This window comes from Scomber japonicus, chromosome 18, assembly GCF_027409825.1.
Source record: "Scomber japonicus isolate fScoJap1 chromosome 18, fScoJap1.pri, whole genome shotgun sequence".
In the NCBI taxonomy this organism is placed as follows: Eukaryota; Metazoa; Chordata; class Actinopteri; order Scombriformes; family Scombridae; genus Scomber; species Scomber japonicus.
This window is the reverse complement of record NC_070595.1, coordinates 6,261,832-6,333,920: the sequence shown is the minus strand read 5'-3', so window position 1 is coordinate 6,333,920 and position 72,089 is coordinate 6,261,832. Positions and strand designations below refer to the sequence as shown.

Genomic DNA, 72,089 nt, shown 5'->3' with positions numbered 1-72,089 from the left:
TTAACTCCAACTATCATGAAGGCCGTTTCTTGCTCATCTTCTCTGGCTCCAACATCACCAACACCAAACCTGCAGTCAACCTCTCAGCCTCCTTTAACTTTTCTGTAGCTGAGTATGAACATGAGGGCAACTACAGCTGTGTGTATGAAGTCACTCTGTCCAGACGGGACTTCAGGTCACCAGACACAGCACCGATTACTGTCATCATTAAATGTAAGTAGACTGTAGAATTTAGACTATGTTTGTTATATTTTATGAACATCACTGAAAGATACATTTGTCAATTATATGACAATGGTCCTTTTAAACTTGTATGAGTCACACAACCTGATGCTGACTAACCCACTGGTGTTAATTACTTTTTACACTTCTTCACTGGAGGACAAAATGTGTAGGTTCACATGCACACTATAATCATCAACCACCAAAGTTTTGGTTCAGACTCAGTTTCTTCCTATTTCTCCTTCCACCACACACACATACACACACACATGCACAAGCCTTGATATATATATATGAGAGAAAGACATTTAGACAGACAGAGAGAAAAACATAAAACACACAAAACAGATCATGGGTGAGCATGAAAACAAAACTAAGAGAGGAGACAGACTGTGTCTAAGGACAGAGAAATGCCGACGATGCAGATTTGTATATTCATTACAAATACTATTTAGAATATTTCAAAACCCTGACCCCACCCATTCAGTCAGAACTGAAAATGTCTTTAGGATGACTTGACGCTACTCAGTGATACGAACACCTATGAAATTCTGAGACGAGACCCATCCAATGATTATAAGAAAAAGGCAATAGAATGCTTACGAATGCTACAGAAAGATGGAGCCATTGACCAGCAACAGTATATATATAACAGTAATATTTCAGTTTTTTATTTTGAATTTTATGAAAAACTTTTTTTGCTTTGTCATTATGGGGTAATGTGTGTAGATTGATAAGAAAAAAAGGAATTTAACCAATTTTGGTATAAGGCTGTAATGTAACAAAATGTGGGGACAGTGAAGGGGTGTGAACACATGCACTGTATGCATGTTTTAGGTATCTCCCCACACAAACACACCTGATTCTAAGTATTAACTCGTTGTCAAGCACGTCAGCAAGCTTCAGCTGCTTGATAACAAATTAATTGTTAGAATCAGGTGTGTTAGAGTGGGGAGCTACCTAAAACATGCAGGACACTAGCTCTCCAGGAGCAGGGTTGGTGACCCCTCCTTTAAATGATATCTCTGGAGCTCTGTCAGGCTTATTTTAAATTTGGGTTAAGGTTAGGATTGAGTTTAGCCTACAGATTTAGCAATGATTTAGTTTAAATAGCATAATCGCAGTTAAAAAACATACAGCAGTCTTGCAGCAATGACTTGTGGAGTAATTTATACTTGTAGAGTATCAGCTATGCTTTGAATATGAACAATAACTGACTATGATGTTATTTCCTCCTATAGTCCCTTTGTTGCTGCTGGTGACCTCAGTAGCTGCTGGGAGTCTGCTGCTGTTCCTGCTGGTCTTGTTGGTGGTCTGTCTGGTCTGCAGGAGAAGAAGACGAGCCAAACATCCCATAGCCATCGCCATGAGTCCAGGTCTGTGCTCACCAGAACACACAATTCCTTCATTTTAATACTCATTTTCATCAAATGAATTTAGTTCTTTTAACAAAGTGATTTCACATTAATGAATCATTTTTGTTCTGATGCTTGTGTTTCAGTGGCTGTCAGTGCTTTGAACCATTATGACAGTGAAGAAGAGGAAGAGGAGGAGGGGAAAGACTATCAGAACATTGAGGCAGTGTACAATGAGAAGAAACTCAGAGAGCAAGCAGGGTTAGTGGAGGAAGAGGACAGTGATGATTATGAGCAGCCAGAGAGTGACGAAGATCATGATTATGAGGATGTGGACAATGATGAAAATTACATAGAAGTGGAGGAGGTCACTGTAGAGGACAACAGAGAGAAAAAAGAAGAAGAAGAATTCAGCGATGATGAAGATGACTATGACGATATAGGCTAAGCTGATTATTTTGTGAACAAAATGTATTTTACATAGAACAACAGATATGTATCTAAACCTCTGAGGTTACTACAAGTCAACAGTATTACAGTGCTTACTATGAATAAGGGTCTGAACTCTGCAAACATTTCCACTAAATGTTGGAACTATCAAGACAGTGAAGTAAATGACAAAAGTCTTTTGACTAGAAGAGTGCAGATCTCTGCCATGTGTGTCTGCGGGAAGTCATAGTCTGTTTTCTTTAAGATGTACAGGATAGTGTGAGAATAATGACTTTAAAACAAGGACACCCCCTACATATGTGTTTGTTTTATTTTCTCAGATCTCTGTATGTCTATCATTTATTGCCGATGTTACGTGTTTGATGTATAAGTAGTTATTATGCTCCAACTAGATTACACAGGCATTGGACATTGTTGATGTAGTAACTAAGTTTCACCACAAGATGAAGCTTCTGCTTTGTGATAGCTATCTGTCAGGAGAAACATTAGACAGCATCCATATGATGTCATGCAGTGCTGAGATAAAAGGACAGAAACGTGTTGCTAACCATGTGTCACTCTGTCTGTGCGAATTTACAGTTTGACAAATTATTATTATTTTAGCAGATTTATGGATGATCATTGGTGACAGACATTGGAGATAACATTCCTGGGCGGTGATAGACTATGAATCATTGAAAGAATACAAATTTTAACTTTTTTTTTTTTTTCTCCCAATGGATGCTTTTGTTTTTCCTCTCGGCTTTGTACTGTTCAACGTCCATGTTCTTGGTAGGTATTCTACATGCTTGAAAAGGAAGGGTTGAGGGAAGTTATAGTTGGTCGCAATCTCTAACATCACCACATGATGTCACTAAATCCTTCACACTGGTCATTTAATTGCATCCATGTTTCCTTTTCCATTCGCCTTAGTCCCTCCCACTGAAGACGAGAGCAGCGATGCAGAAGAGAAACCAGTAAACACAATTTTATTGAAGTGACACTTTCTTTTCTCTGAACTGTCATTTGAAGCAATGTCAGTTTCTGATGAGGACTGCATCAGCTGACTTTAACATTTAGCATTAGCATTTTGATGACTTTTAGTTAATTTGAAAATGTAACTGTCTGGTAGAACTAATGGTAGTACTTCACTACTGGCAATAGTATAGTTTTTCTTTCCTCCCACACGCCAAAATAGTTTCCCCCTTAAAATGAACAGTTTGACAAACATCCACACATGCACGGAAAACTTCACTGCTGAATGCAGGTTTCAAAAATCTCTTAAATATTTTTGTCTGTATTGATATTAAATGTATAAGGTAAGAGAAGCCTTTATTGTCTCCCTTAGGAGATGTTTGTCTTGGACATTCAAGCATGTACAGTATAGTGCCAGAGCACACATGTACAAACACAATATTCCATTACATACAATCATACAGTAGCACACACACAGGTCCAGGCACGTGCACACATAGGGCCCTAGGTTTGCTTGAGCCCCTGCCCTTTTTGCCTCAAAAAGTGCCCTCTGTGTGTGTGTGTGTGTGTGTGTGTGTGTGTGTGTGTGTGTGTGTTTTGTTTTACAGCTTTTTTTTTCCATTGGTTTGGCTCATTTCTTGAAACAGAAATGACATTCTCAAAACTCTAAGATCATTTGGCAGAACAGTCTTACAGTTAAGCACAACACCATAGTTCACTTGCAAAAGCTCATATCTCTCCCAAAACCGTTCACTCATGCTTCAAAACTAAATTCCTTTCCCATATAAATAGTCAGTGCCACCAAAAGGCAAAAGATCCTTCTCAATTGCTTTGGCTCATTTCTCGAAACAGACTGGACGTTCTCAACACTCTTGGTGCTTTTGCCAAAATAACCTGGATGGTTCAGCACAACAGCATGGTTCACCTCCAAAAGCTCATATCTCTCCCAAAACAGTTCACTCATGTGTCAGAACTACATTTCTTTCTCATATAAACAGTCAGTGCCCCCAAAATGCATTGTCCCTTTGGCATTGTGTGAGCACTGCAAGTCAAAATGGTTAGATGTTTTGTCACTATGGCAGAGGACCATTGAAATATCCCTTATGTCCACCTCTCAGTCTTAGCCCAGTCCTTCATTAACAATGGTTACTGTACGAGTTTTTTTGTCTAGCTAACAGAATACAATTGTGTATAAAACTGAAAAAAAAGAAAAAATTTGACTTTACGGTAAGAGTACCCTCCAAGGTTTGACTTCACACATTGCACTCATACTGCCAAGGAAATTGTAACCATTTTATTGACACACATAAAGTAACTTCAATACATCAGAGTTAAAAGAAAATGTATACAGCACAATATACTGTAATATAGACACATAAACACAAAAACAAGGAAAATTATATGTATCCTACAGTGCTGTAAATAAAGCCAGAGATTCAAAACTAGCATTTCTTCACTGGTTTCTGTCCTCACCCTCCCTCTCCTGGCCATCATCCTCACCCTCCTGGCCATCCACATGCTGCTGTCTGTCTGACCACAGATTCTCGTCCAAATCACAGCTCATATTCTCCCTTGCGATGCAACGAGGGAAGAAACGGCGTGCATGTCGCAACCATCCCCTGCACTGATCTCCTGTAATATCATCACACGCAGCGTCCATCGCATGGAGCAAGGACCTCCGATTTTGAGCCTGATGCTCATACACTCTCCACCTGTAATAAAACCATGATGTGGGAATTGCTAAGCACCTTGCTATTCATATACAACTGTTGCAACTTTATTTAAAAGTTTATCTGAAGCTAATATGAAGCCATCCAAATGACTCAAATTAAGTAGATATCTGTCTTTTTAAGTCCCTTGATAAATACATAGATAGATAGGTAGATAGGTAGATAGATAGATAGATAGATAGAACAACAGACAAGCATCCACTACTCCACAATAGTCATCCGCAACCCCACAGTGTTGTATACCTTTCAATTAGGACTCATCTCCTGTTATCTATGAATCATGATCCAGTTTTATTGGGTCTCTGAATCCTGTGATCTGAAGTCCGTGATGACGCTCCCTCAACTCCCAGAGTTGATTATGACTGTAGTGGATAATGTCACTGGCTGGGGCTTCTATTGACTTGGAAACAATAGAAGGAAGATCACAAAACATGTTGCATACAAGATCACTGTTAAATACATCTTGATTGTCTCCAATTGTTCTGACTCCCAGCACCGACAGATCCGCAGCTGATGTTAGAATCAAGACAAACGAGGGCACGTAAAGACACATTACAAATGAACAAGGAAACAAATCTGACATGCTATCTGTTTCCACTCTGCAGCAGCAGACAGGAAAGAAGAGAAAGAATGCACACTAGGAGGTACACTAAAGAAAATCATGAGTAATTTGTGGCCACACATCCCAACCCAGTTCTCATTGCCACTCGTTTCTGCTTTCATGCAGTTGAGAAAAGTGTGCATGCATAATTTAGAGAAAAAGTGTCAATTAATAGACATCAGATGGTCATGACAACAGAGAAGAGGAAGTAACTATTTTAAGGATAAAATGCAACCATATTTGTACATGTTTGAACATCAGCATGTTTGTTTAGAAGCCTCATGCATGAGTATCATTCATCATGGTTATATATTAAACAGGAAATACTTTAGAGCAACCACCTTGAGTTTTGGGTCATTGTGTCTAATGTCAAATGCTGATTAGGTTACACATGAGAGCTGTTACCATCCATATGTATAGGAAGGTTTATATGTTTTCAGTCATTCACTAGTAGTGTCAAACCAAATCCAATCAGATTCCTTGTATTCTATGTATGTAACTCATTGTATTTACATTCTGTAATCATCTCTTTCTATGTTGTTGTTATAGTTTGTACCAGCCTCCACCAGCCCATTAAATTGAATACATAGACTCTAGGAACTAACATGAAATAATGCATGCATATAATCCATCATTTCTATCAGGATCCTTAGAAGAACTGCGTGCTAGTAGATCCAGGTCTCGAACTTGTCTCAGAGCCCAGACAGTCTACTGCCACCAGATGTTTCTCAAGCTCTTGCCCAGTTGATTTGACGGATTCTGTGTCCTTCAGCAAACTGTTGAACACCTTTCCAAACCTCTTAAATGGCTTCTCTGAGATGGACGGAGTGCCTGCTATGGAAAGATGAAACTGGTCATCCACCTTCTCTCTGGATTTTGTTGGTTTAAAGCTCATCAGTGTCCATGTGATAAGCTTTTCCAGACCGCTCAGCAGCCACCTACAACCGGAGACTGATGTGATTACAGTGAGATTGTCAGTAGATGCTTGGATTGGTGGACCTGGACAATTAGCCTCTGCTGATTTAGCTACCATGTTCATAGCCATGGCAAAAATATTGACTGATACTGTGCATCCAGTGATTATCCCCTTCTCCAATCAATGCCATGTCTGATGTGACAGTCCCAGAGGTTACTCTGACTCTGAAATCACAAATTGCACAAATTGCAACAAGATGTATTAACCATTCCTGTCCACTTTAAGACATTTTTGTAATATAAAGCAAGCAAACATAAAACAGGAAGAATATTTACATCTTATTTAAACAAAGATGACATTGTCACACATATGCATACAATGTACACTGCAACCAATAAAATTGGACACCTGAACCCAGAGGCAAATCATATTCAACATGTGCAGGAAAGCAGCCAGTCAACACACACACACATTTTGTTGAAGGGGGGCAGGGTTTCTGTAGTTACACCATCACACACTTTTAGTGGGTCATGAGTGACGATTGAGAGGGATTATTCTTCTGTGATACAAGCCATTGATTTTTTATTTTTGGATAATCCTGCATAGTAGGCTACATGTTTATAAAAAAGAGCATTTTAAAGAAGTAAGATGGTTGATGTTAATGATGATGATGATGACTTGGTGATAACTGAACAGGAACTAGTGCTGTTTCATACTGTTTCCCAGCTGTAGGCGGGAAGTAGCTACTCTTTTGTGCCTTTGAAAAAAAAGTGTAAAGTATTGGTGTGATGAAGTGCAATAACACATACAGGAAGCAGTAGAGCTGCCTATCTGCATCTATACCAGTCCTCCTGAGCCTGAATGCTTCTCTGTGTTTGACCAGGATGTTGAAACTAACACCTAAACTGGTTTTTGGTGAGTAAAATTTGCTTAAAATGGAACTGCTGTTACTGACTTTATGTGGCTATGTGAGCTGTACTTTTCTTATGACTATATCATAACTACAGTATATCAAGGACAGAATACCAAACTCAGTCTGTCCACATTCAGATTCAGATTATACAACTGTGATGGTTCTTAAACTGAACTAAATGCTTTGTTACATCCTGTAGGAGCCAGCTGTAGCAGTGGTGTTAATGACTAAAAATGTTAACTTGTATGTAAAAGTAATGAATGAGTATTTAGTTACTGTTGCTATTTACTGTTGAGGTTTCCATTTGTTCACAGTAGTTTTAGGACATTACATGTTATCAATGAGATTAACTTGTTCTTATATAAATGTGTTGTTTACTGTGAATCCTTCATGATTCAGATTGTCTCTGAATCCAGTGTGACCATGGTGGACTCTGCAACTGCTAATATATACTAATCTATACCAATATATAGAGAGGAAACATCTGAATTGAACTATTAAGAATGACTATTGCAAAAAAAAAATGCAGGTTTGACACCATTAAAAAATATACTATACAATAAATATGTATATACTACATCATTTATTGGTAATAACTCAGAAGTAAAGTGCTTATGTTTAAAAGTGAGAATTGTACTCCTTTTTATACATGTTTCTTGAGTGCTGTAGCTTTTGTTCCTTTCACATTATGGGTTTTTTTTAAGAAGAAGAAAAAAAACAGAACACCAGAAAGAGAAAGAGGAAGTAGTCAAAGACGGGCAAGCAGTATGAAGCATTTCTGTACACTGTGGTTTTTAGTTTTCTGTTAACTGCTCTGTCTTTTGATTAGCTTTTTGACTCTGATGCATTTTCTAAATATGACTTCTAAAAACAGTTTGTCTGTATTCAGATTTTAGAAGAAGGACTTTCACATTTCAGTTTAAAGATTCATGATTTTGTTTCATTAAAATAGAAACTTAAGTCAGAAAACTTTTCAGTTTATATAATGAGCCATGTTGTGTTTTTTCTTTCCTATAGTCTTTCTTCTCCTCACTTCAACTTCAACTGCTGCAGGTCAGTCCATTTCCCTGTGTGATGCATAGAATCATTTTAGACTATGAGAATTTATATGTTTTGTGAAATTTTGCACATTATGTCTTTTGTGCTTGATAGGTCAGCAGATCAGATTAGCTGGGTCTGGGTCCACTCAGTGCTCTGGAAGAGTTGAAATCTATCACAACTATGTTTGGGGAACAGTCTGTGATGACAGCTGGGACTTAAATGATGCTAAAGTGGTTTGCAGACAGTTGGGCTGTGGGACATCACTCAGTGCTCCTAAAGAAGCCCGCTTTGGTCAAGGAACAGGACAAATCTGGCTTGATGATGTGAGCTGTTCAGGCAGTGAAAAGTCTCTAACTGAGTGTCAACACAGTGGATTTGGGACACACAACTGTGGACATGGAGAGGATGCTGGTGTCATCTGTTCAGGTGAGAAAACATTTGAATCAAGTATTTAGAATAATTGTACACATTGATTTTTTTCACAGCTTTTTCACCAGTGACTTGTGATGTGTGTCACATGTGTTCACTGCTGGAAAACAGTTGCTAACCACTCTCTGCAGCATGTTGTCAGAATCAAAAAGCAGAATAACAAGTGTGAAATGTTGCTTAATCTACTGTTCATGAAACTGTGATATAAGTGTTGATGTTAATGAAGCATTTGATAACTCTAAAAAGCATTATATCTTACTGACAGTTGATTATAGTTATTTGTTTATTCAACACTGTTTGTCAATAATAATGTTTTGGTAAAACTACTCTCAAGATAAACACAATAGAGAAACTTGTTCTATCCAGTAATAGTTTGTCTTCTGTGTTCTGTATGTAGGTGTCAGATTAGCTGGATCTGGGTCCACTCGTTGCTCTGGAAGAGTTGAAATCTATCATGACAACACCTGGGGAACAGTCTGTGATGACAGCTGGGACTCACAGGATGCTGAGGTGGTCTGCAGAGAGTTGTCCTGTGGGACGGCTGTTAGTGCCCCTCAATCTGCTCTTTTTGGTCAAGGAACAGGACAAATATGGCTTGATGATGTGAGCTGTTCAGGCAGTGAAAAGTCTCTAACTGAGTGTTCACACAGAGGATTTGGGACACACGACTGTGGACATGGAGAGGATGCTGGTGTTGTCTGTTCAGGTGAGAAAACATTTTAAGCACGTATAATAATGTACTGTAATAATATAATAAAAGATTGGCAGTCTGAGTTGCCATATAACACAATGCTGTTAACTTTAATCTCATATGAGTCATATACGAGTACACAAAGTTGCAAAATGCAATGCAAAACTAATTTAACAGAAAAGCTACGCTGACAAGATATTTACAAAGTCTGCACAATGTTAATCTGATATATCGGAAAACCAAGCAGTTCTCCAAAGTGAACCAACATAGAAAGTGATTCATTGTTACTGTTTAGAAACACTGTTAAAGGAATGCTGCACCGACAGTCTATCCTTGAAGTATCACCCAAAGCACATTATTAACAAGTAATAAAGAGTTTTATAAATAGCAAACATATGATAAAAGTTCAAAGGCACATGCTGTTCATGTTTGCTGTTGTTGGATGGTGGTCAAACCTGAGGAGAACATGTAAAAAATATTCCCTGTAAGTCAAAAGTCAGGACTGTAACATGTCCTGAATGTTTTATTTACAGCCACCTCTACTCCCTCCTCATGGTGATGTCACATTATTCATGCTTGCCCACAAACAGTCGTCTCTTCTGTAGCCTTGGTTGCTAGGATTGTTGCTAAGGTCTTTTCATGTGTTGTTCATGTCATCCAAACTCAAACATTTACGGATGCATTTGAGAAGTTTTCATTTCGAGTAAAGAATGAAAAAAAAAGAAGGGAAATCCTGCTGCTACTACTATGTAACATCTGGAGCTGCTGGAAGTTGGTTGAGATGCAGCTTTGGGGGGCTAACCTATCAGAACAGGGTGTTCTCATTAGGAGGGGGGGTCTTAGAACGACAGAAGATAAAATACCCTGTTTCAAAAGAATATCTTTTCTTTCAAGATTTTTTTATTGAATTTTCCTTAGATGCACATTGACATCATATTAACAAAGCACAATTGTGAATTTGGTCTAAAACATCCATAGTATAGGCAGACATTTATACTAACGCTGAATGCCTTGACTCAACTTGATTACTCTGCTTTTTTTCTCAGCGGATCTCCCAAAGCCCAGCATCTCCATGAATCCTGCTGGTGAGGTTAACTGGGGTCAGAGCATCAGGATCACTTGTTCAATCTCAACTCAGCGTTTAGGTGGAACGTTCATTTTGACTAAGACCTCAAGTTCATTCAGAGACACTCAATCATCAAGTACCAACTCTGCTACCTTCAACATCCGTAATGTGAACTTTGATAATGAGGGATCATACCAGTGTCAGTATGAGAAAAGCATTTCAAGTCGATCGATCAGCTCCCCACTGAGTGATTATGTCAGACTCTCTGTTACTGGTAAGATCCAGGTCCTGTACTTGTTTTATTCTCTTGTTTGTAGAAGAAGAAAGAAATTAAGCAACGTATCAAGAGTGCAGAGTATATAGCTCAGATCAGTGGCATCCCATTTAAAACGAATACTTTGTTGCTTTTTCAGTGACCTTCCCAAAGCCCAGAATCTCCATGAATCCTGCTGGTGAGGTTAACTGGGGTCAGAGCTTCAGCATCACTTGTTCAATCTCAACTCAGCATTTAGGTGGAACGTTCATTTTGACCTCAGGTTCATTCAGAGACACTCAAACATCAACTACCAACTCTGCTTCCTTCAACATCCGTAACGTGAACTTTGATAATGAGGGATCATACCAGTGTCAGTATGAGAAAAGGAGTCCAAGACGAAACTTCAATTCCCCTTTCAGTGACTCTGTCAGACTCTCTGTCAATGGTAAGAAAAACCACATCTATACAATACAATAACTCTTAAAGCCAAAACAAGAATCACACAACAGTATACTGTAGCACACCATCAAAAACCTCATCAAATCAGTCTGAAAACATCACAAGATAAAAGGCATTATTCTCTTCCAACAACTCAATGCCATGCAATGTGATACAATCAAATGTTTTTAGAAGTGTGTTAGAAAAAGTTATTGTTAAATTGTAGCCAATATACTTCATAATTGGCTACAGTAATTATATCACTAGAAACTAGAAACACACTGACACAGAATTCAGTAAGTGTGTGTAGTTGCTGAGAAGCTAAAATTATGCATAATTAAGAAACAAAAGAACAGATAGGAATCTGCAATGTTTTAGTATAATGTTAGAAGTCTGATAGCAACTGGAATGCTGCTGTAGCTTCAAAATAAAAATCTTAAATAGCAAGTTAGCAAAATGTTCATTGCTATTAATCACTGCTTTGTTCTCTGAGGTAACACCATAGTCCCTGCTTCACTGTCTACAATTTTACTGATTTCCATTAATAAAAAAAAAAAGTAACTTCCTTTTCAGTTGCACATTGCAGTATTGAACAATAATATCAATAGTGATATCCTCAATCAAGCTTGAGGAAGAACAATAAAAAGGAACATTATTATTCTCTATTTGCATCCCCATTAGCTGCCACTAAAGCAGTAGATGTTCTTCCTGAGGTCCACATTATGGTGTTCAGGTAATGAAGGTTAGGGTTATTGTTAATGTGTTTCATGTGTTAGACTGTGAACATTGTAAATGGAACAGCAAAAATGAAATTTAAAAGCCCTCTAAATATGTTCAAATATTTCTTTTATGAATCATGTTTACTTTTTTCTCTTTTCATTATTTTATTACAATACTAGTACAATATAATATATAATATTATATATAACAAATTTTATTACTGACTTCATGGTTTTCACAGCAAATCAGTTTGCTATGAAATTAATTAATTAATGAACTAATTTAAAATCATAGTATCATCACTAATCCTCTCTGTTCTTTGTTTTTTTTTGTTTTTATCTTTTAATCTTGAAAAACTGCATTCAGATCAGTCTCGTGAATTATGTAACTTGAATATGCAACGTTCAGAATAAATCTCATCTTTGCGGATTTAAAAGTTGCACAGTTTTAAAAATCTTGTTTCCCCTTTTGTACTCAGTGCCACTGCAGCAGCCCAATATTTCCCTGACATCTCCTAATGGAGGACTGGTCTGGGGTCCTGAAGGTGCAGAGGTCACTAGAGGCTACAGCTTTGTCTTGACCTGCTCCATTAACTCCAACTATCATGCAGGCCGTTTCTTGCTCATCTTCTCTGGCTCCAACATCACCAACACCAAACCTGCAGTCAACCTCTCAGCCTCCTTTAACTTTCCTGTAGCTGAGTATGAACATGAGGGCAACTACAGCTGTGTGTATGAAGTCACTCTGTCCAGACGGGACTTCAGGTCACCAGAGACAGCACCAATTACTGTCATCATTAAATGTAAGTAGACTGTAGAATTTAAACTAAGCATTGTTATATTTTATGAACATCACTGAGAGATACATTTGCCAATTATGTGACAATGGTCCTCTAAACTTGTATGAGTCATACAACCTGATACTGACTGACCCACTGGTGTTAATTACTTTTTACACTTCTTCACTGGAGGACAAAATGTGTAGGTTCACATGCACACTGTAATCATCAACCACCAAGTTTTGGTTCAGGCACAGTTTCTTCCTATTTCTCCTCCCACCACACACACATACACACACACACAAACCTTGATATATACACAGACAGAGAGAGAAACTGGAACACACAAAACAGATCATGGTGATCATGAAAACGAAACTAAGAGTTCTAACTAAGAGAACTAAGGTTCAATGAACCTGTGTCTAAGGACAGAGGTTGTCATGTGCTGTACTGATTGTAAAGCATTTTTTATTTTAATTTATTTGTCTGTAATGTTAAGTGATTGTTTTAACAAATATGTTAAGTTAACTTTCCTGGATTAATCTTGTGTTATTAACATCAGCCAAATGGTCCACCTTAGGGACTGCCTGAATCCCTCTTGTGAAACACCAGGGTCAACCAATTAACATACTCTAACAAAATGGTTTATGGCCTGTTTGAGAACCACTGACTGTTGTGGAATTAAAATGCAGTGTATGTGCATGCAGATGATTTAGGTTTGTCATAAAAGATGGAAACAAGAGCAAATAACAAATACTATTTAAAATATCTCCAAATTGTTGACTGCTTCCTCATTGAACCCACACACTACATTGCATTAGAATTGTCGACATGTATGATTTTTGTAAAGGTTTATCCACATATGAAGCAAATTTTAAAGTTAGTTCAATCATATACAATGTCAACAGAAACACAAGCACAGAAACTCAGTTTTCTGAAAAGAAAGAATCATTCATGTGTGAATGACACATGTGAATGACACAGTTGTGTGTGAAACCCAATGTGTTAATCCTGAAGAGGGTTATTGCCTAGACCCATCCACCCAATCTGTCAGAACTAAAAATGTCTTTTGGATTATGTATGAATCCAAAGCAAATCCATTTCTTTTGCTATGACTGAGAATAACAATGGCTTGTGGAGTAATATATACTTGTTTCATAGTAGCTATGGTTTGAAGATGAACAATAACTGACTATGATGTTATTTCCTCCTATAGTGCCTTTGTTGCTGCTGGTGACCTCAGTAGCTGTTGGGAGTCTGCTGCTGTTCCTGCTGGTCTTGTTGGCGGTCTGTCTGGTCTGCAGGAAAAGAAGACGAGCCAAACATCCCATAGCCATCGCCATGAGTCCAGGTCTGTGCTCACGAGAACACACAATTCCCTCATTTTTAATACACACTTTAGTCCAAGGAATTTAGTTCTTTTAACAAACTGATTTCACATTCATGGCATGCTTGTGTTTCAGTGGCTTTCAGTGTTGTGAACGATTATGAAGGTGTTGAGGAGGAGGAAGGGGAGGAGGACGAAGACTATCAGAACATTGAGGCCGTATACACTACAAAGAAACTCAAAGATGATGAAGATGAGGAGGATGGGGAAGACTATGAAAACATTGAGCCAGTGTACACTGAGAAGAAACTCAAAGATGATGAAGATGAGGAGGATGGGGAAGACTATGAAAACATTGAGCCAGTGTACACTGAGAAGAAACTCAAAGATGATGAAGATGAGGAGGACGGGGAAGACTATGAAAACATTGAGCCAGTGTACAATGAGAAGAAAGCGGGGGTAGCGGAGAAGGAGGACAGTGATGATGAGGAGCCAGAGAGTGACGAAGATCATGATTATGAGGATGTGGCCAATGAGGCAGATTACATAAAAGTGGAGGCGGTCACTGTAGAGGACAACAGAGGGGAAGAAGAAGAAGATGATGAAGAAGATGATGAATTCAGTGATGATGAAGATGACTATGAAAATGTGGGCTAAACCGATTATTTTGTGAACAGAGTGTATTTTACGTGGAACAACAGGATATTTATCAAAGCCTCTGAGGTTACCACACGTCAACAGTATTACAGTGCTTAGAATGAATAAAGGACTGAACTGTAAACGTTTCTACCTAATATTGGAACTATCAAGACAGTGAAGTAAATGAAAAATGGCTTGAGTACATAAATATTGAACTAGAAGAATGCAATGTGTGTCTGTGGGCATTTATAGTCTCAGTTTTCTTTAAGATGCATAGAGAGAATAGTATAGTGAAAATAGTGACTTTAAAACAAGGACACACCTACATATTTTTTTATTTTATTGCCTTAGATCACTATAATTTATTGGTGATGTTATATGTTTGATGTATTTGTAGTTATTATGCTCCAACTAGATTACACAGGCATTGGACATTGTTGATGTAGTAACTATGTTTCACCACAAGTTGGAGTTTCTGCTTTGTGATCTGTCAGGACAAACCTTACGCCTGGAACACACTGAAGAGTGGCAAAAAGCCGTAAACTCGACTTGCACAGTGGAGGTGTGTTTATATACCACTTTAAAAGACAACACACAGAACGACTGAGTATAGTCATATGAGATTTATTAATTTACAATAATAGGCAATCAATAAAGAAAAATATGAATAATTAATAAAGCAATATGAATAAGCAGAAAGGATGTGTCTGCAATAATTCAGTGAATGGGAAGATGATGATGAATGATGAATTAGAAGGAGGTTTTGTGATTTATTGTAACAGTATTGGAACTGAAATCAACTTTGATTTTGATATTTTAATTTAATTTATTTTAATTTAACTCCTAATATTACACCAGCCCAACCAATATAAGAGAGATTTTTCAGCCTACTTTGTTAGGACTTGGAAAGCATCAGCGGTCTGTATGTTGGAACCTTTGTGGTGCTTAGCGGGACGGAGGTATATTCGGCCGGCTTCTTGTGGCTGCTCAGTTTGGTCTCAGTGAGGCATGCCAAGCCAAGACATCAGCCTGTGAGACCGTCTCACAGGCTGATGTCTTGGCTGTAGAAAGGCTATCACACCTGGTGCTGTGGTGTTGGTTATCTCATTGCTCAAGAAATTTCAGTCAACAGTGGCCACATGTCAAAATCAAAAGGAAGTATTTAACATCTGTAGTTGACTTAGCTTGAACTGGTCTAAAAGTAATATTGAGCTTTGTGTGCACGCAGCTCACAGGAACAAAATTTAAGGACTTGGTAAAATGACAAAAACTGAGCACTCAACTAATTTTTCAATGTTGCGAAGCCACTTTGAGTTTCCTCATTGATAGAAAAATTAAATACAAGACTGAGGCTGAAACCAAATTCAAAAGTCAAAGTTGCTTTTATTCTTGCAAGAAGGAGCAAATCGATAGATACACAGCTACCAACAGCGATCAGAGAATGCTCAGAGGGCAGTCCTTTGAGTCCAAGCTTTATACCTAACAAAAAGTAAAAAATCATCTTTATCAACAAGTGTTATCGGTGCGCCAGGTGGTGGTCTGTTTTCCCTCTGGAGGCCGTCTCCGCTGTCGAGTCTCTCCCACCAATGTGACCTTCACATTCTCTTAGTCAAAATAACTCATATCATGTGATGGAAATTTACTGCAGTAAGCAGCAAGTATTAGCTTCTTGACCTTCTAATGTGGCCCAGCACCCAGTAAGTGCACTGTGGCTTCTTCCAAGCACAAACACAATAACTCTACATGTGTGGAATGCAAAGTATAATGCATACACTTTTAAACCCTACTACTACTACTACTAAAATAGTCACGCTAACTATTTTAACACATACTAATATAATGCATAAAAGTACAGTCACCTATAAACTGAATATAATGCTGCAAACTGATTATAGAAATGTAAGAATGAATATAAGACATTTGTTTTTTTCCATCACTCATGGTCTTTACTGGGAATAAATATAAATATATTTATCTGTCACCACAGAGTTGAGCTCATCAAAAGCCCTGCTAGCGTCAATAAAGGTATCCCATGTTGTACAGTCAAAGCAATCTCTAAAGGCACTCCAATGATGCCTCACTCCTATTTCTACCGTAATACTTCTTAGTTCAGGCTTGCTGGATTTGAGCTTCTGTACATAGTGAGGGACCAGGTGGACCTTTTGAATAGCCCCCGTAAGCAACCCTGATGCTCCTGAAAGACAGATCAAGTGTCCTTTTTGATTCTTGTGGGGCAGTTCATATATTGAAAGAAGTTGGACAGTACATTGTTGATGGTACAGCCACTGAAGTCCCCGAGTGTAAGTTTAGGAGCATCAGGTGCCATTTTTTTCTAATTTAGCCACTGTGTCATATGTTACATCTGCAGCAACCTTGGTGTTAGCACAGGGATAGATATAAAACAGTGACAAATGTTATGGAGATTTCCTTAATTAATAGTAAGAGAGGAAAAACACGAGTTCGGTCACGGCTTCAGTAGTTCACAGCTTTTTTAATGAATTATTCTTGCAAGAGGGAATTTTCAGTGATACAGCACACAAGGCATTGTACAGGGAAAATCCGCTGGATCTTAGATAAGTAACACTTTTCAAACACTTTTCATACATTCGGGCTACCCCCCTTTCTCACTCTAAGAATCAACCCATTATTCCTTGTTCATCTCCTGCACGACAGAGAGACGACAACCAATCAGTGCTCAAGGACAGCGCATGATCATCTCAAGCTGTGGATAGCTTGGTTAGCAAACACTAAAAAACAAGTTACTGGCAATGAAAGCAGGATATACATAGTTGCAGAGATAGAACAGGAATTACAGTTCTGCAGTTTGGTTGCATACAGAGTTAGAAAAACAATTTTCATGACAAGCAGAAAGTGTATCTTAAATTAAATATAAATTTTCCATTACACAATTGTTCAAACTCCCTGGACAGGTAGAAAGGCTTAAATGGGGATAGGGATAAGAGCTCAAAGTGTGTAGTTGCTGTACCATCGCTCATTTACATAAACTGTTGATAACGTCTGTAGCAGATAATGTCACTGGCTCGGGCAGTCAGCTGAAGCCTCTCTGCTGTGTTTACAGTTACTGTTTGACTCAGAAAAAGTAGAAAGTAGATCACAAAACATGTTGCATACAAGATCACTGTTAAATACATTTCGGTATTTAGTTAGTGCTGCTATATCCTGTCGAGGTTTACATTTTTTCACAGTAGTTTTATGACAGTACATGTTATCAGTGAGATAAACAAGGGCTTACATACATGTATTGTTTACTGTGAATCCCTCATGATTCAGATTGTCTCTGAATCCATGGCAGACTGCGCCAATAGCTGATAGATGATAGAATAGCTGTTGCAGAAAAAATGCAGGTTTGACTACATGAACAACACATGAAGAGAAATTACGAACAAGCAGGCGCCCACTGCTACTCTGCAGCAGCAGGAGAAAAAAAAAGAACACTGGGAGGTACACTGAAGAAAGGGATGAGGAACTTGTGGCCATTTCACATCTAAACCCAATTTTCACTGCCACTAGTTGCTGCTTTCATGCAGTTGAGGGAAGTATGCATGCATAATTTTGAGAAAAAAACTGTGAGAAAAGGAACTCAATTAACAAACATCAGTTGCTCATGGCTCCAGAGAAGAGGAAGTGAAAAACGATAAAATGCAACCATAGTTGTACATGTTTGGTTGTGATGTAAACAGGAAAGACTTTAGAGCAACCATCTTGAGTTTTGGATAATTTTGCCCAATGTCTAATGCTGATGAGGTTACACAGAATGAGAGCTGTTACCATCCATAAGTGTTTATGTTTTGAAAGTTTATATGTCCTCAGTCATTCACTAGTAGTGTCCAATCAAACATAATGCTGCGTTTAGTCCCTCCCACTGAAGACGAGAGCAGAGATGCAGAAGAGAAACCAGTAAACACAATTTGATTGAAGTGACACTTTCTTTTCTCTGAACATACACAGAAGGAGAGCTGTTACCATCCATATGTACAAGAACGTTTATATGTTCTCAGTCATTCATTAGTAGTGTCCAACCAAACATAATGCTGCTTGTATCCAATCAGATTTCTTGTATTGTGTGTAACTCATTGTATTTACATTCTGTAATCATCTCTTTCTATGTTGTTGTTATAGTTTGTAATGGACTCCACCAGTGCATTACATTGAATACATAGACTCTAGGAATTGACATGAAACAATGCATGCATAATATAATCCATCATTTCTATCAGGATCCTTAGAAGAACTGTGTGCTAGTAGATCCAGATCTTGAACTTGTCTCAGAGCCCAGACAGTCCACTGCCACCAGATATTTCTCAAGCTCTCGCCGAGTTTATTTGACAAATTCTGTGCCCTTCAGCAAACTGTTGAACACCTTTCCAAGCCTCTTAATTGGCTTCTCTGAGTTGGATGGAATCTGAATGCCTGCTACAGAAAGGTGAAACTGGTCAGCCACCTTCCCTTTCCTCAGCAATAATGACCCAGATTTTGTTAGTTTAAAGCTCATCAATGCCCATGTGATAAGCCTTTCCAGACCACTCAATAGCCACCTACAACTGAGGACCGATGTTGTGGTTACAGTGAGATTGGTGGCTGACAGACCCCAGACCTGGACAATTAGCCTCTGCACTCCACCTCTGATGATTTAGCCAGCATGTTCATAACCATGGCGACAGTCCCAGAGGTTACTCTCACTCTGAAATCACTGAATCCCCACAAATGCCCCTATATTGCAACACCTGCGGCAATAGTCATTCCTGTCCACTCTAAGACATTTGGGTTTAAATAAAGCAAGCAAACATAAAATAGGAAAAATATTTACATTTTATTTAAACAAATGCATACAGTGAACATTGCAAACAATAAAACTTTTTCAATATGGTTAAGCACGCAGCCACTCAACACACATTTTGTGTAAGACAGAGGGAGGGGTTTCTGTAGATATACGTATACAGCACCACACATTTTTAGTAGCTCATAAGTGATGATTGAGAGGGAATTTTTTTTGCATAAGTCGATACATTTAAAAAATAAATGTTGAGGAAACTCCTACATAGTACATGTTTTTCTTTGAAGAGCTGAGGTTTGTGATAATGACAAGTTTGTAATATCTGAACAGGAAGTAGAGCTGTTTTATTCTTACTTACAACTGTAGGAGAAAAGCAACTACTGTCTTTCTGGCTTTGAAAAAGAGTATTAACATTGAAATACCCATGTATTTATAGCAATATCATTTCATAATTTATTGTTTTGACACCATAGCTACATTTCACCATTTCACCTTTCTTTATTTCCACATTTGTGGTTCTAACATTGAAATATCTTTTTTGCCTCACAGTGATTTCAACATATCATACCAGTTCAATACAATACTTTAAAAAAAAAATCCCTTTAGAGAGGAAACATTGAGTTACCACTCAGAACAGCTGTGTTCCGCTTTCTCTGGAATGATCATGTGTAAAATAAGAATAAATAACCTGTCATTCAAAGTCACCACCTCTACCCGAAACATGGACACTATGTCTGAGAGCTTTCTGCCGCTAGCTCAGCTGCTAGCTCAGCAGCTAACTCAGCTGACTGGCTAACTGTAGACTGTAGTAGTAGTGTTAGATGTAACAATAACTCGCTCACTGGGCTCTCGGTCTTAAATAGTAGGGGAGGGACCGAGGTCACAGTGTAGCCCTTTTTTGCAGGCTCAGAAAATCAGGAAAAATGAGAGGGTGAGAAACTGTCTAAGGCTCTATCGCCACAATTCAGTTCTGGATAGTTATCAGCCTTTTCACATATTTTCTGTAACCATTTTCCAATATGTATAATATGTTTAGAAGTTAATCAATGAATTGACTTTACATGGACTTTAAAGTGTTGGGGTGGTGAAGTGCGGTAACACATGCAGTAAGCAGTAGAGCTGCCTATCTACATCTACACCAGTCCTCCTGAGCCTGAATCCTTCTCTGTGTTTGACCAGGATGTTGAAACTAGGTGTTGTCTACTGTGAATAATTCATAATTCAGTGCAACCATGGTGGACTCCAACACTAACAATATAAACCACTATATAGAGAGGAAAATCTGAATTCAAATATATAGAATGACTATTGCAGAAAAAAATGCAGATTGACTCCATTAAAAATGATCAAGGATTATAACATTAAGTAAATATAATATACAGTAAATATTTTTATGACATACTACATAATTTATTGGTAATAACTCAGTGGTACAGTGTTAGTACAGTGCTTATATTTAAAGTTTAGAATTGCACTCCCCTTTATACAGATATATATGTTGCTTGAGTGATTTAAGAAGAAGATAAAAACAAAACACGAGAATGAGAAAGAGGAAGTGGTCCAGGAAGGGCAAGGAGGGTGAAGTGTTTCTGTACACAGCAGTTTTTAGTTTTCTGTGAACTGCTCTGTCTTTGTCTCAACCATCAGAGCATACTACAGAAAAAACCTCTGCTAATGCATTTGATAAAATTGAGTTCTAAAATCTATATTCAGATTTTAGAGGGAGGAGGACTTTCAGATTTCAGTTAAAAAATTCTTGATTTTCTTTCATGAAAATAGAAACTTAAATCAGGAAAAAGGCAATTTATTATCTCAACACCTTTCAGCTTATATAATGTTGTGTTTTTTCTTTCCTATAGTCTTTCTTCTCCTCACTTCAACTTCAACTGCTGCAGGTCAGTCCATTTCCCTGTGTGATGCATAGAATCATTTTAGACTATGAGAATTTACATGATTTGTGAAATTTGCCTGTTATGTCTTTTGTGCTTGATAGGTCAGCAGATCAGATTAACTGGGTCTGGGTCCACTCAGTGCTCTGGAAGAGTTGAAATCTATCACAACAATGTTTGGGGAACAGTCTGTGATGATAACTGGGACATAAATGATGCTAAAGTGGTTTGCAGACAGCTGGGCTGTGGTCCATTACTCAGAGCCCCTCAATCAGCTCACTTTGGTCAAGGAACAGGACAAATCTGGCTTGATGATGTGAGCTGTTCAGGCAGTGAAAAGTCTCTAACTGAGTGTCAACACAGAGGATTTGGAACACATGACTGTAGTCATGGAGAGGACGCTGGTGCTGTTTGTTCAGGTGAGAAAACTGAATCAAGTATTAAGAAAACACACCTTAATTTTAAAATGCCTTTTCACTCAGTCAGTGTGACTTGTGATGTGTGTCAATACCATTCACTGCTTGAAAACAGCTGCTAACCACTCTCTGCAGCATGTTCTCAGAATCAAAAAGCAACAAGTGTGAAATGCTGCTTAATCTACTGTTCATGAAACTAAGTGTAGATGTTTGTTGAGCATTTAATAACTGGGAAAAGCATTATATCTTACTGGAATTTGTGATTACCATATCAATAATAATGGTTTTGGTAAAACTACTCTCAAGATAAACACACAAGACAAACTTGTTCTATCCAGTAATAGTTTGTCTTCTGTGTTCTGTGTTAGATGTTGTCAGATTAGCTGGATCTGGGTCCACTCAGTGCTCTGGAAGAGTTGAAATCTATCACAACAACACCTGGGGAACAGTCTGTGATGACAACTGGGACTTAAATGATGCTAAAGTGGTTTGCAGACAGCTGGGCTGTGGGACATCACTCAGTGCTCCTAGAGAAGCCAGCTTTGGTCAAGGAACAGGACAAATCTGGCTTGATGATGTGAGCTGTTCAGGCAGTGAAAAGTCTCTAACTAAGTGTCGACACAACGGATTTGGGACACACAACTGTGGACATGGAGAGGACGCCAGTGTTGTTTGTTCAGGTGAGAAAACATTTGAATCACTCATAATGATGTACAGTAATAATATAATAGATGATTAGCAGTCTGAGGGGCCATATGCCACAATGCTGTTTACTTTAATCTCTTGAGTCTACAAAGACACAGTTTGTTGCACAATGACTCTTTACTAATTTAACAGAAAAGCTACACTGACAAGATATTTACAGAGTCTGCACAATGTTATGCTGATATATTGGAAAACCAAGCAGTTCTCCAAAGTGAACCAATATAGAAAGTGATTCATTGTTACTGTTTAGAAACACTATTAAAGGAATGCTGCACTGACAGTCTATGAATAATAATGAAATAACAGTGAAATCCTGCTACTGCTACTGCATGTAATCTCATGAGGTTGGTTGAGACGTAGCTTTGGGCTAACCAATCAGAACGGAGTGTTCTCATGAGGAGGGGAGTCTAAAAAAGACAGAAGCCTTTTTCAAACAGAGACTGAACTAGATAAATACAAACCATAGAGCTGAAAATGAGCAGAATATATCCCTTTATAAAACAAGAAAGAAAAGAATATCAATTTGAGTAGCAGAACTTTATCCAATTACTTTTTGGAGAGGGCCTGACTCCTACTGTAGATGTGGAACCACAGGAAATAAATATCTCAAACCTGCAGTGAGGAACTTTTACATATAATTGATGTTTGTTACAAGCAATCATCAAACAAGTTCACACAATGGTGATCAAACCAGCTATCACCACCAGGTAAATCTGTCTGTATTTCATGTCTGTGTCAGCCAACCATAGCCGAACACCCCCTTTTACTCTCATATTGAACTACCCATCTCAAGCCTTAGGGGTACAGTAGCTATTTTGCTACACAGTCCTTGATGGCACTAAGGACCAACTCAAGGGTATTTTTTATACTGTCTCAACAAAACTACAATAATTTTAAATTCAGTATAATCCTCATTATCCAAAAAGATATTTCTATAACCACAATAAACATACATTCCCTTTAAACAGATACTACCTTCTGTACCTTAAGTTATTGCTACAACATCTGTGATATTTCACATAATGTACATCTCATCCTAGCCCTAATAATACTTTTATACCATGGGAGTCATATTACTTAACTGCAAAGTCAAAAATATGAAAATGATAGAACAAAACCGTTAAAATAAAAAAAATAACATTGCTACATATATTTCTCTTCTCCCTAACATTAAATCAGTCTGTTTACATGAAATAGCATCACCTGGTGGCCAGCATTATACAAATTACAGCACACAAACTACCACAAATTCGCAGAAATTGTACATAGGGCTTGTGATGGACTGGCGACCTGTCCAGGGTATGTCCCGCCTTTCGTCCAATGACAGCTGGGATTGTCTCCAGGCACTAGTTTACATACCTGTGCAGCAGTAAGGAGCGGACACAAATTGTCAGTTTGTGACTAACTCAAACACTCTTTTTATTCTGCCTCAGAAATGACCAACATGGACTTGAATTGAATGTTTCTTATTGGACCTGGTATTGCAGTGACACCTACTGTCATAAGAAGGAATAGCAACATTTTACCCACACATATTATCTGAGAGACTCCCTTTTAACCCACATTCACTTTTTCACCTAGGGACCCAAAATGATCCCTCCCATAAAAGTGCAATAAAAATGTAATATATTTTTATACTTTCTTATACTTTTTTTTTTTAATTTCACCTCATCAAATCTTTTCAACAACTTCAGACCTAACCATACACATAAAGTTTTTTTTTAATCATTTTTTTCATATTTTTTATATTTTTATGCCCTTTTTGATCCCTCCTCCTGGCTCTCAGAATCCTCACTACTGGTAACATCCTCCTCAATAGTCCCGTTTCCACTAAGAAAGTTCCTTGTCAAATTTAGGAGGCGGGGTCTTTACAGGAATGTCCTCTCACTCTGTCCTCTCAGCTGTTGTCTCCATAGGAGAGTGGAACCATAGGGACCTAGATAGGACCCACCGTGATGTCACAGAGGCGACTCGCCAAAAACATAAAGAAAATGACGAGGAGATAAACATGGAGGAGGTGAACATGGAAGGAGCTGAGTTAGTTGCCGCATTTCTGGTTTGTGTGTTTGTGTACATGGTGGTGGACGCTATTACAGTTAGTCTTCTGCTGGTTTTTAAAAATGCTGCTATATTAGTGCTTCCTGTTGACGCCACAACCCGCTTTGAATATACCCAATCAGCACCGAGTAAAGCCGAAGGGGGCCGAACCGAGTACCCCAAGGCAGGACCCTGAAGTTCCTTCACTGGAAACGGGGCTAGTTTCACATATTGCTCACTCTCGTCAGAGGACTGCAAGACATCAGCAACAGCCTCCTCCAATTTCAGGCTTCTCTTCATGGCTGTCTGCTGGAGAAATGACCAGCCAGACAAGGCTGCAAACTTCTTGCAGACTTCAAACATGCACCTGCGTAAACATGCAAGGAGTCTCTCTCTTGATCAAGAAAAGAGCCCATTTGGCCTTTGATGACTTGAATTTCTCACACACACACACACACACACACACACACACACACACACACACACACACCAGAGCTGGTGACTCTGACTTGCGACTCGTACTCGAGTCGCACTACACATTGACTTCAGACTCCACTCGGACTCGACCTCAAAAGACTTCAGACTTGACTCGGACTCGAAGCTGGAGACTCGCAAATTACCATTATTTTCATGTTATCATTTATATTCTCATTATTTATTATCTGTCATTCGTCTTCTCTGTTTGCATTTGGGAATCTTTCACAGCCAGAGATTTGGGATCTCTGGCTGTGACTGAGGCTGACAGTAAACACCAACATCACGCATGCGCCGTGTGTACGCGCGCATTTCGAGCAGAGCCCGTCTACTACTGTATACTGTATTAGAAACTCTCTGATTTCAAGACAATGGCGAGTGAAAGAAGCCCAACAGGAGTCCCTTGGATCGTTACATTTGGTGCTGCGTGCCTGTTATCAAAATACATTGTTGGTGCGATATATTTCTTTTATTGTATTTTACAGCATTGTTAAAAAAAAAACTCTTGTTAAAGAAAAATACAGTTATGAAATTGAAACAATCCTTTGTATTTTTTCCACATCACATTGCTGTAGATTCTAGTGAAACAATCATCGATACTGTCTTATATAGAGGATTTTATAGCTTATAGAATTTGAATTTGATTTAGTGTTAGTGTTTGCGAGAGACTTGAAACTTGACTTGGACTCTTAACCAGAGACTTGAGACTTGACTTGGACTTGACCCTCAAAGACTTGAGACTTGACTTGGACTTGCAAAAAATGACTTGTGAACACCTCTGACACACACACACACACACACACACACACACACACACACACAAAATGGACAAAATATCCTCAACCACATTCACACTCTTTTATATCAATCCCAATACACCAAGACCATTTTTATGGTGTTCAGCTTTTTTATTGCCATGCATTTTGCAAGGTAAGAGAACCAGACCTCCATTGAAACTTTATGTGATAAAGCTCTGCTGCCCCTGGTGGTTTTGGGGGAGTCATCACACGTAAAACCTAATTTCCCTTTATTTTGAAGGTAGAGGCTTAGATTTATTAGGTATTTGTGGGAAAAGTCAGGATTACAGTATATCAAAAATATATGGTTATAATGGGAGTCAATGGGACCAAATCGGTCCCTAGGGTAAGGAGTGTCGGCATTATGCACATCTCCCATTCTATGCACCTTGTAATAGAGGGGATTGTGGAATTTAAAATTATAATAAAAAATTATAATAAAAAACAAATCAACAAATCCTGGCCAACTTTCATACAATTAGCCTTTAAACTGACAGATATATTGAGAATCAAAAACATAAAATAGGCAGAATGTACACGTTTGGGCCCTAAAGGAGGGTTAAGTAGTTTTTTACTTTTACTTTTTTTTTTATAAAAAAAAAATGAGGGAAAAAACATGGACAAACATTTATGCTACTGAATGTGTTTTTTTTTCAGCGGATCTCCCAAAGCCCAGCATCTCCATGAATCCTGCTGGTGAGGTTAACTGGGGTCAGAGCATCAGCATCACTTGTTCAATCTCAACTCAGCTTTTAGGTGGAACATTCACTCTGAAGAAGACCTCAGGTTCATTCAGAAAGACTCAAACATCAAGTACCAACTCTGCTACCTTCAACAGCCATAATGTGAACTTTGATAATGAGGGATCATATCAATGTCAGTATGAGAAAAGCATTTCAAGTCAATTGTTCAGCTCCCCACTGAGTGACTCTGTCAGACTCTCTGTTACTGGTAAGATCCAGATAATCTATTTGATGTTTTATCCTCTTGTCTATTAAGAGTGCAGAATAAATAGCTCAGCTCAAGGGTAACACATTTATTACTTATATTGTGTTACCTTTTCAGTGATCCTCCCAAAGCCCAGCATCTCCATGAATCCTGCCGGTAAGGTTAGCTGGGGTCAGAGCATCAGCATCACTTGTTCAATCTCAACTCAGCATTTAGGTGGAACATTCACTCTGAAGAAGACCTCAGGTTCATTCAGAGACACTCAATCATCAAGTACCAACTCTGCTACCTTCAACATCCGTAATGTGAACTTTGATAATGAGGGATCATACCAGTGTCAGTATGAGAAAAGCATTTCAAGTCGATCGTTCAGATCCCCTCTGAGTGACTCTGTCAGACTCTCTGTTACTGGTAAGATCCAGGTCCTGTACTTGTTATTTTATTATTTTTTGGATAATCAATAGAAATTAAGTGCAGAATAAATAGCCCAGCTTATTAATATTGTGTTGCCTTTCAGTGACCTTCCCAAAGCCCCGCATCTCCATGAATCCTGCTGGTGAGGTTAGCTGGGGTCAGTACATCAGGATCACTTGTTCAATCTCAACTCAGCTTCTAGGTGGAACATTCACTCTGAAGAAGGACTCAGGATCATTCAGAATGACCCAGTCATCCAGTACCAACTCTTCTAACTTCAACTTCCCTAACGTGAACTTTGATAATGAGGGATCGTACAAGTGTCTGTATGAGAAAAGGAGTCCAAGACGAAACTTCAACTCCCCTCTAAGTGACTCTGTCAGATTCTCTGTAAATGGTAAGAAAAGCAAATAAATCAATATAATACAATAACTCTTAAAAACCAAACAAAAATCAGCACACCATCAAAAACCTCATCACATCTGTCTGAAAACATCACAAGATAAAATACATTATGCTCTACCAACAAATCAAATTGTGATGCAGTTAAATGCTGTCTTATTTAAAATATGTGTTTTAAAGTTATTGTTTAAAGAACTCAAAAATACCACATAACCAACAACAGAAGTAATGAATATCACTGTAAGAATTCAATAAGTAGTAAAATGATGCATGATTACTAAACAAAATGAACAGAGAGGAATCTTAAATAGCAAGTTCAAATGTCCATTGCTATTAATCACTGCTCTGTTTTCCACCAGAGCCCCTGCGCCACTTTCTAAACATTCACTGATTTCTGTGACAAGTACCTCCCTTTTCTGTTGCACATTGCAGTATTAAACACTAATGTAGTAGTATGTATTAAAATCTGAACAGCAAAAATGAAATTTTAAAGCCCTCTAAATATGTTCACAAGTATATTTGTCATGAATTATGTTCATTTCATTATGTTTTTTCTCTTTTCATTATTTTATTACAATAAAAATGTATAAAAATGTAAAACACAAATTATTTTATTAATGACTTCATTGTTTTCACAGCAAATCAGTTTGTTGATTGACAATGATCAATCACAGAAACATCTACAATTATTCCAGTGCCACACGTCAGCTCCAAGTCAAAATCATAGTATTATCACTTATCCTCTCTGTTCTTTGTTATTTGTGTTTCTTTCTCTTCATTTGTCTTTTATTCTTATGAAGTTGCATTTTTACATGAATGATGTACCTTGAATATGCAGAGTTTAGAATGAATCTAACTGTACAGTTTTAAAAATCCTGTTTCCCCTTGTTGTATTCAGTGCCACTGCAGCAGCCCAATATCTCCCTAACATCTCCTAATAGAGGACTGGTCTGGGGTCCTGAAGGTGCAGAGGTCACTAGGGGCTACAGCTTTGTCTTGACCTGCTCCATTAACTCCAACTATCATGAAGGCCGTTTCTTGCTCATCTTCTCTGGCTCCAACATCACCAACACCAAACCTGCAGTCAACCTCTCAGCCTCCTTTAACTACCCTGTAGCTGAGTATGAACATGAGGGCAACTACAGCTGTGTGTATGAAGTCACTCTGTCCAGACTGAACTTCAGTTCACCAGAGACAGCACCGATTACTGTTACCATTAAATGTAAGTAGACCGTAGAATTTAAACTAAGCTTTGTTATATTTTATGTACATCACTGAAAGATAAATTTGCCAATTATATGACAATAGCCCTTGTGTCAGTCATATTATGAACTTAAACACAACTAAAGATGGTGACTGACCCACTGTTGTTAATCACTTTCCACACTTCTTCACTGGAGGACTAAGTGTGTGGGATCACATGCACACTGTATTCATCAACCACTTCAGTTTAGGTTTAGGAAGAGTTTCTTACTATTTCTCCTCCCATCACAGAAACAAGTCTCAATTTATATATGTATATATACTGTATATACATATATATACAGAGAGAGAGAGAGAGAGAGGGAGAGAGAGAGAGAGAGAGAGAGAGAGAGAGAGAGACTTCAATTTACTTGACTGCAATGTTACCTGACTGTTTTTTCTTTTAAAAAGGGGGAAAACTGGATGTTAAGTTAATGAAGCTCTTTCCTTTTTATTTGTTCACATGTGAAGCGAGTTTTAAAGGTAGCACAATCAATACAATGTCAATGGATACGTGAGTGGTAAATGGACTGTACTTATATAGCGCCTTTCTAGTCGTTATGACAGGAGCTTCCACACAGGGTGCCAACCTGCTCATCAGGAGGTAACTAACCATTCATATACTGTTGGTGCAGCAATGGGAGCAATTTGGGGTTAAGTATCTTGCCCAAGGACACATCGACATGTGGACTGGAGGAACCAGGAATTGAACCGCCAGTCTTCCAATTGGTAGATGACCGCTCTACCTCATGATGCAAAAACGTGCAGGCACATTTTATGTAACACTGACACAAGCACAAAATTCAGTTTTCTAAACAGAAAGAATCATTCATGTGTGAATAACACATGTGAATGACACAGTTGTGTGTGAAACCCAATGTGTTAATCCTGAAAAGGGTTAATGCCTGACCCTGACCCCACCCAGTCAGTCAGAACTGAAAACGTCTTCAGGATGAGAGATGACAAGAATCCAAAGCAAATCCAGCTGCCTTGGAATGACTAAGATTGACTTGTGGAGTAATATATACTTGTATGATACTGTATCAGCTATGCTATGAAGATGAACCATTACTGACTATGATGCTATTTCCTTCTATAGTGCCGTTGTTGCTGCTGGTGTCCTCAGTAGCTGCTGGAAGTCTGCTGCTGTTCCTGCTGGTCTTGTTGTTGGTCTGTCTGGTCTGCAGGAGAAGACAACAAGTCAAACATCCCATAGCCATCACCATGACTCCAGGTCTGTGCTCACAGGAACACACAATTCCTTTATTTTTAACATACACTTTAATCTAAGGATTAAAGTGTTAGTTATTTTAACAAACAAATTAGTTATTTTAACAAACTGATTTCACACTCTTGACACATTTTTGTTCCGATGCTTGTGTTTCAGTGGTTGTCAGTGCCTTGAACGTTTATCAAGGTGTTGAGGAGGAGGAGGAGGGGGAAGACTATCAGAACATTGAGGCAATGTGCACTGGGAAGACACTCAAAGATGACAAAGATGAGGAGGATGGGGAAGACTATGAGAACACTGAGGCAATGTACACTGAGAAAAAACTCAAAGATGACAAAGATGAGGAGGATGGGGAAGACTATGAGAACACTGAGGCAATGTACACTGAGAAAAAACTCAAAGATGACAAAGATGAGGAGGACGGGGAAGACTATGAGAACACTGAGGCAATGTACACCAAGAAGAAACTCAGAGAGCAAGCAGGAGTAGCTGAGGAAGAGGACTGTGATGACAAGAAGCTGGAGAGTGACAAAGATCATGATTATGAGGACATGGACAATGAGGCAGATTACATAAAAATGGAGGAGGTCACTGTAGAGGACAACAGGGAGGAAGAAGAAGAAGAAGAAGAATTCAGTGATGATGAAGATGACTATGAAAATGTAGGGTAATTATTTTGTGAACAAAATGTATTTTACATAAAACAACAGGATATTTGAGGTTATTACAGTGCTTACTATAAATGAAGTACTCTGCAAACATTTCCACTAAATGTTGGAACTATCCAGACAGTGGAGTAAAGGACAAATGGATGGAGCAGATGTTAAACTAGAAGAGTGCAGATCCCTGCCAGATGTGTCTGCTGGCATGTATAGTCTCTTTATTGTCTAAGATTTACTGCTGATGTTATGTGTTTGATGTATAAATAATTATTGTGCTCCAACTAGATTACACAGGCATTAGACGCCATTGGTGTAGTAATTAAGTTTCACCACAAGATGGAGTTAATGCTTTGTGATAGCTATCTGACAGGAGAAACCTTGGGCAGCACCTCCAATTTCTCGTGACATTGTCATGCAGTGCTAAGACAGAAATGTGTTGCTAGCAATGTATCATTATGTCTGTGTGTATTTGCTGTTTGCTGAGAGCCCAGTAAAGGCTAAATGTAACTCTAAAACACACTTATTCAAGTGTACTACAATGTACTGTAGTAGTAATGTGATTTTAAAATTACCTGCCATTTTGAGTGGCATCCGTGTATATTAAAGTGGATTTTACGATGCAACGCTCCTTGTCCTACCATTTCCTTTCTTATTGGCTTAAACATGCTAAGACCAACGTACAGTATAAGCCAAACAGGAAAAAATAAAACCACCAGGAGAGCAAGACCTCATGAATGCTCATCAAAAATGGGCTGTTGTAATGTCAGCTGCATGTAGGTACTTCAGCAATATTCTTCTATTTGTTTTAGTAAATAGTCTCCATTAATAGTATCCTGATTTAGCTACTAGCAGTTCCTGTTTGCAGTGTACCTTACAAAATCTGGATTACTTTGATACTGAAGAAAACTTGCAGATGTTATGATTCTTAGGCAAATTCTGTTTTTAATAGGATTTTAAGCATATTTATGGATGATCATCATCCTCTGGACCATCATTTGAATCAATGTCGGTTTCTGTTTAAAGCGATGCATCGGCATAATTTCGACCTAGCGTCATATGCACCATGACGTCTATCTAAACACCACCTTTTTATTCATTTGGTTGCAAATTAGTGGAGTTCGAGCTATCAGCTGAATGGCTTAGTACAGGCGCTAACAGGACCACCAGTGTATCTCGTAAATTATCCCACTAATAATTCCTGGATTGTTATCAAACCCTAACCCTTCTAGAGTAGTACAAATAGGGTCTTCACTCATAAATCGATGCATTGGAAAGTTTGTAAGTACACCAGGAGTTTATTAAAATAACACTTACACTTACCTGATGACTTTTACTCAGCTGCTACTGCTAAAGCTGTAAACATCGTTGAAACATCGCATGATCACTGAAATACCGTGTGGTCACCCGAGATCCCGCACAGAGCACATCTAGAGAGATCTGTGCGGGATCTTGCGCGAACACACAGTATCATCGAGGTGCTGTGCTGACTGACCTTGAAAATCTGGCCAGAGTACGTTTCCTCCTTCTTGAGGTGACATATACTCTAGACTTCAAGTATCCATTCAAACTTTCCAAAACTTTTAGGTCTTTCAAAGACATTTTGTGGAACTCTGCACCCAAAACGAACCTCCAAATTTGTTTGCCTCAAAAACAAGCTAGACAGTTAAACATGGCTTCTGGCCTTACACCCATGGAAGGCCAAGGTTTGTTGTGTGTGTTCAAGAATGTTTAAATTTTTTTGAGTGCAATTCTTTATAATGTACTTCTAATATTTTATTGCTAAAATATTTCGGAGTGTCTATTTGCGCCCCTGGTACAAATAGCCTCGGCCACACAGCTGAGCTATTTGGACCCTAGACGTATAAAAACATGAAAACATGACGGACATTCATCTTCCACGCCAGCAGAAAAGGGCAAATTTAGAAAGGTTTCATCTCTAATGTTTGTTCTAAAGACATTTCTGGTGTGAAAGTTGTAATATATTTTCATAATCTTTCCTCCTTCATACAAGCATCAGTGGGTAGAGTGTCTGTCATTAGTGCATGAGACATGAATTTGAAGCTTTGGAGCAGCAGTTATATATTGATGATGTTTTGCAGCGGAAAAACTCAAATACAAGTAAATGCATACAACCCAAAAATATCTGAATTTAGAACCTTCAGTTTGTTATATGATGGAAATCAAATCTGGTTGCCACGGATACCAAATACATTTCAGACCTCTCAAGTGTCAGGCATTGGGAGTCTTCCACATATCTCCATACGCTAAAGTTTCAGCAAGAAAAGGTGCAATTTCACTGATTGAGTGTTTTTCAAGGTCAACCAGGGACTACTACCTGAAGAGACAATAGTCAATACTAAAAGGGAGTTCAGAGGTAACATTATGCTGCATATTTGTCAAAGTTTAAATTTTAACAATGTCAACTAGTATTCCGCCAGTGATAGATGTCTGTTTGGCTAATTTCCTTTCAACTTTGAATTTGAATCGTAAAGACAAGCTAACATTAGGTATATGGCTAACATGAAATGAGAACCACGGAGCGGTTCTGTGTTCATTTGGGATGTGGAAGTTGTACGTTATGACAGCAAAATATAGTTGATAGTTATGTAAATAATCAGTGGTGTTCGTGTTCCCTCGGAATTTTATAGCATCATGTATTTGGCTTGTTGTGGCACCTGCTCCCTCCACGGTCCCTTGTTTAGGCTGTAGGTTAACGTGTTCACCTGGGGCTGGGCTAGGCTATGTCGGTCAACCTATGTAGACTTAGCTATTTGGCAGTTGCTTTGAGCTGGAGATCAACTTTAAGCAGTGAATATACTGATAAGACAGATCTCTAAACTAAACTTCTTTAAAGGAACACCAACAGAGGAAAATATACTCAGGGTAGGCCTTTGACAGTTATGAAAATTTCAACAGAGCACTGAAAGCATGGGGTGCTGAGGGCTACCATTCCATGCATAAAGAGAGATCTGAGAAGATACAGAGTTCAGATACAACTGTCTTGAGTACATTCAAGTACTCTAAATTGACCCCATCTTGTGTGCATTATGGTTGCCAGAGAACTCAAAAAAGTTAGTTAACTTAGATCCATTGCAATTAAAATTGTAAATGGACCTATAGCCTTATTGTACAGGGTCACAGCGTGCTCTCCATAGGAAAAAAAAGAGAATTTGGCACAATCTAGACAGAGTTATGGACAGGGAAGTAAAGGTGACCTAATGGGGCATAGAAACTGAAGGCTCTCTGCCCCTACAGGTCAGATTTAGCTGCCTGTCCATAACTTGGTCTAGGTTGTGGCTAATTTTCTTGTTCTTTTTTCTATAGACAGCACACAGTGACTTTGAACCACAGGACTATGGGTCAATTTAGAACAGAATTGCCCTTTAAATTGTAATTTGAAAAGAGAAATGTATTGACATTGTTCAGTTATGACTAAAAGACATTTCATATTTTTGCAGGCGAGCATAAAATACTTTTTCAACACACTCTGCGGATGGGATGCCCTGTGGTCATTAAGATGGTGGAAGAACACAATCATCCTGTGTCTGTGCAGCTTTACAGAAAATATGCCCACAACAGACGACCAGATACACAGGAAAGGCACAAAATTGAAAAACTGCTACAATTGAAGGTAAGTATGATTTTAATGCAATATTAGGTTGTCAGGTGTATGGCATAGTTTCATGCACTTGCTCTATTCTAATTCTGTTTATTTGACATTGCCAGGTCAGTGCTCCCATACAAAAAGGGTTAGTTAAAAAACGATTTGGGAAGGAAATTAAACTAAAAGATCTACATAATATAAGACAAGTGAAAAACAAGCAGAATAAACTGTCAGATGCAGATCAGATTGTCAGTATTGTGGAAGACTTGAAAGCCAGAGGGGACCCTGCAGATAAGGGAGGAAGCATCCAAATAATTTATATCCAGACCTAGAGAATGAAACAAACTTTCCAAAAAAGTCCTGATATTATCTTTATGGATGCAACCTACAAGACCAACAAGCAAGGCTTTACCATGAATGCCTTTCTGCCATGAATGAGCAAGGATCAGGAGAGCCGGTGGCTTATGCCTTCCACCATTCAGAAACAGAAAATAGCATATCATATATATGTGACCTATTCAAGCAAAAACGGAGACTGGGAAAGGATAAAGATGTTTATGGTGGATAAAGACACCACACAAATTAAAGTTCTTCGTAATAATTTTGAAGGTGCAAATGTGTTGCTTTTCTCCAACAACAGAAAAGAAAGAGTTATTGAGTGTATTGAGATCTTTACTGAACAGCAGTTACAGATGAGCAGTATCAGAAAGCTCTTGAAAAATTAAAATGTGAGTGCAAAGATGAACACTTACTCAACTACTTCATGACACAATGGGATGCCCAGAAACCGGCTTGGGCACACATGTTCAGAAAGAAGTTAGCCACCATGGGCAATAACACAAACAACCAAATTGAGAGTCACTTTCAGAAAGTAAAGAAGGTCCTGCACTTAGAGAACTGATTTCAATTGCTGAAATACAGCACAGTGAAAGAAGTTTTCAGGAACACTCTGAAGTCACCAGTCGCTTCACTCACAGCCAGACAACATCGCAAAAGGCAGTGGATCTATCTGAAATTGTCACAAACAAGGCTTACAGGATGATCATAAAGCCAAATAAGATGGAAAGTGGTTGCTTTACCAGTGAGAAGGAAGAGGAGTGCTACCCTGTGAAACAGCTGTTCATACTCTTTTTCAATTTCCTATGGACTCCCCTGTGCCCATGTCCTTTACTGCAAGGAGCAGGAAGGTGCTGGTGGGATAGACCCATCAACTATACATCCGAGATGAATAAAGCACACTGAAGATGTTCTAGAAAATGTGCTAAATAATGACATGCCAAGTAATTGAAGATCCCAAATCTAAAGACAGTGGCAATGACAGATTTAACACAGTTTGCGCTGTTGCAATGGAGATTGCATCCTTTACTTGCAGTTGCAGGGCCAAGAATATTTAGATAAACTGCAAATGTTAAAGAATATATTGGCTTCATGGAAGTCAAATAAAGAAATATTCGTTCTTGAGGTAGCATCTGGTAATGAAGACACAAGTAATCTTACAACTGAAGTCAGTTGTGTCGCTGATTGTTATAGTTCACACGGAAACCTTCCAGCCCTGCCTTCCGACCTTTCAGACTCGCCCGCTAAATCCTGAACACAGAAATCTTGAAACACAGTGTGTGAAGCCTAGCTCCACAATTCAAATCTAAATGATTGAAATGCATTTTACACCTTTTTTTAGAAACACATTTATGACCTATTTAATGTGTTTAGAAGAAAATGTCTGAATTCACTTTACATAGTCTTTAACATTTGATGGGTCTGATGCCTGTTAATTCCCTTGTGTAATTTGCCTGTTTCTTTACATGTAGTTGACACTCATGTATTTAAACTCCTGTCTTCCCTCAGTCTGTAGGTGCGTTTCCAACCTATAACCTTAATTCACATTACCACATACCATCCTTGGTTTTGATGCCCATTAAAACATGGGTTGGAAATATATCTTGTGTCTGTCTTTTGTAATGTATGTCTTGCACTCTTTAAGTAATCTTGGTTTGTAAACCTAGTGCCTAAGCTCCTAAATTTAATCTGCTGTGGTTGTGCTTTTGGGTGCTTTCTGCCAAGTCTATGATAGCCATGGATACCAAATACATTTTTTTGTTTTTTAAGATTTTTTTGGCACAGACGCCTTTATTTAATAGTAGACAGACAGGAAACAGTATGCGTATGTGGCATGCGCAGTAACCACTCGACCACCTATGCGCCCGACCAAATACATTTTTAAATAATAGAAATGATACTTTAATAATAAAAGCAATGTTTCAAGGTGATTGGTGGAAAAAATTCACAGTATGCCTATGATTAAATTAGTATATTACTTTTTACATAGGTATAAAGACATCAGAATTAGCCTACTTAGTTCAACAGTTCCTCTCTAAATTTTGTAACCTATGGTCAGCAGTTCCTCGCTGCATTTTGTAACCCAAGGTCAGCAGTTCCTCGCTGCATTTTGTAACCCGAGGTCAGCAGTTCCTCGCTGCATTTTGTAACCTGAGGTCAGCAGTTCCTCGCTGCATTTTGTAACCTGAGGTCAGCAGTTCCTCGCTGCATTTTGTAACCTGAGGTCAGCAGTTCCTCGCTGCATTTTGTTTAATGAATGTTGGAAACAAATACATGAGTAAATAAGTCCCACTAGTGTATAAGATGCAGCCTATTTAGGGGGTTGTCATTCTGGAAAAAATACTTCTATATTAAAGACTGGTTTATTTGAATTCATTTATTTTCTACTTTTATTTGAAACACAATCAAAACACACATGTTACGCCCGAAACAGTGTGTCAGCTTAATTGTTAATGGTCTAGTAATGATTTGCTTAACTGAACTGGATCAGTGCATTAACTCATAACAGTTCAGGTGAGGCTGTGAGTTTCAGTTACACCTTTTAAAAGAACACAGTTCCAATAGCATCCTGTATTGGAGCCATGACTCGGCCATTCCATTTCTTGCCCTCTCCTCAATCCACAGTGTGAGTTTGTTTTTCTGCTTATAGAATGCAATACTGCTTAGACCCCTTGCAACTCCAGCCATCCGTTGAAGTACTGGCTGATCAGACGTCATACACTTGCAGTGGCCACAGGATTCTTAAACGAACTATGTGCTGGTAGATCCAGGTCTTAAACTTGCCTGGGAGTCCAAACATATCACCACATTCTGCACCCTTTCCCAGGCTATTAATTGACTTCTCTGAGATGGACGGAATCTGAGTAACTCCCAGGGAAAAGCTGAACCGGTCAACCAACCTCCCTTTTCTCAGCACTAATGACATATAAACAAGAGATGTTACTCAAACATAACCTCTGTGAAATATAATCAATTACATTTCTGATATTTCATTACTAATATAAACAAAACTAAAACAATAACACCAAATAAATCAAATGGATTTTCCCCATTAGATGCCATCTTCTAACAAGGAAAAAGTGGCTCAACACAGATGAAGTTACCATGATTGGTGTTATAAAAGCACAGAATTTATAGTTGAAGAAATTAGTGCATGTATTAAATGAAATGACAATGATTGTTTCTTGACTGGGTTTATAAAATATAATATCCTAACCATTTCTTTTTGTCAGATGTTCTTTTTTCGAAACTGAAATAACATGAAAAGCCAAGTTCACTGAAGCTTGTTGACCGTCATATTTGATTTTCAGTGTCCATTTCTTCAACGAACAATGGTGTTTGACTAAAAAATGAACATCAGGTCAGGCAGTGTATCAGATTTGTAAGGAAAAATACCAGTTACATCCGTTGATAGTTGACCCAGTGTCCCATAGGTGTAAGCAGTATTTTTTCATAAAAATCCAATTATGTACAGGAAAATAATTAATAATAATAGTAATTCACTTTGCAATGCAACAAAATGGTTTCTAACAAATTTTACACCACCAACATATTTAGAAAAAAAATCCAATTTTTTTTTTCTTCTCATTTGATGTTTTAAAATGAAATAATTCATTTAGGGAAGGAACTACTGTCTTTGTGGCTTTGAAAAAATGTTGTGGTGTGTTGGTGTGATGAAGTGCAATAACACATGCAGTAAGCAGTAGATCTGCCTATCTGCATCTATACCAGTCCTCCTGAGCCTGAATGCTTCTCTGTGTTTGACCAGGATGTTGAAACTAACACCTAGACTGGTTTTTGGTGAGTAAAATTAGCTTACAATGAAACTGCTGTTACTGGCTTTATGTGGCTATGTGAGCTGTACTTTTCTTATGGCTATATCACAACTACAGTATATCAAGGACAGAATACCAAACTCAGTCTGTTCACATTCAGATCAGATTATACGACAGTGGAGATTCCTCAGCTGAACTAACTGCTTTGTTACATCCTGTAGGAGCCAGCTTCAGAAGTGGAGTTTATTTCACTAAAAATGTTAACTTTAATGTAAAAGCAGTGTATGGGATTTTCTTCTCAGATATTTATCTTGTAGCGACAGGTTTCCAAAATCGCAGTTTATAAAGTCTGTAAGTTTCCCAGTTCAGCAAACAGGAAAGAGATTTTACAGAACCTGTTGCAGGTAAGGAACAATATATTTTCCTCAGGAATTGGTGGAGACCAAATCAGAGCCCCCTTAGTTACTGTTGCTATATGCTGTTGAGGTTTCCATACTTGCACAGTAATTTTTAGAATTCTGTTTCTTTTATTTATAACTGTAAATCAGGAAAAAAGCCATTTTTATCTCAGCACTTTTCAGCTATATAATGAGCCATGTTATGTTTTTTCTTTCCTATAGTCTTTCTTCTCCTCACTTCAACTTCAACTGCTGCAGGTCAGTCCATTTCCCTGTGTGATGCTTAGAATCACTTCAGTCAATCAGAATTGACATGATTTGTGAAATTTTGCATGTTATGTCTTTTGTGCCTGATAGATGGTCAGATCAGATTAGCTGGGAATGGGTCCACTCAGTGCTCTGGAAGAATTGAAGTCTATTACAACTATGTTTGGGGAACAGTCTGTGATGATAACTGGGACTTCAATGATGCTAAAGTGGTTTGCAGACAGCTGGGCTGTGGGCCATCACTCAGTGCTCCTGGATCAGCTCACTTTGGTGAAGGAACAGGACCAATCTGGCTTGATGATGTGAGCTGTTCAGGCAGTGAAAAGTCTGTAACTGAGTGTCGACATAACGGACTTGGGAGACATAACTGTGGGCACAGAGAGGATGCTGGTGTTATTTGTTCAGGTGAGAAACCTTTTGAATAAAGTATTTGGAATAAATGTACACCTTGATTTTTTAACAGCTTTTTCAACACTGTTCACTGCTGGAAACTGCTAACCACTCTCTGCAACAGAATAGCAGAAAAGTGTGAAATGCTTAATCCACTGTTCATGAAACTGTGATGTAAGTGTTGAGCATTTAATAATTGTGAAAAACATTATATCTTACTGGAAATTGTGACTATAGTTATTTGTTTCTTTAACAGTCTGCAAAGTAGTAAAATTAATAGCAACTTTCGCAAAATGTGTTCTACTAAAATAGTTTCTTTCATAGATGTAGTACATACATCCTGCCTCTCTCTTTTACCATCAAACCAGACCTCTGATCTCTTCATCTCTTTCACTTTCTTCATGCACTGAGGCTGTAGCACAAGATGTGATGTGAAACTCCCTTACTGTTAGTCTACAAATCACTCTGTGGCTCTGGTCTGATATGCTTGTTGCATATCAACCTTCAAGATTTAGATTTAGTCAGTTATCTTTCTTTTTTCGCTTGATTGAACAGCTGTAGTTTACTTTTAATTGTTTTATCTTTTGTATCCCTTGTCTTTACTTTTCCATATTTTAGTTGTGAATCTTTTAATTTTACTGTATTTACATTACTCTTGCTCTACATTGCCTTCTATTAGAGACTGTTTTCAAAGCCCTTCCGGTTCGAGGCTTCTACCATAAAAAACAAGTAACAATGACTCTGACACAGTTTCTCTCCTAGATTCAGTCTCAGAAAACCTATTTGTGATATTGATAATATAATTTCATGTATTGGGATCATTTGTTGATGTTCATATTACTTGTGATTGTTTAGTGTTGATGATATATCTGCTAGTCATATTTGTTGTCATTTAATAGTATCAATAATAATGGTATTGGTAAAAGTACTTTCACAATAAACACACAAGAGAATCTTGTTCTATCCAGTAATAGTTTGTCCTCTGTGTTCTGTGTCTAGATGTCAGATTAGCCGGATCTGGGTCCACTCGGTGCTCTGGAAGAGTTGAAATCTATCATGACTACACCTGGGGAACAGTCTGTGATGACAACTGGGACTTCAATGATGCTAAAGTGGTTTGCAGACAGCTGGGCTGTGGGACATCACTCAGTGTCCCTCAATCTTCTTTTTTTGGTGAAGGAACAGGACAAATCTGGCTTGATGAGGTGAGCTGTTCAGGCAGTGAAAAGTCTCTAACTGAGTGTCAACACAGTGGATTTAGGACACACGACTGTGAACACTATGAGGACGCCAGTGTTTTCTGTTCAGGTGAGGAAACATTTTAATAATGTACTGTGATGATAACAATATAATAAAGGATTGGCAGTCCGAGGAGCCATATCAAACTATGCTGATTACTTTAATCTTTTTAATCTTATATACAAGGAGACACTACGTTGCAAAATGACCATGGGCAAAATGGCTGCAACAGCATGAGCCATTATAGGAATTTTATTAAGTGTGTGGGACTATGTGGGTAGCCGAGTGGTAAGGGCCCATGCCTTCTAATCACAAGGTACATAGTTTGAGTGAGAAGGAATGAGAAGAATTGAAATCCTGTCAGATCAGAGAGGGCTCATCAGGAGGGAGATCTCAGAGAGACAAAAGCTAAAACAGCCTGGAACTGAGGGGCTGCATTAAGGGACTAGGGTAACTAGACTAACTGTAAAGATATTCCAGGAGAGCCCCATAATATTAACATAGAGCTAAAAATGAGCTGAATATGTCCCCTTTTGAAACAAGAAAGAGAAGAATATCAATTTGTGCAGCACTTTACATTTTGCCACAACTCCTTAGATTAATCTGATGACTGATAGCGAAGGGCCGGACTTCTAGATTTGGAAGCACAGGAATAAATATCTTAAACCTGCAGTCCGGAGCTCTTACATAAAAATAGAAGATTTCCATAAATGGAAGCCAGTAGACTACAGAATACAGTTTTTTGGCTGGTGGATCATCAAAACACATACATGTTTGCCAGCCTTCACTGTTCAGCTGTCAATCAACTTGATTATTGTGCTAATTTTTTTCAGCCGCTTTCCCAAAGCCCAGCATCTCCATGTATCCTGCTCGTCAGGTTAACTGGGGCCAGAGCGTCAGCATCACTTGTTCCATCTCAACTCAGCTTTTAGGTGGATTATTAAGTTTGAATCAGATCTCGCTCTATTCCACAGTGAATAATCTCATACCATTTTCCAACTCTGAGACTATTATCTTCATCATCCCTAAAGTGAACTTTGATGATGAGGGATCGTATAAGTGTCAGTATAAGAAAAGGATTTCAGATCAATTGTTCAAGTCCTCCCTGAGTGACTCTGCCAGACTCTCTGTTACTGGTAAGATCCATGTCCTGTACTTGATGTTTTATTTTCTTGTCTGTATTAAGCAGATAATAATATTGTGCAGTGCAGAAACTGCATTCCATTGTAGTTGTTCAGGTAAATTAAGGTTAGGGTTAATCCTGTTTCCCCTTTTGTATTCAGTGCCACTGCAGCAGCCCAATATCTCCCTGACATCTCCTAATGGAGGACTGGTCTGGGGTCCTGAAGGTGCAGAGGTCACTAGGGGCTACAGCTTTGTCTTGACCTGCTCCATCAACTCCAACTATCATGAAGGTCGTTTCTCTCTCGTCTTCTCTGGCTCCAACATCACCACCAAACCTGCAGTCAACCTCTCAGCCTCCTTTAACTTCCCTGTAGCTGAGTATGAACATGAGGGCAACTACAGCTGTGTGTATGAAGTCACTCTGCCCGGATGGGACTTCAGGTCACTAGATACAGAACCGATTACTGTTACCATTAAATGTAAGTAAACAGTTGAATTTAAACTGCTGCATGCATAAAGATGGTGAGGTTATTGTTATGCGATGTGATTGAGTAGTGATGTAGGAGAAATAGAGAGCAGACTGTGCCAAGTTCAGTGAACCTGTGTCTAAGGACAGAGGGTGTCATGTGCTGTACTGATTGTAAAGCATTTTAGAATGCTGACCTTAATTTACTTGACTATAATCTTACCTGATTGTTTTTCATATAAAAAGGGGAAAACTGGATGTTAACTTAATGATGCTTTATCCTGAGGGGGAATCTTTCCAGATGGGGGACCCTGAGCCAAAATCTTATCAAATGGGGTTCTGTGGTCTAATTTGTCTCATTTTAGGGGTCTTTGAGAACCACTGACTGTTGTGGAATTAAAATGCAAGTGTATGCAGACGATGAGGTTTGTATAGTCATAAATACTACTTAAATATCTCCAAATGGTTGACTCCTTCCTCATTGCAACCAAAAACTACTTTACATTAGAACTGTCTACATGTATGTATTTTTGTTATGGTATGCTGACATGCAAAGCAAGTTTCAAAGGTAGTACAATCATATACAATGTCAATGGAAAAATATGAATGGATGCAAAAACACGCAGCCTCACTTTATGCAGCACTAACAGTTTGCTAATAAAAATCAAAATACATTTAAAAAAAGAATCATTCATGTGTGAATAACACGTGTGTACAAATCATTAATCCAGAAGAGGGTTAATGCCTAGGTTTGGATTTAGAGATTTAGCAATAATCCAGGTCATATGCCATAGGTATAGTCATAAAATATACAGTATCCTCATACAAAAGTGTAGAATTTCCATCAAGTTGCAGCAATGACTAGTGGAGTAATTTATACTTGAAGGTATGCAGAGAAGATGAACCATAAATGATTTAGTTTTTGTTTTCCTCCTATAGTCCCTTTGTTGCTGCTGGTGTCCTCAGTAACTGCTGGGAGTCTGCTGCTGTTCCTGCTGGTCTTGTTGATGGTCTGTCTGGTCTGCAGGAAAAGACGACAAGCCAAACATCCGATAGCCATCGCCATGAAAGAGCCCTCACCCAAAAGGCAACCGACGGTAGAGGAGGAAGAGGACAGTAATATTTATGAGCAAATAGGGAGTGACGAAGATTATTATTATGATGATGTGAACAATTATGTAGAGTACATACAAGAGGGGGAGGTCACTGTAGAGGACAACAGAGAGGAAGAAGAGGACAAATTCAGTGATGATGAAAATGACTATAAAAATGTAGGCTAAGGCACAAAATATGGATATTTATAGAGAACAGTACTTGCCATGAATAAAGGACTGAACCATTGTTCCTCTGCAAACATTTCCACCAAACGGCACTATCAAGACAGTGAAGTAAATAAAAAATGGCTGGAGCAGATACATGTTGAATTAGAAAAGTGCAGATCTATGCCATGTGTCTGCAAGCATTTATGATGTCAGTTTTCTTTAAGATGTATAGAATAGTGTGAGAATAGTGATTTTCAAATAAAGATGCTCCCTATGTATTTGTTTTATTGTCTGAGATCCTGATTTGTGTATTGTTCAGGTTAACATTTACTGCTGATGTTATGTGTTTGATGTATAAGTACTTGTTGATGTAGTAACTAAGTCTCACCACAAGATGGTGTGAATTCTTTCCGCCCACACATTGTCATGCAGTTCTGAGATAGAACTGTGTCGCTAACACTATGTTGCTATGTCTGTGTGTATATGCAGTTTGCTGAGAACCAAGTAAAGGCAAAATATAACTCTAATTCCCACTGAGTCTCTTATTCAAGTATAATGTATTTTTATGGGTCAAAGACCCCATTCAGACAGTATTTATTTCTCTGTGGGAGGTGAGGTGATTTTAACATCTGCTATATTGAGTGACATCCTGGGAAGTGTAAATCAGTCTGTGTGTGAAGTTACACAATAATACTAACTTTAGCACCTTTCAAAACCAATGTACAAAGTGCTTTACAATAAAAACAGATAATGAAAGTTAAATATCCAAAGCAAAAATATACAGTAATCAAGTAACATAACAAATATCAACAGTTAAGATAAAGCCTTATGATTAAAGAGAGTCTTAAGAAGAGATCTAAAAGATGGCACTGAGTTTGCCTGCCTTGGATCTCCTGGCAGATAGTTCCACAGCTGAGGGGCCCAAAGTCCCTGTAGTTTGATCCAGAACTTAACTTCAAGGCTCATGTGGGGTATGTCACAAAATCTGCTTTTTATCACCTTAAAAATATTGCAAAAGTGTGATCATTTCTCTCTTATTAGAGGGCCCGAATTTAATGCTTGAGGCCATAAATGGATGTCTTAGTATGTCCAAAGAGAAGTAGAGGCTTTTTCGAATGTGACTCAATTGGTGCATTTAGGGGCTGTCGGTGGCAATGCACTTCTGCATTAAAACATACCCAGAACCTTCTTGCTGTGAGGCAACTGTACTAACCGCGGCACCACCATCTACTGAGTGTCATCTGAAAAAAGAAAAGAAAAAAGGAAGTGTCTTGGGGGAAAAAATAACAGTGTTAAATGCTTCTTTTCACTTCAGCTTTTAGTTCAGATCTGTCATCTACTCTGCCAACCATGCCATGGCAAGTACTCAGAGAAAATGGTTCTATTTGACTATAGGTGAGATTTTTTTGTGTATCAGTACTTATTACCTTACTACTTATCATTGCACTACTGTACTACTACTACTGCTATTACTGTTACTGTATTTTTCAGCATATTTTAACTTCCATAATGACCTATCTCATTTAAAAAAATATCTCCTATAGTTTCTCTCCTCTACACCTCATCTTCACTTGCTGCAGGTCAGTCCATTCTCCTATTGTTCATTTTGGATGATGCAGTGTTGTTAATAGAATATCCATAAATTGTTAATTTTCTGTGTTCTGTGCCTAGGTGTCCCAATGAGATTATTTGCATCTACGTGGTGCTCTGGAACAGTTGAAATCTATTACAACAAAACCTGGGGAACAGTTTGCGATGATTACTGGAACTTAAATAATGCTAAGGTGGTCTGCAAACAGTTGGACTGTGGGACAGCTTTAGGTGCCCCTAAAGAGGCCATCTTTGGTAGAAGAGTCAGCCAAATCTGGCTTGATGATGTGCGCTGTTCAGGAAGTGAGAGTTCTCTTGCTGAGTGTTATCACAGAGGATTTGGGATACACAACTGTAAACACAATGAAGATGCAGGTGTTGTTTGTTCAGGTGAGTATCATTTTGGATGACTCTAAGTTTCATTTGTAGTAAGCAAATTAATGTGTATTGGCACCATGACCCAAAGTCAAAGAAAACCATGAACATCTTATTCTACTTTTAGTTGACAAAAACAGATGACACATTAAGGTGGCATCATCTTCTGTTAGAACTGCTAAGGGCTGTCTAAACAGCCAGAGTTTTGCCTGTGAACCAAGGCTAATTGTTATTGGGTGTGGGGAAAGTAAGTTTTAAGTTTAAAAACTGATGTATAAAGTCACATTGTAGGGGAGTTCATTCAGTTCTGTAGATATAGTCTCAACAACACTCCAGTCAGTCAAGTCAGAGCAGGCCTGTAGCTCTATCTTTAACTTATTGGTCAATCTTCTCATAGTTTTAACCTCAGTCCTTGCACCCTGCAGATATCAAATCTCTGCCTGTAAGTTGGGGAAAGATGAAGAACAAGACTCTGATCAGTGATGAGAGTTCCAAAGCCACATGGGGAACAGAGGGATATGCATCATTTTATTTGTTGTAGCAGTGATCCAGTGTGTTTTTATCCCTGGTGTCTAGATTTTGGCAGTTCAAGGCTGAGGTTTGCTCTGTTAAAATCTCCATGTATCTGATGAGCCAGGTGTTGGGTGTTTAATGTCTAACTAACATAGGTCTAAGGAGGGATGTAAACACTGACCAGAATAAAGGAGGAAAACTCACATGACATCTGTACACCAACCTTCACTTATGTGAAAGAAGACTGTGCCTCCCCTCAATAAATGTTACATGGTCTGCTCAGAGGAAATGGACAAAAATGTGTGGTGCAAACTGCCAAACGTTCAGCAGTTCATCCCTGGTAAAAGTAATCTTATGAAGATGGAAAAAGCTGGTATAAATGAACAAAAACAGTGAAAGCCCAAGAGCAAACTACTAAGCCAGTGTTCCACAGCACCATCTTGCTAGTACAATTGTAGTACACAAGTATTAAAAGTACTAGTAATATCAACTGTTGTACTTGTTTATTTTTTGGTAATCATAGACTGGCCAGGGGATTTAATAACTTTATAATAACTTTATTTATATAGCACCTTTCAAAAACAAAGTTCACAAAGTGCTTTGACAGACAAAGCAAGCAAAAGCATTACGATAAAAAACAAGACATACAACATAGAGAGAGGTAACAAGACTGACATTGACAGGATGAGAGTAGAGGACAATTGAATACAGTAGGAGATAATGGGAATGTAAAAATATATGAAATAAATAAGACAAAGTAAAATAACATTAAATAAAAGACAGTAGCAATAAGCAAAATTAACAGACAAGCAGATGACATCACATAAAAGCTAGTCTGTAAAAGTGAGTTTTGAGTAGTGATTTAAAAGAAGATACTGAACGTGCAAGCCTTATTTCCTCGGGCAGGTTGTTCCAAAGCTGAGGGGCCCTGATGGCGAAAGCACGATCCCCTCTACATTTCAGTCTTGACTTCTGTGTGTCGTCTGCGTAGCAATGGAAACAAACGTTGTGTCATTGGATGATTCGGCCAAGTGGGAACATATAGATAGAAAATAAAATTGGGCCTAAAATAGAACCCACAGGTAATGTGGGCTGTGGAGGAGGTGTAGTTACCTGTGGTGACAGCAAAGGTTCTTTGTAAAAGGTAAGAATAAAACCAATCAAGTGCAGTGTCCCCACCCAGGTTTAAAGCTTCATTCTAATTTATTAAAGAGGCAGGTAACATACCAAAGCCCGGAAATTTGATTCAAAGCTCAGGTCTGGTCTGAAAGGCTTTTGACCATGTATTCAATATTCACTGGGTGATCCATCAGTAATAGTTGATTATGCTTCACCAGCACATGCTTATTGAGTCTTGAAATAAAAAAGAATTAAAACAATGTAAAACCTGATCCAGATCAAATATACACCTAATATTTTATTATTTTGCTATTTTTCCAGATGGCCTAAGAAAGCCCAACATCTCCATGAATCCTGTTGGTGAGGTGACCTGGGGTCAGAAAGTTGACATCACTTGTTCTATTTCAACTCAAATTCAACGTATTTTACCTGGAAACTTCATTCTCACAAAGATTTCAAGTTCGTTCAGACAAGAGCAGACACCAAGTACCAACTTTGCTGCCTTCAGCATCAATGATGTGGATTTTGATAATGAAGGACTGTACCAGTGTCAGTTTCAAATAACTGTGTCAGGTCAAGACTTCAGCTCCCCCGTTAGTGACTCTGTCAAGCTCTCTGTTACTGGTAAGTAAATTAAATTAAAAAATAAGACAAAAAAAATCAACAACAACAATGTACAAAAGTGGCACAATTTTCAATATCTTTCTCCAATACACTGTGTACATTGAGGCTTGTAAATAAGTTATAATTTTAAAATCACTTCTAAAAAACATACAGGTAACTACTTAATATAGGGATGCTCAAAGTGGCATTATGTGGCATCTTATCTTATTAGATAGTAGTCTTGCTGCAGTATTTTGGACTGGATAGGTTGTTTTGACATGAGTAAAGTGATTAAGTGATTTACAGTAATCGAAGCAGTATATATTAAACTGTGAATTACAGTAATTTAACAGTATCACTGTAGTTTAACTGAAGAAAGTTTGAGACAGCTTTTGGCATCTGTAAGACCCAATGCTTAAGGCATTTAATGAAAGTCACATGGTCAACTGTTACAAAAGTTGCAGTAAAATCTAAAAACAATTAAACAGATGCTAAAATAATACCTAATACTTAAGAACTAAAGTGTTGTATCTTCTTACTGGAAGGCAATGTTGGCCACTGAGGCTAACCATGATCTCTGCGCACTTGCTTTTTGCTTACACTTGACTTTTGAAGAGATTGTAGGATGTTTGGACCAACCTAAAGGGAGCAGGAATGGTAAAAGTAAAATTGAGGTCCGGGGAACACCATTCTGGATCTGGATTGATGTGTCAGTTGTTACATATTGTAGTATGGTGGGTTCTGGAGTTGACATGAAGAAACGTAAGAACTAAGTATGTCTACTGCAATGTAGCATAGATCTTCTTCAATTATCTGAAGCCCCTCAGCTCCCTCACAGCTGGAGCCAGTTCACGGTTTGCTCAGAATAACATTTGCATCTATGTTTGGTGTCTCATATATATATTGTTTTGAGAAGTTGCAGGAAGAAACTTTCAAGGTGGGTTAGAGTGAGGGCTAAAATTCAGCCCACTCTCCACCTCAACCATTTTTGCATTGCCCTTAGATCTTTCTAAATGGTCAGTTATTGAAAGATGACTTTGGGAGGCATCCCAAATAGTGCCAAATTAATATTTGGGACTAGAACTCCAAATTCTATTCAAATTCAAATTCAATTCCATTCTATTCTATTCTATTCTATTCTAATCAATTCAAATCCATTCTATTCTAGTTTAAATCAGTAACATAGCAGATAAACATGACCCAAGTCCATTTTAAAACTTTTGACTGCTTTGATTTGGTATAGATTGTATAGTCCGATTAGATTATAGGCTAATTATAATTTATGGAGTTGAGCAGGTAAATTCAAGTACAGAAGACTGCAGGCAGGTTTATGCAGGCAAAAACACAATTAACAGAATACATAACAAATGATCCAATAAAACTGCTCTGAAAAACAGGACTTACATACAGACTAAACTAATGAACAGGTAGCAATACACAAGGGCAGTCTGAGAGTTGATTGGTTGGGAAGACACAGTTAGCAGGGCAGGGCTAATGGGACTGATGCAGAGCAAGTGTGGAGCACAAGAACAGAAGGGAAACAGAGTCAACAGAAAACCAAAAACCCAGAAAACACAATATGACCACGCACAAACACAAACAGTCCCATTATGATTTAATTAGCAATGTTTTAAAACTTAAATGAATATATGTAAAATTTTAATACTATTCAGTTTGATGGATACAACATATTTACATAGCTTTTTAGAATAGTATAGTCATAGTATGTTCAGAATAAGTCATGATATCATAGTTTCTAGTTTGCAAGTCAGGATATCTATATTGTCTTTATAATGTTGTACCTTGTAACCTTTTGCACCTAGTGAGGCTGCAGCAGCCAAGCATCTCTGTGACATCTAACGCAGGGCTGGTCTTGCGTCGAGAAGTTGCAGAGGTCACCAGGGGTTGCGACTTTATCATCACCTGCTCCATTTCCTCACACTGTCCCACTGGTGTTTTCTTTCTCATCTTCTCTGGTTCCAACATCATCAAGACAAAGTCAGCCATCAACCACTCAGCCTCCTTTAACTTCCCTGTAGCTGAGTATGAACACCAAGGTCACTACAGTTGTGTGTATGAAGTCACATGGGCTACACGGAAATACACTTCTACAGAGTCTACACTGATTAGTATCAACATTAAATGTAAGTACACTGTATAATTTAAGCATTGCTGCATTTTATTAAAAGCCACAACTGGTACTTTTCTGAACAACTAGACATTTGATGCTAATTACTATGTATTGTGAACGTTCACACAGCTTATCAGAATATTATATCAGATCAATAAAGTTTTAGTTTATCACTGAAATTCTTCAACCTCCAGATTTTACATTTATCTGAGCATACACACAGTAATCAGAGATAAACTGTTGTTGTCACTTGAGTGAAAACATCACTGTGGTGTTGTCAGCTGTCGGTTTCATTTAAGAATGAACTGGCCCACGTCATGAATGAATTGTGTCACATAACAATAGAGCAACTGAACATTTTTAAGTAGGCCCACACTTGTGACAAAAGTTTTGAACTTGCTGATGAGATGATGTCAGCTGGTCATGCATGCCCATAACTGACTATTCATTCCATAGTCTTGAGGCTTTTTGTGCTCCACTCACATCTTTCTTTTCTGATTCAGGTTAATAATATAAGAAAACGATGGTAGATCTCACTATTAGTGTTTGTTTGCATAGTTGGCAGAACCAACCAGTCAGTAAAGAGTGAGCTCATTGGGACGGGGGCATTAAAGACAAGAGCCAAAAGCCCTGTTTCAGAGAGATGCTGAACAGAGGCGCTGCATAAAGACTTTTTAAAAACTGTAAATCATGATGCAAAGACCAATAGACATAAATATGCACGGTATAAATATATAAATATACAGCTGAAAATGTGCATGTCCCTTTTAAAATTGGTGCTGGAAGCGGTGTATTAATGTTCATTACCTGAGTTATGAAAGTGTTGCTGGAGACGCTCAGACTGGCCTGGTGCCATTATAACACACTAACATCATACACAGCCCACTGGAATCAGCTCTACTTAACCTCTGCAGTGAGAGCAGCATCCAAAGACAGCAACAAAAATCTGCTTAGAAATACCGTAATAGAAAAACAGATTTTCACACATCTTGCTACCTAGTCATCATATTTAGTGATGTGATGATGGTAGTCTGTATATAGTTAAAGTGCAAACAGGAAGTGCTAATAGCTCATGCAGCTATTTCTATGGTGCAGATTTGCCAAAATGAAAGGATGAAAAACTAACAGCTCAGTTGTGGCCCACACCTAACTTACCCACTAAACCGCACTTCCGGTTCAGTCAGGAACACTCTCGTCATAGATCAAACTATTTATTGCAACAAATGAAAATATAGCATATTTAAAGGGACCGCCTTGTGGTGAGAATGGCTGTGATTGGTGTGTGACTGATGAGGTGTACTGATTCAATCAGTGGCTGTTATCTGATTACAGCTGGGGCATATGACTTCTGTGTCCTGCATGAACTAACGCAATGCTTCATTTTACATCCAAAGTATAATGGGATAAGCAATATTATTATAGATAAACTATCAATTGTTCTTCCTCCTATAGTGCCGTTGTTGCTGTTGGTATCTTTAGCAGCTGCTGGGAGTCTACTGCTGCTCCTGCTGGTCTTGTTGATGGAATGTCTTGCCTGGTGGAGAAGACGAGCCAAACAGCCCAGAGCACACAACCTAAACCAAGGTCTACTAACACATACACACAGTATATCACATGAATGTGTGCCTGTTTGGTGTTTTTAAGACACATTTTCTTCTAAGTGCTTATTTTTCATAGCATGTACAGAATTGTTGGATCTTTGGAGAAGTCATTTCTAACTTTAGTTTGACGTTTGTGTTTCAGTGACTGTCAGGAACCATTGTGAAGATGAGAAAGACAAAGACAAGGATGTATATGAGTGTATTCAGTCTGTGGACACCAGGAGGAAACAGAAAAAGCAAGCAGGAAGGGTGAAAGAAGAGGAGAATGAGAATAATTATGATGTGTCTGCAGAGCTTTTAGTTATTGTGGATGACAACGGACCACAAGAAAATGATGAAAATGACTATGTAAATGTTACCCAGCCTTTTGGAGAACAAACTGGATAATTTCGGAGAATGTTAGAATATTTATCAAAAGTCTTAGGTGTCCTCATGTCAAGCTATATCTTTTTACACCATTATCTATTTACATGTGGTATGTAATACTGTATGCTTTACATTAAAATGCACACAAAAAAAGTAACATTGATAGAATAAATATACTAGATGAAATAAACAAATTAATAACTACAGTGTGTTGGCAGGAATGTCAGCTGTGGGATTGCTACTAGAGGTTGGTGGACCACATTTTCAGGATTATCGGGCACTGTGCGAATGGTTAAAATATTATTTCCTGTGTGCAGCATGTGGTGCAGGAGATGACATATTAGAAAGTGTGTATGTATTTGATGTGTGTGTGTGTCATCTAGGCTTCACTTCCTGTTGCCTGGGTTAGGGTAAGGGTTATTTAACATGCGATTAACACATGCATGTTCTGTTTGACCGTTGTTCCGGCCTGTAGTTTGGAAATAAGGAAGCGATGTAGAAACAGAAGACAGTTGGTTAGTTAGTAAGTTAGTGACAAGCTTGAACATAGTAGTACATTATTTATCCCAAACAACTTTATAAGGTGATAATATCTTAATTTTATAACAGTTCTGTTTTCAGCTTGTTCTGCAGTCAAACACCTGAATGAATGTAGCCACAATATAAAATATCATCCATGTCATTTATTCATGTACACTCTTGGACATTAAATTACATTAAGCAGGTAAACATAAAATACTTATATTGCTTATAGGCAAAATCCATTTGACATGTGCAGGCAAGCAGCCAGTCAGAACACATTTTGTTAATCTTAAGGCAGAGGGCATAGTATCTGGAGATAAATACACCACCTCACATTTCTAGTGTGCCATAAGTGGTGATTGAGAGGGATTGTTATTGTATAGGTCTTTACTTTTGTTGTTGTTGTTGTTGTTGTTGCTGTTTTTGTTTTTTAAGAACATTTTGTATAGTACAATTTGAGAAAACATTTTAAAGAAGTGATAATCCTTCAGACACAGCCTTTTGTAATAATGAGTTGGTAATATCTTCGCTGAAACTAGTGCTGTGGGAGGGACGCAACTACTGTATTTGTGTGGGGAAAAAATGTGTCAAAGTGTTAAAACCACAGAGGTGGGGTGGTGAAGCTAGTCTACACTGTTAACACATGCAGTAAGCGGTTGTGCTTCCTTTCTGCACCTTTGAGTCTGCATGCTTCTCTGTGTTTGACTAGAACACCTAGACTAGTTTTGGTGTAATGTGCTTCAAGGGGAACTGCTGTGTGTACCTATGTGAACTCTACTTGTCTCATGGCTATATTATATAAGTACAGTATATCAAGGGTAGAATACCAACCTCAGTCTGTTCTTATGGTCCTAGACAACAAACTATCAGATCATGCCACTGTGAAGTTTCTTAAATTGAACTAAATGCTTTTCTCAGGAGTTGGTGGAGACCAAAACAAACCTTAGTTACTGTTTCTATATGCTCTATACAATATATATGGTATGACATAAAAAGTACTACCAATGAGATAAACTTGTTTACTCTCTGAATCCGGCACAACCATGGTGGACTTTGACACTACCAATAAAAGCCACAATATAGAGAAATATCTGAATTTAAATATATTTAATGGCTGTTGCAATAGAATCAAAAATGGGGTTTGACTTCATTAAAATATACTAAGGATTATAACTAATACATAAATATGTGGACATAATATAGCAATACATAACTCATGTACTACACTGAGGTAATTACTCAGAAGTGCAGTGTTTGTATCTAAAAGTGACTTTTGTAAATTTATACACAAATGTGTTGCTTGAGTTGTGCAGCTCTGGTTCCTTTCACATTGTGTTTTTAATTTACCAAGACAAAAAGAAACAAACAACCACCAGACAGAGAAAGGGGGAAGGGCGAGAGCACGCAGAAGTGTTTCTGTACATCGTGGTTTTAAGCATTTTCTAAAATGGCGTTCTAAAAAACAGATGTCTGTATTCAGAGTTTAGAGGAAGGAGGACTTTAAGATTCAAATTTAAATATAAAAATGTCTTGACTTTGTTTCATTTATTTATTTTTTTTATCCTTGATTTTCTTTCATAAAAGTAGAAACTATTTTTATCTCAGCACTTTTCAGTTTATATAATGACCATGTTGTGTTTTTTCTTTCCTATGGTCTTTCTTCTCCTTACTTCAACTTCAACTGCTGCAGGTCAGTCCATTTCCCTGTGTGATGCATAGAATCATTTTATATTATCAGAATTTAAAATGATTTGTACAATTCTGAATTAATGTCTTTTGTGCCTGATAGATGGTCAGACCAGATTAGCTGGGTCTGGGTCCAATCAGTGCTCTGGAAGAGTTGAAATCTATTACAACTATGTTTGGGGAACAGTCTGTGATGATAACTGGGACTTAAATGATGCTAAAGTGGTTTGCAGACAGCTGGGCTGTGGGCCATCAGTCAGTGCTCCTCAATCAGCTCACTTTGGTGAAGGAACAGGACAAATCTGGCTTGATGACCAGTGTCAGTGCAGCTGACTTCTTTGTTTGCTGGTGTTGTTTGTTCCAGTTGAGAAAACGTTTAAATCAAGTATTCAGAGTAGCTGTATAACTTGATCTTAAACCTGATGTTCTTTCACTCAGTCAGTGTGGTTTGTGATGTGTGTCAACTCCGTTCACAGCTGGAAACCACTGCAGCATGTTCTCAGAATCGAAAAGCAGAATAACAAGTGTGAAATGTTGTTTAACCCACTGTTCATGAAACTGTGATCTAAGTGTTGATGTCAATCAAGCATTTAATAATTGTGAAAAGCATTATATCTTACTGACAGTTGTGACTATAATTAGGTACATTAATGCAAACATGTTCTGTGTGTTTTTGCTAGTCTCTGTCATAGATGAAGTACATACAGCCTGCCTCTCACATTTACCACCAAACCAGACCTCTGATCTCTTCATCTCTTTCACTTCCTTCATGCATCAAGGCTGTAGCACAAGTTAGCAGTGTGTATGAAAAGAACATTGGCCTTGCTGCTTGTCTACAAATCACTTTGCGGATCTGGGCCCAAATACTGTACATGTCTGACATGATTGCAGCTTAACCTTCAGACATGTGTGGCTGGTCTATTGGCTGTCCCAAGAGTTAGAACAAAGCACAGCAATATTTCTATTTCACTTGATTTAAACAGCACTGGTTTACATTCAAATCTAATACCTTTTGTATCCTTGTCTGTATTCTTCCATGTTTTAATTGTAAATATTTTACCTTTACTGTATTTTTATTACAATGTAAAGCACTTTGACTTGCCCCAGTCTATGAAATGTGCTATACAAACAAAGCTGCCTTGCCTTTCATTAGAGCCCTTTCACACTCTATGTCAAGTCCTGCTGGTTCGAGGCTTCTACAAGTCTCATAAAACCTACTTGTGATATTGATAATATCATTTCACGTATTGGGATCATTGTGTTGATCTTTTTGGTGAAGGAACTGACCCAATCTGGCTTGATGATGTGGGCTGTTCAGGCAATGTAAGTCTATAACTGAGTGCCCTCGTCATGATGAGGTCAGATTGTTGATGCCCACAAACAGTCATCTGTTTTGTAGCCTTTGCAGCTAAGGTTGTTTCATGTATTGATCACGTTGTCCGCTCTCAAATTTCTGATCTGTCACCATAGCATGATATGATATTATTGTATTATATTAAGCTTGCCTCTGATATAGTAATGTAATCTATTCTACTATAACTATTTTGACGATGTAAAAAATATGTAGGCTACAGTCTTTTGTATCAAGATGTAAAGTTCTCCATATACCCAGCAGTTCATTAATACATATCGAAATAGTTTTTTTGGTGGATTACTTTGTCTATTTTTGGTTGAGCTATCATTAAATTAAATATACTATTCAATTCTCCAACGTGATTACTCCTGTGGGCAAAATGTCTAGTAAAGGCTGGACATATCTGAGATGGGGGGTTTGTAGACATTAATAAGAGTGCTATCTGAATGTTGGGCAACCAATTTCAATGGAATCCTCGTATTAATTAACATTAATAATATTAATTCATATTAATAATATGAATTAATAACATTAATATGTTTTCTTTACTACTTCCTGTTATCCATTTACATTTCAGGTTGCAACTTGGAAAGTATCCACAGGAGTTTGTACAGAGGTTTTAGTCTTGTTCCATATCAAAATTAAAAGTAGCTTTAGAGATAGAGCTGCAGACACCACACCTGCCTCACAGGAACTCATAAGGTAACCTCTTAAAACTAAAGCACATACTGAGAGATACCCACCCAGACACACACCACAAACACAAAACACCACAACCACAACCACATGCACAGTTTCTCATGCATACCTTTTAAGATCATGCTTTATTAGAGCTGTTAACCCCAGCTTTATCTTGGTGTGAAGAACAATGGTGGTAGAGACATGCATGCAGACACATGCTCACACATGGCTGACTAATTTGACAAAATGTGTATGCTCAACTTCCACTTTAAAGTTTGAATGACAAACGTAATTTCTTACAAAGTTAACTGAAAATGTCTACAGCTAAGGAACATTTATGGTCTTAAACCTCTAGTCTTGTATTGACAATCAAGGCATTAAATAAAACAAAAATAAATTCTTCAATTTAAAAAAGTGCAAAATACACCAAAAAAGAGGTCCTTCTAAGGCTTTCATCAGTTAAATTAAGGAGTCAGAATGGAAATCTCATTTGCTGTCTTGTCAAAGACCTTGACGGTCCATAATAGATTTTTGACAGATTCTTTGGCTTCCCTCCATCCTCCATACATAAATTAGCTGGGTGTTCAGCTGATGTAATTATTCTCTTAATGGCCAAATCACAGTTAAACAGGTCACTGTCATAATTTCACCTAATCAACTTATATTTGTTTCCCCCTTTGGATATGAAGGGATAATCTGATAAATGGAACTTTTTAATACATTTTCATTCCATTGTCTGGCACGTCCTCAGGTGCACTGACTGGAGTGGGCTCATCTGATTTGGAAGCACAGGAATACATTACTTAAACCTGCAGTGTGGAACTTTTACATATAAAATGAATGTTTGTTACAGGCTCTCGCCAACTGAGTTCTCACAATGCTGATTAAGCTTCTCACCACCAGATAAATCTCTCTGTATTTCACAGTATATGAAGTTTTAAAATCTTAAAAACCAGGTTAGACGTTCCTGCATTGCTCGTTTGGCTGTTAATCATGTGGCTTATGTAGACTTTCCAAATGTTATTCAACCAAATGGATCAAATTCTGATAGTGATAATCATTTCATGGGGGTTGTGTGACAAAACAATTACTACAGTACACTGTTTTACAGTTGCAGCAGCAGATTCAGTGGTGTACTGGCCATTAGGGGCACTGGACCATTAAAAAATGTGTTTTTGAGGTGTGGACCATCAGAAAACGTCCTCTCTGTGCATCATGTTGCATGTCTGTGTCAGCCAATCACACCTGAGTGCCCCCTTTACTCTCACTGCCAGGACAGCAGGGGCAATGATCTTGCACTTCCAGCTTTGTATAAAGTTACAATGAACTGCTTACACATTGATGCATTTGTATAACAATCTAATAATACAGAATGAATATACATAACATACAGAACAATAGCAATTTAGTATGTTTTTGCAATCATGTTTAAAAATGGTCTTAGAAAAAGTTATTCAATAATTCAAAAATACTTCATAACAAGCAATGGTAATTAGTATTACACACATATAACACATATATAACATGACTTAATAAAAACACATTCAACAAGTTAGAGTCAAGTAAAAAACTAAACATCATAACACATCAAACTGCATTTCATCATGATTGTTCATGGTTAACTTTATTGTAATATGAGTATTAAAAATACTGGAGCACAGAACATATTACAAGCTGAAATATTAGAAGAAAAATAAAAACAAGTGTACTCTTTGTTATTTCTGTTTGCTTTTTGTTTTTTTCATTATGTTATAAGAATAAGAATAAGAATTTTTAATTATGTTTTGCCAATATTTATTAATACATGATCAAATTAATTTTATTCATCACTTCATAGTTTTCACAGCAAATCAGTTTTGACTATGGTTGTTGGATACATCTCGTGATGCAGACTCTTGGACACATCATCAGTGATAGTACCTGGGGTCACGGGGGGTTTCGGGTCTTTCAACTTCAGACCCCCTCACCCAGGCGACCCGACCGGGAGTGATCAGCTCCCGGCCTGTGTCCAAGAAGCGCTCGTCCACGCCTTGTCCCTCTGGATCCACAGCCACCGAGAAGCTTTCTCAGCGGCCTCTGTAGCTGAGCAGATGGCTCTCCTCTTCCTTGCCCCTGTGATGCCTAGGAGACTGTAGGCTCTACAGAGTGACTTCCCTGCAAAGCCCCTTCCCCCGACTTCAATGGGCAAGCATCTTGCTCGCCACCCCCTGTTGCGGCAGTCCTCCACCAGCTCTGCATATTTCTCCCTCTTCCTCCCACTGGCTTCCTCCATCCTCTCCTCCCAAGGCACCGTCAGCTCCAACATGATAACCTGCTTGGAAGACTCAGATTGCAGCACAATGTCTGGTCTCAGGCTGGTTTTCAAGATGCTCTCGGGGAACTTCAGCTGTTTTCCTAAGTCCACCCTCAGCTGCCAGTCCTTAGCTGTTCCCAGCAGTCCTGTTTGGGCCTTTGGGTGGGGAGGGGGTTTTTCCCCAGCCTTCACAAATGCCTTCCCGTGCCTCGGTGGTGGTAAGCGCTTGCTGTAGTCGACGGCACAGTGGATGGACTCAGCAACTGCTTTCAGTACCTGGTCGTGGCGCCAGCGGTAGCGACCATCTCCAAGTGCCCTAGGACAGCTGCTGAGGATGTGTTCAAGCGTTCCCCTTCCCTGGCACAAGGTACATGATGGAGCTTCAACCTTGCCCCAAAGGAAGAGGTTTGAAGGGCTGGGGAGGACGTCGTAAACAGACTGGATGAGGAATTTTATGCGGAGTGGTTCCGCCTTCCACAACTCCGGCCATGAGATGGTTCTGTTCATGGCTTCCTCCCATCTGGTCCACGCGCCCTGTTGCCTTAGCCCCACCCACTGGCTAGCACGCTGCTCCTCGACTCCAGCCCGCACCTCAAGTTGGACCCGGTCCCGCCTATCCTTGCCCCGGAGCCTGCTGAGGTGGGTAGTTGGTACGGTTCCCAGTCCTGCCCGGCCAGTGGCCACAGATCCCACGAGCTCTTTGTGGGACAGCCGAGCTTCAGCCTGGTCCACCGCCTCTTGCGCCCTCCACCTTCTGCCTGTCCTGACCTCAATGCCAGCTTGAGCCACCTTTGGGTCCTTCGATTCCCTGTACTGGAGGACCTCCCTTGCTCTGGCAACCATGAACTCCTCCGTGAGGCCCTTGACTGGTAGGTTCAGCTTGTTGTTGTTGCCGTAGAGGGCAAGGCTGCTGAGACTCCGAGGGAGCCCCAGCCAGCGTCGGAGGTGGCTACTGACCCTCCGCTCAAACCCTTCCACGGTGGACATGGGAAATTCATACACCAGCAATGGCCATAATATCCTGGGCAGGATGCCATGCTGGTACACCCATGCCTTGAACTTCCCCGGGAGACCAGATTTGTCCACTGCCTTTAGCCAGCCATCGAGTTGTTCATTGGTGGCCCTGATGGAAGCTGTATCCCTCAGGGAGCAGTCGAAGATCTTCCCCAGGCTTTTCACAGGCTTCTCTGTGACGGATGGAATCTGGGTGTCTCCAAGGAAGAAGCTGAACCGGTCAGTCACCTTCCCTCCCTTAAGGACTAGAGACCTGGATTTCTCTGGTTTGAAGCGCATGCGGGCCCAGGTGGTAAGCTTCTCCAGGCCCTGGAGGATCCATCTGCACCCTGGTACTGATGTTGTTGTCACAGTCAGGTCGTCCATAAACGCCCTGATGGGGGGCTGACGGATGCCGGACTTGGTTGTGGGCCCTCTGCACTCCGGCTCGGCTGACTTGACCAGCATGTTCATGGCCAAGGCAAAGAGAATCACTGAAATGGTACATCCAGTGATGATCCCTTTCTCAAGCCGGTGGCTCTGATGTAACTGCACCAGAAGTGAATCTGAGGTGGAAGCTGTTATAGTAGTCCATGATTAAGGCCTTGATGTTACATGGGACATGGTGCCTCTCCAATGCCACCTCCACCAGCTTGTGGGGTATGGAGCCGTATGCATTAGCTAGATCCAGCCAAAGCACAGATAGGTTCCCTTTCCCCTCTCGGGCCTCTCTTATCAGCTGTGTCACCACTCCACTGTGTTCCAGGCACCCTGGTACCCCTGGGATCCCACCCTTTTGCACTGAAGTGTCAATGTACTGGTTTCGAAGTAGGAAGTCTGACAGCCGGTGGGAAAGGATACTGAAAAATATCTTCCCCTCGACATTGAGCAGCGAGATGGTCCTAAACTGCTCGATGGTGGTGGACCTCTCTTCCTTCGGAACCCACACCCCTTCTGCGGATCTCCATTGGTGGGCAACAATCCCTCGCCTCCAGATTGCCCTTAGGATTTTCCAGAGATGGTTCAGGAGCTTGGGGCACCTCTTGTACACCAGGTAGGGTATACCATTGGGTCCAGGAGCCGAGTTGTTCCTTGCAGCTTTGACCACTGACTGAGTTTCTTTCCAGGTGGGGGCCTTGATGTTAAACTCACAGGTTGGCTCAGGTGGCTTGATCAGGTCTCTGAATTCACCCAAATCCTCCTCCCTCACTGCATCACTGTATGTTTCGTGGAGGTACGAGTCTACCTCCTCTTTTGCACAGGTTAGATGTCCACTGCGCTTCTGGCCTAGCAGCTGTTTGGTAAACCCAAAGGGGTTAGCTAGGAATGCAGCGCGCCTTTTCGCTCTTTCCTTTGCCCGTCTCCGATGCCACTCTGCTCTTCTGAGGGTTATAAATTAATTACACTCTGAAAAATCTATAATTATTCCAGTGTCACACGCCAGCTCCAAGTCAGAATCATTATCCTCTTTGTTCTTTGTTCTTGTGTGTTTTTTCCTTGAATTATCTCACATTTAAAAAAAATGCATGTAGATTAATTCTTTAAATAAAATAAAATTTTTAGAACAATGTAGGTTTAATTTGAAGAGTTCAGAATAAATCTCATCTTTACTGATTTAAAAATGACACTTTTTTAAAATCTTGTTTGCCCTTTTGTACTCAGTGCCACTGCAGCAGCCCAATATTTCCCTGACATCTCCTAATGGAGGACTGGTCTGGGGTCCTGAAGGTGCAGAGGTCACGAGGGGCTACAGCTTTGTCTTGACCTGCTCCATTAACTCCAACTATCATGAAGGCCGTTTCTTGCTCATCTTCTCTGGCTCCAACATCACCAACACCAAACCTGCAGTCAACCTCTCAGCCTCCTTTAACTTCCCTGTAGCTGAGTATGAACATGAGGGCAACTACAGCTGTGTGTATGAAGTCACTCTGTCCGGACGTGACTCTCTGGAGTCACCAGAGACAGCATTGGTTATTGTCATCATTAAATGTAAGTAGACTGTAGAATTTTGCTTGTAAAAGTCATATACCCTATTTATATTGTGAACTTAAACACAACTTAAAATGGTGACTGAACCATTGGTGTTAATTACTTTCGATGCCACTTCACTAGAGGACAAAGTTACTGCAGTGGCAGCACAACTAAATGGCCCGATTTTGTTAATTTGCTCCAATTTTGTTTTGGTAATTTTCTTTTTTGTGCTTCTATGCTGGGTCAGTAGGCTACGTAGTTCTATGGTGTCTTTATAAGTGTGTTTTATTTGTGTTTGTCGCTGAAATATGATTGGGAGTCTGTTGTTGTTTTATTTTGAAAATTGACTGAAAGTTGTCTGGTGCAATCTGCTCTGTTGAGCTTGATGCGACTTTGAAACGGCTCCATCAAAACGGCTCCATCAAAACTAGACCAGCTGTGGATTCATAGCGCTGCAGTATGGAGAGCCGCTGCTGGGATGCTGCTGAAATATGTTGCAGCGCTCTCGGTGGAATCACAATCATTGATTAAAGTGACTGAGATCAACTCCAGCGACCCAGTCTTTAAGGGGGTTCTAAGGAATGATTTATTTTCACTACAATTCAAGTAACATAATGACAGAATGCATGACTATTTTGGTCATGGGTTTCATACACTTTCCGAAACAAAACTATTTTACTGGGACTTAATTTGTGTCAGTTTAGGAGTCCTTGATGTGAAAAAGTTTGAGAACCACTGACTGCTGTGGGATTAAAATGCAACTGTATGCAGATGATGCATGTTTGTATAGTCATAACACTACATTACAACACAAGCTTTAAAAGTGGCACAGTCATGTACAATGTCAATGGAAACGTTAGTGCATGCAAAAACATAGAGGCTCATTTTATACAGCATTGACACAAGCACTGAAAAAAAGTATTTGTATTGTTCACAGACAAGTGCATGAATATGATCAGGTTTTGTACCAAACTTTAGATGATTTCTCTGGTTTATGGAGCTCTGTCATGCTTATTTAAAGTTAGGGTTAAGGGATAGGATTAGGGATAGCCTGAACAGATATTTAGCAATATAGAGAAGATGAACAATAACTTACTATGATGTTATTTTCTGTTATAGTCCCTTTGTTGCTGCTGGTATCTTCAGTAGCTGCTGGGAGTCTGCTGCTGTTCCTGCTGGTCTTGTTGGTGGTCTATCTGGTCTGCAGGAGAAGAAGACGATCTAAACATCCAGCCATTAGTCCAAGTCTGTGCTCACGAGAACCTACAATTCCTTAATTTTTATTACACACTTTAGTCCAAAGAATGTTATACTTTTAACAAATTGATTTCACAATTGTTCATGACACATTTTTGTTCTGATGCTTGTGTTTCAGGGGATGCCACTGTTGTGAACAGTTATGACGATGAGGTGGAGGGGGGAGACTATGAAAACATTAAGCCAGGGTTCACTGAACAGAAACTCAATGATGACAAAGATGAGGAGGACGTGGAGGACTATGAAAACGTTGAGCAGCCAGAGAGTGACGAAGATCATGATTATGAGAACGTGGATAATAATTACATAAAAGTGTTGGAGGTCACTGTAAAGGACAATAGAAAGGACACAAAATTCAGTGATTCTGGACATGACTATGAAAATGTGGGCTAAACTGATTAATTTTTTTGAACTGTGGGTTTTTATAGAGAACAGCAGGATATTTATAAAAACTACAGGTCAACAGTATTACTGTGCTTTCCATGATTAAAGGACCAAGTATTGGAACTGTCAAGATAGTGGAATAAATGAAAAATGGCTGGAGCAGATCTTGAACTAGAAGAGTACACATCTCTGCCATGTTTCTGCAAGCATTTATAATCTCAGTTTTCTTTAAGATGTGTAAAACAGTGTGAGACAAGTGGCTTTAAAACAACCATGCCCCCTATATATGTGATTATTTTTGTCTGTAATCTAACTTGATTACACAGGTATTAGACATTATTGATGTAGTAACTAAGTTTCACCACAAGATGGAGGTCATGCTTTGTGATTGCTACCTGTCAAGAGAAACCACAGTAGCACTCACACATTGTTGTGCATGTGCAGTGATGAGATGCATGAGAAACATGTAACTAACAAAGCATCCTTATGTCTGTGTGTATTTTTTTGTTTGCTGAGAACCCAGTAAAGTGAATAGAATTCTAAAGCCTACTGATTGTCTTATTCAATTGTTCTATAATGTTATTTTATGTGTCAAGAACCCCTTTCAGACATGATTTATTTTCCTTTTTTTTTTTTTTTACTATAATTGGGTTTTATTAATTTCTCTTTTTTAATTGTATGTCTTTATGCTTCCAATTCTTACTGTTAAATGTTTGTTTTATGTAAAGCACATTGAGTTGCCCCTGGGTATGAAATGCACTGTATAAATAAAGCTGCCTTGCCTTGCCTTGCCTTGCCTTGTATATTGCTCAATCAAAAATCGCAATCATCAAGTTGTAAGGCCATGGTCTGGAAAGTTAAATAGAAATGAAGGCGTCCATGTATTAGTGAAAAGAAAATGCTGAACATTGAATATTTTATCACTCTCATGTATGTTTAATGGCGGGGACTAATGGTGGATAAATACGTTTCAATACTATGTACTTCTGTACAATACCACCACCCACTACAACCTCAATAATGAATATAAAATACAACTATCACCTTTTCTGTCAAAGTAAATGGTAAATGGACTGTACTTATACAGTATTTTTCTAGTCTTTTTGACCACTCAAAGAATTTTTACACTACATGTCACATTCACCCATTCATACACTGATAAGAGGGGCCAACCTGCTCATCAGATGGATGCTAACCATTCACACACTATTGGTGCAAATCCCGCAATATCTTGCCCAAGGAAGCATTGGAAGAGCCAGGAATTGAACTGTCAACTTTCTGACTACCCACTGAGCCACAACTGCCCAGATTGACACATTTTTGCAGAGTCAGGCTAAGGCAGCCCATGAGAAAACGTGTCTTCACTGCAGCCTCACAGCAGCAGTTAATTGTGGTGAGTCACACTACAGAAACAGCCACAGTGAATATGTTTGATGAAGAGCTGTAGACGCCATGTTCTTACTGCATTTGCATTACCTGCCATGCTTTGTAATGGAAAAACACTTGCAGCTTGCTAGCCTTTTAGCACCTTTCAGCTGATTATTTTGGTTTTATGGCTTTTAACTTGATTCATCAACCTTGTTTCCAGGGTTGGGAGGGTTACTTTAAAAATGTATTCCGATACAATGAGCCTACTAGTTACCTGTTAAAAAATGTAGTCAGTAACGTAGTCCAAGTGCCACATTAATAAAGCCATAAAACTTGATTACTTACCGTTACTTTAGGTAGAAGGGGATAGGGCATTTTCTGTAGCTGCTCCTTAAATTATGGAACGAGCTTCCTTTAAATATTAGACAAGCCCCCTCACTGTCCGTTTTTAAAACTCGTCTTAAAACCCATTTTTATTCCTTAGCTTTCAACCGAGCATGAGACTCTGCTCCTGTTTTAGTGTTTTATGGTTTGCTTGTTTTTAATTATTGTTTTATTGTTTTTAATTATTTTAAAAACAATAAACAATTATCTTATTATTTATTTCCTGTTAATTGTTTTACGTTCCCTGTGTTGTTTTTATGTATTTATGTACAGCACTTTGTTTCAGCTGTGGTTGTTTTAAAGTGCTATATAAATAAAGTTGAGTTGAGTTGAGTTGAGACTTTAGGATTACTGCAAAACCAAATATGCAGTAATGAAGACATAAGGCATACATTTGGTGCAAAGTTTCTTTTGTGAACAACTGTTTTATTGAAATTTCAGTTTCAGACAACGTCAGATAATACAGATATTTTTAACATACCAATATTTAAGTTCAATGTTTGTGTGTGTTCTGTGCTAACCTGCTCGCGGTATTATCCTCTACTCAGACAATCGTGGATCAGCATGTTAATTTTTTTAATTAAAAATATGATATGGATTAAAAATTAAAACTTAGTAAATATACATAGAGTAAATATGTGGATAACCTAATACACAACTCATAGGTAATAACTCATAACTGAAGTATACATTTAAGAGTGAGTTTTGTATATTCATACATGAATGTGTCGCTTGAGTTCTGCAGCTTTTGTTCCTTTCACATTGTGGTTTTACTTTACTAAGAAAAAAGCACCAGAAAGAAAAAGAAGAAGTACCGTGGGCAGGGCAAGCAGTGTGAAATGTTTCTGTACATTGTGGTTTTAAGTATTTTCTAAAACTGCATTGTAAAAGACAGACTGTACACAGAGTTTAGAGGAGGAGGACTTTTATATTTGAATTTAAATTTGAAAGATTCTTGTTTAATTTAAATAGGCCTTTTCTTATATCAGCACTTTTCAGCTCATACAATGAGCCATGTCGTGTTTTTTCTTTCCTATAGTCTTTCTTCTCCTCACTTCAACTTCAACTGCTGCAGGTCAGTCCATTTCCCTGTGTGATGCATAGAGTCATTTTTAGTTTACATCATTTGTGAAATTTTGTAAATTTCTTGTTTTGTGTCTGATAGGTCAGCAGATCAGATTAGCTGGATCTGGGTCCACTCAGTGCTCTGGAAGAGTTGAAATCTATCACAACTCCACCTGGGGAACAGTCTGTGATGACAGCTGGGATTTAAATGATGCTAAAGTTGTTTGCAGACAGCTGGGCTGTGGGCCATCACTCAGTGCCCCTGGATCAGCTCACTTTGGTGAAGGAACAGGAGAAATCTGGCTTGATGATGTGAGCTGTTCAGGCAGTGAAAAGTCTCTAACTGAGTGTCAACACAGAGGATTTGGGACAAACAACTGTGGACACGGAGAGGATGCTGGTGTTGTTTGTTCATGTGAGGAAACAAAGCACAACATCAAAACCCTACCAAATTTGTCTTTTTCACAAGATAAAAAGCATTTTACTATCTCAACAAATCAAATTGTAGTGTTTTTTTTTTACCATGATCTTTAAAAGTTGTGTCTGAAAAGGTTATTGTTTAAAGAACTCAGGCATAACCAGCAATAGTAATTAATATCAGTCTAACAATTCAGTGAGAGAAATCTTACATAGACAGTCAAACTGCTTTTTTCTCTGAGGTGATCCCAGAGTCCCTGCTCCACTGTCCACAGATTCACTGATCCATTAACAAGTAACTTTGTTCTTTGATTTTGTAGTTGTTCTCCATTTTCTGTCTATAAAAAATTCCTTTGTTTTAGACTTTGTGAAACTATTTTCAGAATAATGTAGCTAAGTTTAGAATAAATCTTATCTTTGCTGCAAATTTATTTTTTAAATTTTAAATCTTGTTTCCCCTTTTGTACTCAGTGCCACTGCAGCAGCCCAATATCTCCCTGACATCTCCTAATGGAGGACTGGTCTGGGGTCCTGAAGGTGCAGAGGTCACTAGGGGCTACAGCTTTGTCTTGACCTGCTCCATTAACTCCAACTATCATGAAGGCCGTTTCTTGCTCACCTTCTCTGGCTCCAACATCACCAACACCAAATCTGCAGTCAACCTCTCAGCCTCCTTTAAATTCCCTGTAGCTGAGTATGAACATGAGGGCAACTACAGCTGTGTGTATGAAGTCACTCTGTCCAGACTGAACTTCAGTTCACCAGAGACAGCACCGATTACTGTTACCATTAAATGTAAGTAGACTGTAGAATTTAAACTAAGCATTGTTATATTTTATGAACATCACTAAAAGATACATTTGTCAATTTTATGACAATGCCCCTCTAACCTGTTTATATTATGAACTTAAACACAACTAAAGATGGTGACTGACCCACTGGGGTTAATTACTTTCCACACTTCTTCACTGCAGGACTAAGTTTGTGGGTTCACATACACTGTAATCATCAACAACTTAAGTTTAGAATCAGGCACAGTTTCTTACTAATTCTCCTCCCACCACACAAACAAGCCTCAATATGAGTTAGATATATGGACACAGAGACACAAACAGAAACACACAAAACAATGTGGGCGAGCATGAAAACAAATCTGAACAGAAACTTATGTGGTTTGTATTTTATTGAGCTTACTAACTAAACTGAGAAAAACAAAAGACCAAAGACCTTTCACCAAAGCAGCTGTTCTTATACTGATTTAATTTACTGGTGCGTGCATAGAGATGGTGAGGACAGTTATTGTTGTTAAGCGATATGATTATGAGTAGTGATGTAGGAAAAATAGAGAACAGACTGTGCCAAGTTCAATGAACCTGTGCCTTAGGACAGAGGGTGTCATGTGCTGTACTGACTTTGAGGCATTGTGAGTGCTGACTTTAATTTACTTGACTGTAATGTTATGTTTTGTTTTTCATTAAAAAGGGGTAAAAATTGATGTTAAGTTAATGAAGCTTTTTACTGGATTAAGTCTTCTGTCATTAACAGCAACCAAATGGTCTGCATATATGACTTTTTGTTGAGGTTTGTTCACATGTAAAGCGAGTTTTAAAGATGGTACAATCATATACAATGTCAATGAAAATGTGAGTGGATGCAAAAACATGCAGGATCACTATATGTAACACTGACACTTGTGAAGAAACTAAAAAAAACTAAAAAAGGGAACTGTTCATATGTGATGACACGTGTAAATAACATGTGTGAATGACATAGTTGTATGTGAAACCCAACGTGTTAATCCTTACGATGGTTAATGCCTGACCCTGACCCCACCCAGTCAGTCAAAACTGAAACTGTCTTTAGGATGAGAGGATGTTTCAAAGAATCTAAAACAAGTCCAGTTGCCTTGGGTTAAAAAAGTTCACAAACAAGTAAACACATATTTATCAGGTTGTTCACTTTAACCTAAACTTTAGGTGATATCTCTGGAGCTCTGTCAGTCTTATTTAAAGTTTGGGTTAAGGTTAGGCTTAGGCTGAGCCTGAACAGAGATTTAGCAATAATTTAGTTAATAGGGCATGGATATAGTCAGAAAACATACAATATCCTCGTACAAGTGTAGAATTTCAGGTATGCTTTGAAGATGAACAGTAATTTCGTTTTTGTTATTTCCTCCTATAGTCCCTTTGTTGCTGCTGGTGTCTTCAGTAGCTGTTGGGAGTCTGCTGCTGTTCCTGCTGGTCTTGTTGGTGGCCTGTCTGGTCTGCAGGAGAAGACAACGAGCCAAACATCCCATAACCCAAGCCGTGAAAGAGCCCTCGATCAAAGAGCAAGTGACAGTAGCAGAGGAAGAGGACAGTGATGATTATGAGCAGCCAGACAATGAAGATCATGATTATGAAGACATAGTCATTGATGCAAATTACATAATAATGGAGGAGGTCACTGTAGAGGACAACAGAGAGGAAGAAGAAGAAGACATACACAGTGATGATGACTATGACTATGAAAATGTAGAACATGTAAACCACTTACTTTGGGAACAAACTGTGGATATTTATATTGGACAGCAGGATATTTATCAAAACTTATGAGGTTCCCACATGTTGAATTAGAAGAGTGCAGATCTCTGTCATATGTGTCTGCAAGTATTTATAATCTCAGTTTGCTTTAACATGCATAGAATAGAGGCTTTCAAAAATATACCCCCTACTATTTGATTTATTGTGTGAGATCCTGATTTGTGTATAGTTCGGTTTACCATTTTCTGCTAATTTTGTTTGTATGATATTAACAATTATCATGCTCCAACTAGATTACACAGCCATTGGACATTGTTGATGTAGTAACTAAGTTTCGCCACAAGATGGAGTTCATGTTTTGTGATAGCTATCTGTCAGGAGAAACCACAGCAGCACCTACACATTGTCATGCTCTGATGAAATAAAGGCGTAATTTAGACTATTATATTTTCTATATTTTGTAGCAAGGCTTTGAAAATAGTTTTTTACAATTATTTAGTGTAATTAGTTTTTTTTCTTGGGATTTGAGCACTTGTAGATCAGTGTATGTAATATTATTTTCATGAGCTGTGTTTCTCTTTAAGTTTGATTGTAGTATTGTACTGGTTTCATGTTTCAGTAGGTCGTATCATGTGACGTCATTGGTGTGATAACATGTTTACTCCATAGACCTGGGGTCTTCAACGTTTTCCAGGCCTAGGACCCCCAAACTGATGGAGAGATGGAGCGGGGACCCCCAACTTATATTGTATAAAATTGTTTAATTGTTTTATATTAAACTGGTCCTATAGTGCCCGGTGCCCAGCTTGAAAGAGCTCCTGTGTATCACTGAATGTGTGCATTGCTATAGTGATGGGAATTCCTACTCTTTTTGGTGGCTCCTCAGATTTTCTGTTGCTTAAAGTATATTTATCACCAAAAATAATGCAAAACTATGTGTAAAATGAATTACTAATGTAAAAAACATACACTATATAAAATATGTTTCATTTATATGGCTTTATTTACTGAACACTTGAACAGAATGCTTAGAAAAATAAATTATAAAGTAGGTTATAAAAACAAAGACCAGTGTTTAAAAAAAACAAAACAGAAAATTCACTGGTTGCACATGTGCAAGAAGATGGACTATTTACATTGTAGCAACCTGAACAAACTCACAGAATGACACAACAAAATCTTTAGCGAAGATTGGTATTGAGAAAAACCAAGTGCCTCAGCTTTGAGGGGCTGATCCTGTTTCTTCTTTCTGTTATTATCTGGCCTGTTTTGGGGAAGATTCTCTCTGAGGGTACAGATGTTGCTACAATACACAGTCTCCTTGCCATCACATGTGTGAGACGTCAGTAGACTAGACCCTTGGTCTCCCACCAGGTTAGTGGGTCTGCACTTCTCTGGAAAAGGGGCTCCTCGAGATATGATCTCACTTCCAGTATTGCGTCTGCTGAGGGATTCCTTCTTGTAGTGTCTCCACTTGCTCGTTCTTCAAAGAACCTCCAAACAGCAGATCCTTGTGGCTCCTCTTGTTCATGCTCTGCTGCTTCTTCTCCCTCTTGGCCCCCTTGCAGTGGAGTTGACTGGCTAGATCTTGCTGCTGCTGCTGTTATTCTCTGAAGAGCTTCATCCACCGCTCTATTGTCATTAAAAGCCAGCATTTTGAATCTTGGGTCAAGAATTGTGGTTTCTGACAGGACAGCGTTATATTCCATTCTGTGGAACTTTCTGTCCATGGGAAAGTGGAAGAGTTAGTGGATACTCTCTGTGGATCCATGGACACGCAGTTGCTGCCACACATCTTGACCAATCACCTGTGGCTTTCACCAAAACAAGTGGAGGAAAAAAAAAAAAAAAACTAAATCGGCTCCAAATGAGGAGACGGCTCCTGTCGTTCACTTCAGAGAGCCGGCTCTTAGAGCAGGATCGTTCGCGACTGACACATCACTACATTGCTAACTGAAAGACGTCTTCTGCCTCCATTTATCTGTTCACTACAGTGTGTTGGATTCATGTTAATGTGTATTTCAAACATTTCAATTTGTGGAAAAAATTGCAAGGGGGAATATAAAAATAATGTCTAATCAACCAAAACTTTCACGACCCCCTTGTAGTACCTCCGCGGACCCCCTGTTGAGGACCTCTGCCATAGACTGTATATGGTTTACTTTACTCCCATTTCAGATGAAGCATACCTGTCTGCAGAAAGGGGCGCACACATGTGATTGTGATTGGTTCAAAATCAAATGTGGGTGATTGTGATTGCTCGCTAGTGATTGCTCGTGGGCGGGGTTAAATGTTGATTATGATTGGTATGAGTGTGATACACAAATATTCTATGAACTCATAGACTGTATATGAACTGTGTGTATATCTTTGACCTGTTAAAATCTATTATTGCTTGTTTTTTCCCCGGCCTGTCCACCATATAGTTAATCTCCCAGACAAATAAGAGTCATTACTACTATACATTCAATAGTGCACTTGTGCTGCTCTAAAATTCTAAAGTCAGTAAACAAAGTCTTTGTAACACATGATCATAAATCTGCAACAGAGTATATATATATATATATATTATTTTATATGTATATATTACATATAAATAAAATTCTTACAGTAATATAAGTATAGATATAAAGATTAAAATAGTGTGCATAGTGTATAATGTAACTCTTAGAATATTCTGACCATATACATCTGAATGTAGCAGGAAATGTGTGTATATATATAATGTGTAATATAAAAACATAATACACTGCACAGCTAATGTCAGATAATTTGTATTTTGCACACTTGAGTTGAAGATAATCAGAAAAATGAGTGGACATTGATCCCACAGGCAAACTTCATTCCCTCTGGCCGGCCATGGAGGTTCCTCGCCCGGGCCTGACAGCCAGGAAAGCTCGGGGATCTGCAAGGCCCATGTCTTTCACAGATCACAAGCGATCTTCAGACCCGCCATTGCCCCTTTCTGCGGGCTGCAGACATGTACCAATCACAAGCCACCTTTAGACCCGACAATCAATCACAAGCTGCTTTAAGACCCGCCAACCAATCACAAACACAGGTGGGCGGACCTAGAGGGCAACCTTTAGTCCCGCCTCTTTCTGCAGGCTGCATACGGTACATGTGTTTTAGATTGGGAACACGTTTCGGTTTTGTTCGTCAAGACATTTGTTTCTAAAGTAAGTATGTGTTAAAATTACGTTTTGTTTAAGGCTGTGTCATAATTTTATTACACTAGTCTTTTATTATGTTTCTTGATATTTTTGTGGTCTCATTTGGAAGGGTTTTTTGGTGTTTGTGTTGATTTTAGTAGTCAATAGTGTTAGTTTCTAACTACGCCATGTTTGTTACCGTTTGCATGAAGTTTATTTTCCCCTTTTGTTTTAACATGTGTGATTATAGAGGTATTGTGTTTAAGTGATGTTTCAGCTACATGTTGTTGCGAGTCTTTATGCACCATGTATTTGTTAACGGTTGATTTCCAACGTATTTA

General features: G+C 38.7%; 3 protein-coding genes and 1 long non-coding RNA gene across 4 annotated transcripts; 3 read left to right on the top strand and 1 right to left on the bottom strand.

The window, feature by feature from the left end:
* Positions 1-21,425: 21,425 nt before the first annotated feature.
* Positions 21,426-45,907, top strand: LOC128378682 (deleted in malignant brain tumors 1 protein-like). The gene is made up of 9 exons (XM_053338250.1): positions 21,426-21,526; positions 22,005-22,306; positions 39,010-39,324; positions 40,309-40,443; positions 41,523-41,684; positions 41,832-42,152; positions 43,079-43,255; positions 45,073-45,381; positions 45,792-45,907. Exons 1-9 carry the CDS (start codon positions 21,426-21,428, stop codon positions 45,905-45,907), a joined length of 1,938 nt encoding a protein of 645 aa, XP_053194225.1.
* Positions 27,376-29,792, top strand: LOC128379427 (uncharacterized). The gene is made up of 3 exons (XR_008323394.1): positions 27,376-27,398; positions 28,302-28,625; positions 29,745-29,792. It is a non-coding gene; the product is annotated as an uncharacterized LOC128379427 (long non-coding RNA).
* Positions 45,908-57,873: 11,966 nt separating the features above from the next.
* Positions 57,874-60,621, bottom strand: LOC128378680 (uncharacterized; the record flags this gene model as incomplete). Its single annotated transcript, XM_053338248.1, is given in 2 exon segments — positions 57,874-59,766; positions 59,768-60,621. Coding segments are annotated over 2 exon segments (2,688 nt in total), but the record flags the coding sequence as incomplete, so codon positions are not given.
* Positions 60,622-60,886: 265 nt separating this feature from the next.
* Positions 60,887-69,296, top strand: LOC128378678 (uncharacterized; the record flags this gene model as incomplete). Its single annotated transcript, XM_053338247.1, has 5 exons — positions 60,887-61,217; positions 66,546-66,869; positions 68,256-68,596; positions 68,890-68,969; positions 69,266-69,296. Coding segments are annotated over 5 exons (1,107 nt in total), but the record flags the coding sequence as incomplete, so codon positions are not given.
* Between the last annotated feature and the right edge of the window lie 2,793 nt (positions 69,297-72,089).

Bases quoted from the DNA above. Each gene is read 5' to 3' on its own strand.
- LOC128378682 (XM_053338250.1), top strand. From the start codon at position 21,426: ATGCTAAAGTGGTTTGCAGACAGCTGGGCTGTGGTCCATTACTCAGAG. The intron at 21,527-22,004 runs GTGAGCTGTTCA...AGATGTTGTCAG, and splicing joins GACAAATCTGGCTTGATGAT to ATTAGCTGGATCTGGGTCCA. The intron at 43,256-45,072 runs GTAATATTTATG...TTCTGTGCCTAG, and splicing joins GGTAGAGGAGGAAGAGGACA to GTGTCCCAATGAGATTATTT.